The sequence below is a fragment of the Somniosus microcephalus genome, chromosome 18 (genome assembly GCF_052327205.1).
Source record: "Somniosus microcephalus isolate GS21.2 chromosome 18, FLI_Smic_1.0, whole genome shotgun sequence".
Classification (NCBI taxonomy): Eukaryota; Metazoa; Chordata; class Chondrichthyes; order Squaliformes; family Somniosidae; genus Somniosus; species Somniosus microcephalus.
Window position 1 is genome coordinate 58,325,774 of NC_141004.1, and position 72,089 is coordinate 58,397,862.

The 72,089-nt window shown below is 44.8% G+C and overlaps 1 pseudogene; it reads right to left on the reverse strand.

Annotated features, from left to right (window-relative positions):
• Positions 1–10,829: 10,829 nt before the first annotated feature.
• On the reverse strand, positions 10,830–47,026 carry LOC147105301 (UNC5C-like protein; annotated as a pseudogene).
• Positions 47,027–72,089: the final 25,063 nt, after the last annotated feature.

Here is a 72,089-nt window from a genome sequence, read left to right on the forward strand (position 1 = left end):
TATTTTAGAAAATCTTTCTTCCCAGATATTAGGTTGTCTCCTGTTGGTGAGGATGTTGAACACAAAATGGAGGATATACTAATCCAATTGGAGTACAATGAGAAGTGCTATTGGTTCCAAATCCCTGTTCTACTGAGGGCTATCATGGCTTGGAATTTTTGTAATGGAAGGTACCTTTGCCATACCTTGATGCAAAATATTTATCCCAGTATCATGACATTTCTGAGTTGTATGAGAGAGCTATGACTACAAGGTGGCTGTAACTGAACATCTGAGATTAGAAATGGAGAATATTACAGCTATTGATGCATTTACCATTTTTACACTAGCTGTCAATATTTAACATCTAAAACATCACACCATGCTTTTCTGTAGATTATTGTAAACTTTTTGGGGTGGTGGTGGGGTAGGAGAGAGGGGGGATAGAGGAGCTTGTTTGGATTTCTGCAGGGAGGAATTTTCTCCCATTGCCTACAGTTTTTGTACCCAATCGCGCACAGCACAGACCAGGGCATTATTGGGAATTGGTGTTAATTTCTGATTTCTGTGGAGACTTAGCTGGGTCATCCCCTGCCCCCTCCCCCCCCCCCCAACCAAACCCCTTTCTGTATCTGGAAGTAGCAATCCACTATATAAAGCACTTTCCAGATGTGAAAATCTAAATGGCACAAATGTGATGAGTTGGACTTTCCAAAATTACATTTCTATGGCACTCTTGATTTCACAACATTCAAAACTAAACCCCCACTACAAAAAATTAGAAACATAGAAGATAGGAGCAGGAGTAGGCCATTCGGCCCCTCGAGCCTGCTCCGCCATTCAATGCGATCATGGCTGATCATCCAAATTCAGTACCCTGTCCCTGCTTTCTCCCCATATCCCTTGATCCCCTTTGCCTTAAGAAATATATCTAACTCCTTGAATATATTTAAAGAATTGGCCTCAACTGTCTTCCATAGTAGAGAATTCCACAGGTTCACCACTCTCTGGGTGAAAAAAATCCTCCTCATATCTGTCGTAAATGGCTTACCCCCTTATCCTTAGTCTGTGACCCCTGGTTCTGGACTCCCCTGCCATTGGGAACAGCCTTCCTGCATCTAGTCCTGTTAGAATTTTATAAGTTTCAAATGAGATCCCTTCTCATTCTTCTAAACTCTAGCGAATATAAGTACCCAATCTCTCTTCATACGTCATTCCTGCCATCCCAGGTATCAGTCTGGTGAATCTTCGCTGCACTCCCTCCATGGCAAGAACATCCTTCCTCAGATAAGGTGACCAAAACTGCACACAATACTCAAGATGTGGTCTCACCAAGGCCCTGTACAACTGCAGCAACACATCCTTGCTCCTGTACTCAAATCCTCTTGCTATGAATGCCAGCATACCATTTGCCACCTTAACCACCTGCTGCACCTGCATGCCTACCTTCAGCGACTGGTGCACAAGGACACCCAGGTCTCGTTGCACTTCCCCTTTTCCCAATCTATTGCCGTTCAGATAATAATCTGCCTTCCTGCTTTTGCCACCAAAGTGGATAACCTCGCATTTATCCACATTATACTGCATTTGCCCAACCTGTCCAAATCGTACTGGAGTTTCTCTGCATCCTCCTCACAGCACACACGCCCACCCAGCTTTGTGTCGTCTGCAAACTTGGAGATATTACATCTAGTTCCCTCGTCTAGATCATTAATATATATTATGAATAACTGGTCCTAGCGCCGATCCTTACAGTACCCCACTAACCACTGCCTTCCACTCGGAAAAAGACCCGTTTATTCCAACTCTTTGCTTCCTGTCTGCCAACCAGTTTTCTCTCCAAGTCAGTACCTTGCCCCCAATCCCGTGTGCTTTAACTTTACACGCTAGTCTCTTATGCGGGACCTTATCGAAAGCCTTCTGAAAGTCCAAATACACCACATCCTGGTTCTCCCTTATCTATTTTACCAGTTACATCCTCAAAAAATTCCAGTAGATTAGTCAAGCATGATTTACCTTTTGTAAATCCGTGTTGACTTTGTCCAAAATAACAGCAGAAAATGCTGGAAAAACTCAGCAGGCCAGGCAACATCCGTGGAGAGAGAAATAGAGTCAATGTTTCAGATCGAAACCCTTTGTCAAGACTGAAAAGCACAGGAAGTGAAACCGTTTAAAAGGCCAGTTTGGGGGCTGGGAGAGAACAAAAGAGAAGTGAAGAGACATTAAGAGGTATTCAAAACCAGACGAGATGGTGATAGGACTGGTGGAGACAAAAGACGGCTCTAGATTAGGTGTGAAATGCGCTGGCAGAATGGGAGACAGCTGCCATGTGGGAGAGAAAAAAAGGGGGGAGGGCCAAAACAAAGGTGTGGACTTTGTCCGATCCTGTCACTGTCTTCCAAGTGCTCTGCTATTACATCTTTTATAATGGACTCTAGCATTTTCCCCACTACCGATGTCAGGCTTACCGGTCTATAATTCCCCGTTTTCTCTCTACCACCTTTTTTGAACAGTGGGGTTACATTAGCTACCCTCCAATCCATGGGAACTGTTCCAGAGTCTAGAATTTTGGAAGATGACCAGCAATGCATCTACTATTTCTAGGGCCACTTCCTTAAGTACCCTAGTATGTAGATTATCAGGCCCTGGGGATTTATCGGCCTTCAATCCCGTCAATTTCCCTAACACCATTTCCCTACAAATACTGATTTCTTTCAGTTCCTCTCGTTAGACCCTATGTTCCCCGACCTCTTTGGGAGGTTATTTGTGTCCTCCTTTGTGAAGACAGAACCAAAGTATGTATTTAATTGGTCTGCCATGTCTTTGTTCCCCATTATAAATTCCCTTGATTCTGACTGCAAGGGACCTACGCTTGACTTCACCAATCTTTTTCTCTTCACATATCTATCGAAGCTTTTACAGTCAGTTTTTATGTTCCCTGAAAGCTTACTCTCATACTCTATTTCCCCCCTCTTAATTAAAACGGGATTTATTTTATATGCCTTCCTTATCCCTCGCACCTTATCCATCTTTTGTAATGTGTGGTTTCAAAGTGCTCTTATAGAATTAACTAACGACCATAGACTTTAACAGCAACAACTTGTATTTATATAGCGCCTGTAACATAGTAAAACGTCCCAAGACACTGGACATTAAGTGCAAAAGAATCTTGATATGCCAACTGTTATTACATAATAACCCTTTTGAAACACAAACATTTTATGTTTGGATAAATACTTGAAGGGGAGAAAATGTGAAGGGGAGGAAATGAAATGTGCAGAGCTATGGGGAAAGAGCAGGGGAGTGAGACTAATTGGAGAGCTCTTTCAATGAGCCAGCACAGGCATGATGGGCTGAATAGCTGCCTCCTCTGCTGTAAGATTTTATGATTTCCTAGTTCCTGTTATAGTAACATTAGTCTGTAGTAGAGCTCAAGACTGAGGGATTTGTCAGTCAGTAAGAGTTGGCGGTTTGTTGTGTGAACAAAAGTGTGGTTATAGTGAAAAGTACCAACTAATAATAGATTGTGCAGATACTCTGCCCACTTTACAAATAAAAGCACAGAAAAATATTCAGTCTTTCAGGTCTACTTCTATTTATAAGGTGTTAGCACTTGGGGCATTTGGCTGCTATAACCCACAAAAGTGAAACTGCAGTGGTTGGTAAATATAATCTATCCTTCTGATAGCCACCTTTTATGTGTAATACAGACTAACCTTTAGCCCTGTCAGCTTGGTGGCTGAATAGGGTGTTCTTCAATAAATTGATAACTTCTTTCATATTGACCACATCACGTCAGGGTTTGAAACCAATCGGTATATTTTCTTGGATCTGCTGTAACAGTTGGGGAAACTATTCTAGCCTTTTCTCCTCTTTTCACCTTCGATAACCCAGCTTAATGCATGTCTTTAACGAGCTAATCAAAATGGTGGTAATGCTTGGCTGTGTTCTTCAGGATTAGGTGAGTCCTGCTCTGGTCTGACGAGGGAGATGAAACAGTACCTTTCAAGCACTGTCCAGGTTCTTGTAAAGGAGGACTTGCAACAAACAACCGAGTGTTTATTGACTGAAAGCACAATGGAGCTCTTACTGACTTCTTCCCCCTCCTTTTCTGAAAGCAGTGACTTATGTTTTGGTATAATTGCATAGGTGCCACCAGCCCTCCACTATCTCATCCAACTGGCCATTCTTTGTGTATACCAAGAGAGTGAGCTATCTAACTGGAGGGCATCAGAGCTGAGCCTGATCTTGTAGGGCCTTTTTCATCTCTTGCAGCAGGAGTTATTTGATAATTAGTTAGGAGTAGGACTCTTTACCTCCCCTCTCTTTCCCCCCCCCCCCCCCCCTCAAAATAATACCAATTACTGTACATTGCCTCAGAGGTGTCCCTGCCTGACTCCATACCCACCATGAATCAAACCAGGCACATTCACAGTCTGTATCATTCAATAGCACAAAGCATTTACAAAGATGGGTGGCCTACAGATATATTGCAATCCTTGTTACTAGATATTTGACGCCCAAATAACATTATAGCAAGAATGGAGTATCTAAAATCATTCATATTAAACATCCTTAATTTTGCCATTGGCGTGCATGCTTTCTGATACTGCCATCACATTTAACCCTTTTTTTGTGTTACAAGGTCGTGTGTGAGAGGATACAGAGTTGACCAGATTGTGAAACTTTAGGATCGGTTGCTGGGAAAAGTACCCTTACTGAAGAATAATGTACCATACTTTATTGTAATCTTCCTGAGACAGGAAATCACTGGGTGCTACTTTGCTGTTAAGAGGTGAATAGGTAGCAAATTGTTATGTGGGGAAGCAGTGATGGGTGATGGTTGCTACCTAGTTATCCAGAGAAAGTATCAGGCCAACAAGATGCTATTGAGCTCAAAAAGACATAATTGGAGCTAAAAGAGGACTCGGTAGAAGCTACCAAGATCATAGAGAGAGGAAGAGAAACTGAGATAATTGGGAGATATTTTGCTTCCTGTTCTACTTTTAGCAAAAATGTTATTGAGTATAAGGCTGACTTTCACTAACCTTAGCACATATACCTGTTGTGAGGCTGCCCCTTAAAATTTAGTGAAATTAATTTTAATTCAAAAATCTGCCCTATTTTGCTGTATGCCACTTTAAAAACAAACACAGTTCCACATATTTAAATATTACAAGCTATATATCACTCCTGATGTTTTGGTATTGACTATTCTGTAGAGCTCATGAGGTTTAATTGCACTTCATCTTGAGAATCTGAGGCAACAACAACTGAGATGTAAAGTGATTCAGAAAACTTGCTGGAAGAAAAAAAAGATATTGGCCCAGAAATTCGGGTCAGGGGCTTCCCGCGGGTGCAAGCCTCTGACCTGCACTTACCTAGCGCGCCGGCCGTTGAGCTGTGGGCCCGCATGGGATTCCGATCCTGGGCCTCCTCCAACTGCCGGCGCGCAGTGCTTGCATATCCCAGGGGCGCAGTTAGTTCGATGCGTCCCCTGGGATCACGTGGGCCATGGAGAGCCAATGGTAGCAGGGAATGCTTCATTCATAAGTTTGACAGGAAGAGCTGTCAAACCTATAAATACTATAAGCCCCAAAACATCACTAAAACTTAATAAATTTTTTAAAAAACATCACATTTTTAAAATAACTATAAATTACATGAAATAACTTAATCTATAATTTAAATTTTTGAAAAAATTAATTACTTTTTCTACCGGGGCTAAATATAAACTTATCTTTCTTTAAAGTATTTAAAAATAATAAACCTGTGGGGAAAAATGTTTTAATTTTAATTAATTCATCACTTACCTTGTTAAAAGCAGGCCTTGCGCCTGCTTTTTAAAAGTGTAACTGCTGGAGACTTGCCCTCCAGGAGAAACCTGCAAAAAAAACGTAAGTTCGATGCGCACATGCTGCCTCTCTGGCGCACGCGTTCCACCTGTCAACCCCTTTCAGGGGAACGGAAGTGCCGGTTCCCGCGCATGCACAAAACCGGCACTTTCGTTGGGCCTACGCGTGAGTACCCCGTGTGTATTCATGCATTGGGACCCGAATTTCTGGGCCAATACTGTGGTGTTAGGCTTGGCAGGTTGCACAATCCAATAGAGTTTGCTGTAATGCAGCAGGGAAGAATTATGGGTAAGTGAAGCAGTCTCTTGAGAATTATGACGAGCTCTACATAAACATTTACCATCATTCAGTGCGAAACTTTGCAGTCATTCACTTTCACTAAAGTTTGGAATTCTGCCATGAACTTGCCGGACACAGCACATCTTAGTACAGCTTCTAGGTTTTTGTCCAGCAGTTGGGAGCGTTACTTTGCCTTCCTCCGAGTGATTGCTGAGACTGTTGGACTCGCACAACTTGACAGGCTAGATTGAAGGGATAATTACAAGTCCTAGCCCTTCCCGGGCTACCCCAGATCAGGCATATTCCCCAGACGTTCACCTTCAACTTAAGTTAGAGATAGCCGAATTCCATAAGACGCTTAAATGGGTCTAAAGGTTCAGGTTAGCTCTCCCTAAAGGAAAGGAATGACTGAAGATGTTACCGTCCTCCAGATGGCAGTCTAGTTAAACTTATTAAAAGTAACCTTCCAGATATTATGAGGGTCCAGAATACCCCCCAAGAATTCTGCAACTCCTTACGAAAGCGTGTACAGAAATTGGGTTTGCGAGTTTATACAGAAATACTCTGAGATAATTCTAAAAATATGTAGTTTTATTTAAGAGCTGACATTCAGTTAACAGCTGTTGAATCAGTCGCAACATTAACAATTCAAAATACAAATAGCTTACATTTCTTATTTCTCAGAGATCCTTATTCTCAAATCTTTACTTCGTTACATTTCTACATTTCTTACTTATCTCTAAATCCAGAACATCCACCAAAATCAATTGCTTTGATTACCTGAGACTCAAAGTTAAAAACTTACAGAGCATGCCTGTGAAGCTGAGAAATGTTGGCCCGTTCAGCGAGTTCTGACTTTCTGTTTGAAAAGCTCTTATTTTTATACCCTTTTTGCAGTGGTTTATTCTTTGAAGTTCTTTGCTGATGTAAGCTAATTGTCTTTATTGATACCTCTGTTGAATGCTTTCTATCTTACTGTCAATTCAACTATTGCATGCATAATTATGTCTCTACCTTTTAGGTGTTTCAAAACTATCATAAAAACAATATGACAGCAATGGTTTCTGTTTGATGCCATTCTTACAAAATTCTTTCATTCAATTCTTAATATTGGCTTTACTGGTTTTTAGCAGACGTTGAGTCTCCTAACTGCTCCAAGTTCAATACAAACACAATGTAATTGCTTGGTGTATCTATTGAAGTCATATCTTCAAAGTGTGCTGCAGGTATCATATTTACTATGTATAAATTAAAGACACTTTGACTGAGTGTTTGCTTTTTTTCTAGCTATCTTAGTTGGTTGCATATTTAATCGTATTTCCTGTCTTCCAAGTTTAACAAAAACTATTTGACCAGCAGGTGTTTCTTTTACGTGATGTCATCTTTTCAAAGGCACATGCCTCTTTTAATGTTTGTGTTTCTGTTCAACGTGCTAGCTTATAACACCTTAAACTGGGTCTTCCATTGTGTTATTCCCAAACTCCAGACCCTGTGGAATCGCCAAACTGCCATTTCAATAGGGTAATTGTTTTAGTATATTTAACTAATTCCCATTTCAAAGCTTGTTTGGTTTTTACAACTTTTTTTTATCAAACCATCCCATCCCAGAAGCCTGTTTTCTGTTTGCAGACTGTGTCTCCAAGGCTTTCCAGACTTTTAAACCTAGTATATCATGTATTAATAAATATCAGAATTCTGTTCATATTATGGTGTATCTTTCTGGAATATGGCTTATTCCCTCAAGATCTGCCCCTGCTCTCCATCCAGAATGCAGTTGTATGCTGCTTGCCCTTTGCCATGACGTGCCTTGTTGGAGCTGCTCATTATTGGCTGTGACTGCTTTCTTCTGCTGGCCTGGAGTGGTTATTCGATGGGTTGAGCTGGCCACGACCACGGCTCCCCACCCTCCATCCAAGGTGCTGAAGTTTGACATTTTCACCTATGATATATACAATTTTAGTGAGTAACCAAGGAAGTAAAGCACACACTGATCAAAAAAACAGTTGCACGCTCTGCTTTTTGTCTTATCATTTTACCAACAAATGCACAAAATGGTTAAAGTACACATGTGTACTCCGTGTGAATGAGTATTGAGATCCAATGCTCGATGAAGGTGTCTTATCACTCATTTTTTATTTACTGATTTTTTTTTAATGCAGTTATCCACATCTGGATTCCCAATTAGCCACATGCTTTCCAGTGAGCAAATTCAAGTAACTAGGTGTTCTGTTTGACCGCAGGGCAAAACCACACTCAGTTTGTAAGGAGTGAAGGCTTGATTTTGGTGCTGAGCATGAGAGAAATATCTGATAAAAACATAAGAAGCAGGAGTAGGCCAACTGGCCCCTCGAGCCTGCTCCGCCATTCAATAAGATCATGGCTGATCCAATCTTGGCCTCAATGCCACTTTCCCGCTCTCTCCCCATACCCCTTGACTCCCTAAGCACAGGTAACTGTCAAAATCTTTCACGAACAAGTTGTCAAGAAAGCACACAATTCTCATTGTTTTGGTGTTAGCTCAATCCTTGGCTTTAGTTCACCAATGCATTATCACTTCACAGTTGGATGAGCAGAAATTTCGTCCAATTAAATATTGCGAAGTCATTGCCTTCGGTCCCCACCACAAACTCCGTTCATGAGCCACCGACTCCATCCCTCTCCCTGGCCACTGAGGCTGAACCAGACCATTCGCAACCTTGACATCCTATTTGACCCTGAGCTGAGCTTCCGACCCCATATCCTCTCCATAACCAAGACCATCTACTTCTACCTCCGTAACATTGCCCAACTCACCGCAAGTCCTGTTCACCCATTACCCCTGTGCTTGCTGACCTACATTGGCTCCCGCCCGGTCTGACAACACCTCGATTTTAAAATCCTTATTCTTGTTTTGAAATCCCTCCATGGGCTCGCCCCTCCCCATCTCTGTAACCTCCTCCAGCTCCACAACCCTCCGAGATTGCTGCGTTCCTCCAATGGAACTGGCCTCTTGCACATTCCCAATTTTAATCGCTCCACCATTGACGGCTGTGATTTCAGCTGCCCAGGTTCTAAGCTCTGGAATTCCCTCCTTTAAAACTCTCTACTCTTCTCTCCTCCTTTAAGATGCTCCTTAAAGCCTACCTCTTTGACCAAGGTTTAGCCACCTGTATTACTATCTCCTTATGTGGCTTGGTGTCAAATTTTGTTTGAGAACGCTCCTGTGAAGCGCCGTGGGACCTTTTACTATGTTAAGTTCGCTATATATAAGTTGTTGTATAACATCAATAAAAGAGTTCAGCTACATTTAATGCTTCAGTGGCAGTGTTGGCTCAGGAACTGACATGGTAATGGCGCTTTGTCTCTTGAGAAGGGGAGGTAAAGGTAGTAAGGCCCATGTTTCCCTGCAGAATTTTACTCCCACTTCAAGGAACGCTGAGGATAGCGGCTGTGAAACTTGCAGCCTAAACTGTCCGTCATCCTTTTAGAAGAAAACACAGCATGCTGCTCCTAGTCTATATTTCAGAAGATTTTAAAACTGTGGTCTGGGAGATTTCAGGGCGCATACTGAATACAGGATGTTCAAATGCTCTACATTCTAACACAGGATGTTTGCTGTCTACCTATATAGGATTACATAGGACATACAGCCCAACCAGTCCATGCCGGCGTTTATGCTCCACACGATTTTCTCCTTTAGTAGGGATTTCATTATTTTTCCTACCACCAATGTTAAGCATCACTGGTCTATAATTCCTTGGACATGTTCTATTCCCCTTCTTAAATATTGATGTTGCGTTAGCTATCCGCCAGTCCTCTGGCACTACACCTTTTTCTAACAAATTATTAAATATGCATAGTAATGCCTCTGCTATCTCTTCCCTAGATTCTTTTAAAATGCCTGGATTCAATCCATCCGGACCAGGGGTTTTAGCCTCTTTGAGTTTGATTAGTTTATTTAATATATCCCCTTTTTTTATTTTAAATGCACTTATCTCATTACTAATCTCATCATCCAATGTCATGTCCACCTGTTCTATCTCCCTGGTAAATACTGAAGCAAAATAATTATTTAATATTTCTGCCATCACTCTATCATTACCTGTGGTATTATCCTGTCTATCCCTTAATGGCCCTATTCCCATCCCAACCTTCCTTTTTTATTGATGTGCCTATAAAATATTTTGTTTTATGTTCCTCGATAATTTAATTTCATAGTTCCTCTTTGCCTCCCTAATTTTTTTTGACTTCTCTCCTAATCTTCTCGTATTCTCCCTTATCATGCACACCCCTGCTGTCTATGTACTTAATGTATGCCTCTTTCCTTACCCTCAATTGTTCCCTTATGGCTTTATTCATCCATGGAGTCTCATTATTGTTTAGTTTATTCTTTCCTTTTAGCGGAATATATTTTTCCTGCACTCTGTTGAACACCGTTTTAAATGCTTCCCATTGCTGTTCTACCTCGTTGTTTGCCAATACAGTCTATCTAAGCGATTCCTTTAGAATGAAGACAACTATGACCATTAATACCATTCAAGAAGCCCCTTAACATTGACTAGCTGGATTATAACTTTGATATAATGCACAACCACTTGAGCTGCCTCCTACTCTGGTCAACTGGTCACATTTTAACATTTTCTTCACTGATTATTTCTGTGCAAGTTAAGCCAAATCCTGGCTGAAGATTTCCACTGAAGGTAAAGAAAATGACTGAACTGTTGCATTTGATGAATTTCAATCTGTTTTCTCTTCCACTTCTAGTGCCTGGTTATCACAACCATTTACAGCCAGTGTTATTTTAACACTGTAATGTCCATCCCCTATGTGTTTCTCTGAATTATCAATTAGAATGTTGTCTGCTTTTGATGTATGTAGTTTGTTTTCCGTGACGCAGTCTTTACATCCTTTGTTGCGATATGGAAACACTGGCTGTTCATGTGAGCTTGTACTCGATCCACTTAGATAATTCTCAATGGCGCTCGCACAGTCCAATCTCTCCATAGCCACCATTATGTTGTATAAATCCTTTAGCGTGCCATTCTGTTCTTCAAATTTTTCTAGTGTCACTGCTGCAGGACTCCCTTGGCATGAAAAGTAGCTGTCCAAACAAAAGGGGTATTTTTTAAATTTAGTGTTAGATATTTAAATCAGAAAGCTTAATAAGCCACTACACCAGGTATGTCATATCTGCAGTAGGCAACATCATCCACTGGACTGCCAGTCTATGAAGCATTAGTGGAGTATTGTGCTGGATGTGGTCACTTACAAAAAACAGTGAAAAGGATTGAGAAACATAAAAGAATGAAAGACTAGCATTTATATAGCACCTTTCACATCCTCAGGACATCCCAAGGCACTTTACAGCCAATGAAGGGCTTTTGAAGTGTAGTCACTGTTGTAATTTAGGAAACGCGGCAACCAATTTACGCACAGCAAGGTCAATCTCTGTCAAGGTCAAGGTCACTAAGTTCAATCTGTGGTCTGAGCTGTGTTAGATGATGTCAGTCAGGGCATCCTGTTAATTACTACAATTAGCACTGTTGTAATGTTGGAAATGCAGCATCCAATTTTGCGCGTAGCAAGGTCCCACAAACAGCAATGAGATAATAACCAGATAATCTATTTTAGTGGGAGCCAATATAGGTCCGTGAACACAGGAATGATGGGTGAACGGGACTTGGTGCGAGTTAGGATAAGAGCAGCAGAGTTTTGGATGAGCTCAAGTTTACGAAGGGTGCAAGGAGGGAGGCCGACCAGGAGAGCATTGGAATAGTCGAGTCTAGATGTAACAAAGGCATTGATGAGGGTTTCAGCAGCAGATGAGCTGAGGCAAGGGCATAAGAATTAGGGGCAAGAGTAGGCCATACGGCCCCTCGAGCCTGCTCCGCCATTCAATAAGATCATGGCTGACCTTTGACCTAAACTCTACTTTGCTACCCGATCCCCATATCCCTTGATTCCCCATGAGTCCAAAAGTCTATCTATCTCGAGAGATGGGCAATGTTACAGAGGTGGAAGTAGATGGTCTTGGTTATGGAAAGGATATGTGGCTGGAAGCTCAGCTCGGGTCAAATAGGACGCCAAGTTTGCGAATGGTCTTGTTTTGCCGCAGTGACCAGGGAGAGGGGTGGAACCATGGCGCTATCTATAGAAGAGCAGGAGAGTTCTGGTGTCTTTGCCAACACTCATCCCACAACCAACACCACCAAAACACATTAACTAGTCATTAATCTCATTGTGAGAGCTCGCTGTGCGCAAATAGGCTGCCATGATGCTCCTACATTCCAACAGTGACAACACTTCAGAAATACTTCATTGGTTGTAAAGCGTTTTGGGTAGTCCTGAGGATGTGAAAGGTGCATTTATATAGCTTTTTCTCCCCACAAACTACAAACAAAGAAGCAGACAAGGGAGGGAGCTATAAGAAGACTTGCATTTATGTAGGGCCTTTCACACCCACCAAACACCTCAAAGCGTTTTACAGCCAATGAAGTACTTTTGAAGTGGAGTCACTGCTGTAATGTGGGAAATGCAGCAGCCAATTTGCGCACAGCAAGGTCCCACAAACAGCAATGTGATAAAGACCAGATAATCTGTTTTTGTTATGTTGGTTGAGGGATAAATATTGGACAGGACGCCAGGGATAACTCCCCTGCTCTTCGAAATAGTGCCATGTGATCTTTTACAGGGCCTCGGTTTAACGTCTCATCTGAAAGACAGCACCTCCCTCAGCACTGCACTGGAGTGTCAGCCTAGCTTTGTGTGTTCAGGTCCCTGGAGTGGGACTTGAACCCACAAACTTCTGACTCGGAGGCAAATGTGCTACCCACTGAGCCACGGCTGACACTATAGGTGTAGAAATTATACATATGTGCTTGTCAGACCTTGATTTTTCCCTTCATAAAATTGTGCGCTGTTGAGCACACAAGTGGAATTTCCAACCAACGGAATTTTTAAAATCACCCTAAAACTTTATTAGTTTGTGATTACATGGATGGGGGGTGGGGGTTAGGAAGTCTGTTCATGATGTTCCAGCCATCATGAGTGTGGGGCAGGCTTGATGGGCCAGCTGATCTTTTCCTTCCTGTCATTTTTATATGTGATTATGTGACGGCCCAATATAAATAGATTAAGATTTGATATCCATCTGAAACCTGGCCTTTGCTAAATTACAAATTATTTCTATAAAATCTCTCACTAGATTGGGAAAATAAAATCCTTGCACTTCAGGCAGCAGTGAAAGCAGCTCCAGAAATCTCAGGCCCCAAGAGTTTAAGGTTTGTGATGAGTTTTCATGAGCAGCAAAGCAAATCCCAAAACTCAAGACCATAATCCCACCTCCTGCCTGGTTTAAGACTTGGTAAAAGGTGGTAACCCTACATAGAGCATGAACATGCATAAATCTACAGAAGTTTCTGTAGTACAGCCAGGAGCCACACACTTACCCACTTCTGTTTCGATGCAGGATCCCTCACGAGTTGTTTGAGCAGCTTCAGATGCTTCTTGAACCTTGTACGGTTACCGGCAATGACTGGCGCAAACTAGCTTCACAACTAGGCCTTTGTGGAACAATGATTCGGGGTAGGACTTCCATCTTCCAGTCTGTCCCAGCCCTGACCCCATAGTGAACTTAAGGACTGCCACCATGCTGCATTCCTCCAATTCGGATCTTTTTGGAGCCTTTATCTTGCAGGTTGATACAACCTCTTTAACTGGATCATCCTGAAAAAATGGTATCTCACCGAGAGCCTCATTATTGAAATACATGGAACGGCGTGAAGTTGCTGTACTTACCTGATAGATACACACTAAACCCAACAGAAAAATTTAGAGCTTGTGCAAGTAAATATTTAACAACATGCTAAGTCTTAATTCTTGTCAAACAACCTCTCTGATATTGAAAATTAACTTTAGCTTTTAATTATTGTTGGAGATTTAAAAAAATAAAAAATATTAAATAACAATGTTATTTTACTTTTACTTTCTGTCCCTTTTTATCTCTCTCCTAATCCAATCTTTCTTTCCCTCTCTTTCTTTATTTTGCTTTCTGTACCTGATTTGACATTGAATTCACTTCCTGGTTCAGACTTTGCACTGCTCATTAACGGCTCTTCAATCTAATTAGTTAAGGAGATAAACAGTTGCTTGACATGTTCGCACAGGTCCCAGATGCCTTGTAGAGAGTGCAGCACTTTTTCAACATGCGTTCCCATGATATCATAGGCATGGACTGTTGGTGCACTCACCTATTGCAGTGATATTTCTCTGGCATCTTAATAGTAGCACACCTTGTGTTTGTCTCATGGGAACGAAGAATCTCTGTGTATTGATCTTCCAGACCCTATGCAGAAGGAGATGCAAGATTTTGATCAATTAGGAACATAGGAACAGGAGTAGGTCATTCAGCCCTTCATCCTGTTCCGCCATTCAATTAGATCATGGCTGATCTGTATTTTAACTCCATCTACCCACCTTGGCTCCGTAACCCTTAATACCCTTGCCTAACAAAAATGAGCTAGAATGTCTTCGACTCAACCTTTTCACCACAGGTTAAGGACACTATTCTCCCCATAAAAATACTGCTCAAACTATCAACCAACAAAATTATACTTATTTATTTAGAAGGTCTTTTTCTCTCTTTTTTCTTGGTGGCACTGCACTGTGAATCACCCATGATTGAACACGTGGGTGAGTGACATACTTCCAGACCTCTGCCACTGCCGCCCAGACACTAGAGGGTAAGTTTTCCGATTGTGAACTACCAGTTGTGCACTCCCGTTGAGAACCCTCACTCACTGGGAGTGCGTAGTGGGAAACTGCATGCCTGCAGCTCACTTTTGGATACAGTATCTCAGGTTGTGTGCGATTTCCAAATACTCACTCGCAGTGAGCGAAGCTCCCAATTGAGTGCACAAAATCAAATCAAATGACTCAAATGTGTGTACGGTATGAGACCTCTTTCCCTATGAGAACAACCATCATTTGCTGGGCATCTCTCAACAGCAGCACTACTGAGATAAAGAACTGGCCTAGAAATTCAGTTGTTTGCACCAGCCGCTAGCACCTTAGGAGGAGGAGAAGTGGGGCGCTAAGCGGCTAGCGCCCGGGCGCGGCGCGATCTGCGCCTCTCGCGAAATTCAGTTAAGATTTAGCGGCGCAAAACCTGACGTCATTTCATGGTGCAACGCCCTTTGTGCGCCCCGAACCGGAAATTCAGTGGCTCCGGCCTATTGTGTGCCTGGCGCCCCCCGCGACTGATAGAGGGGAACGGTTCCCAGTTGCCGCAGGGGGGCGCTAATTAAAGGGGACTCCTCCTGCAGTATAAATGGTGGCCATTTTGCTCCATTACCATCTCCTTTTGCCTTGCACCATCATCCCTTTTGTCTTTTAATCTCTCCTGCCTTCCATCCTATCACAGACCTTCCCTTTTGTCCTTTCCTCCCCTCCCCCCTTTCCTGGGCCCACACTTGCTCCAAAATCTGTTACTTCTCCAACTTTTTCCAGTTCTGACGAAGGGTCACAGACCTGAAACGTTAACTCTGTTTCTCTCTCCACGATGCTGCCTGACCTGCTGGGTATTTCCAGCATTTTCTGTTGTTTGAGATAATGGGAACTGTTCATGTTGTGTCAGTACCTTTCTACCTAGACACAATTTAGGACTCAGAACTCAGAGATTCAAACATGAAGTGCTTTATTGGAAGGAAAGGAAGTTCTGGAAAGTTCCGAACAAAGAGAGCTAAACTTAACAGAGAACACCCAACCATTTATCTCCTGTGACAGCGCCACCACAGGTGGAAGGAGAACACACAATAGAACACACAATACATAACATTTCCTCCCCTCTTAAATGGAAGGTCCACATTATTCCTCAACAGGTAAGTTACTTTCAATGCACTCAACGAACCTAGGGTAGAGGTAAACTGCCTCAAACCCTGACTTTACCCTGGGGTTTATTCTGCCCCAGTCTTGTGGGTAAGTCACTAAGCCTACAGATCCAAGCGTCTTGGAGGCCGCCGCTCTCTGACAGGATACCGGCGGTCATCGCTGGCTTCCACAGCAGTAGGCATTGACACAGGCCTGGATGGAGAAGGTGCCTGTGTCAGTCAAAAGTCGGGAGTTTGCACAGGTGGAACAGTCTCTTTGACTTCCTGTGTTGGAGAAGAGCACTGTGGCAAAGGATGCTGGTTTGCGGTATCATCCGGAAACAGTTCAGGCCAACCAGCCGTTGGAGCCTCTGTGGCTGTCTCTGCTCCTAGCAACAGTTGATCTGTGTGTCTTCTCCAGACTACGTCCTCAGCAGTCTCAACCGTGTAAGACACAGGGCCCGTCTGCGCGATCACCGTAGCAGGAACCCATTTCGATCCAGTGTTGTAGTTTCGAGCTAGGACGTGCTCTCCAGGGTGAAACCGTCTCTCCTTGGCTCTTTTCAACTTGAGCTTGTTGTTGACAATGGACAACCTGTTCTGCCCTTGGAGGTTTGAGTAAGTCAAAACTTGTCCGCAACTGCCTCTTCATCATGAGCGAAGCGGGGGAAGTTTTGGTTGTGGCATGCGGCTCGTTCCTGTAGGACAACGGGAAGCTGTTCAGACGTTGGTGGATTGAGCCCTGACCTTGCGATGCCTTCAAGGCGTGCTTCAAAGTTTGCACGAACCTTTCTGCCTGGCTGTTAGTAGAGGGATGATAGGGCGCAGACCTGATGTGTTGGACACCATTCACATGCAGGAAGGTTGCAAACTCCTGTGATACAAATTGTGGACCATTGTCACTTACGAGTTGTTCCGGTGAGCCATAACGGCTGAACATCTCACCAAGTTTCTCAATTGTTTTCTCTGCCGTGGTAGACCTCATCACAGCGACCTCCGGCCATTTGCTACGAGCATCCACAACCACCATAAACATCTTCTCTTCGAAAGGACCGGCGAAGTCCACATGTACTCGCTGCCACACTTCTGCAGGCCAATCCCAGGGGTGTAGGGTTGCCAGCTGTGGAACATTCCGGACCCTTTGACATGAGGAACATGTTTTGGCTTTCTCCTCAATATTCCCATCGAGACCTGGCCACCAGAAGTAGCTTCTTGCCATTTCCTTCATCCGAACCATCCCACTGTGGCCTGTATGAAGTTGTTGCAGTATAGGTTCCCTCAGAGGTGGCGGAATGATGACACGGCGTCCCCAAAGAAGACAACCTGCCTGGACGGAGAGCTCATTTCTTTTTGAAACTAGGAGAATCTCCTGTAGCTCTCCCTCGAATGACATCGTCCATTACCTCAGACAGGACTGGATCATTGCGGGTGTACCTTCGCACCTGAACTGCAGTGACCGGTGCTCCCTCCACTTGTCTAAAGTAGAAGATGTCTATCTGACGAGGCTCTGGGGGAGTAACAGGCAAGGGTAGCCTCGAGAGACCGTCTGCGTTGCCGTGCAAGTCTGATTTGCGATATTTGATGTCGTATGTGTGTCCTGACAACAGTAAAGCCCACCTTTGCATCCTGCTTGCAGCGAGAGACAGAATTCCGGTGTGGGGCCCGACGATTGAAGTCAATGGACGGTGGTCCATCAGGAGTGTGAACCTTCTCCCAAACAGGTACTGATGAAATTTTCGAATTCCAAAAATGATTCCCAAGGCCTCGCGCTCGATCTGCGCATAGTTACTCTCGGCCTTGTTCAAGGTGCGTGATGCGAAGGCGATAGGTTTCTCTTCACCCGAAGGCATGATGTGGGATATGACTGCTCCCACACCATATGGTGATGCATCACATGCTAGCTGCACGGGCAGCTTTGGGTCGAAGTGTGTCAGGACCTCTGATTTCAGCAATGCTTTCTTTGCTTGGGCGAAAGCTTCGTTGCACAGTTCAGTCCATTTCCATGTTTTGCCTTGACATAGCAACTGATGTAACGGCTTCAGCAATGTTGCTAAGTCTGGAATAAACTTCCCATAGTAGTTAAGTAGCCCCAGAAATGAACATAACTGGCTCACATTCTGGGGTGCTGGGGCCTCCACGATCGCCTTGACCTTTGACGGCGCCTTATGCAGGCCAGTAGCGTCAATCACATGCCCCAGGTACTCAACTGAAGACTGAAAGAATTCACATTTGTCTTTACGAACTCTGAGTCCGTACTCTTTCAGTCATTGTAGTGTCGCATCCAAGTTCAGAAGATCCTCCTCATTTGTCCCAGTGACAAGGATGTCGTCCAGGTAGCACTGGACTCCTGGCAGTCCACTCAAAATCTGATCCATTGCCCTTTGGAATAGAGCAGGGGCCGACGTAATTCCAAACGGAAGGCGGCAGTACCTGTATAGCCCCTTGTGTGTCACAATTGTCAGCAGCTCCTTTGATTTGTCATCGACATGCATTTGTAGATAAGCCTGGCATAAGTCTATTTTGCTGAACTTTTGCCCTCCGGCCAGGCCCGTAAAAAGATCATCAATGAGGGGAAGAGGGTACTCTTCCACAGACAGCACCGGGTTAATAGTCACTTTAAAATCCCCGCAGATTCGAACAGATCCATCCTTTTTCAGGACAGGAACAATGGGTGTGGCCCATTTGCTCACGCTCACAGGCTCCAGGACTCCATTCTCGACTAAGGCCTCCAAGTTAGCCTCAACTTTTGGCCTAATTGCATAGGGTACAGGTCGGGCTTTGTGAAACTTCGGCTTGCTGTCAGGTTTAATGTCCAGTCTCACGCTGATCTTTTTCATGCTCCCAAGTTCCCCATTGAAGAGTTCTGCATGTTTGTTTAACACTGCAGTCAGACCTGACTCCCCTTTTGACATCATGCGGACTGCAGGCCAGTCCAGCGTGATTTTCTCTAGCCACGCACGTCCCAGTAGCGATGGGTAATTTCCCTTTACCACATATAGTGGCAGTTTTGCAGTCTGTCCGTTCAATTTAACTGTCACCTCAATGACTCCTCTCATGGGCACAGGTTCGCCGGTATACGTCTTTAGCACAATGTTTGTTGGCTGAAGGGTAAGATGCTTTAGCATTTTGTTGTAGGCAGTGTCTGAAACAAGGGACACAGCCGCGCCTGTGTCCACCTCCATCTGCACTGATTGTCCCTCCACCAGTGGTGACACCCAGTAGCCATTTGAATCACCTGCAACAGTCAGTATGTGCACCTCTTCCTCCTCCGAGGTGTCGCTCCCCTCTGTTTTGCTTGTTCCATCATACTGCACTGAATGAACACTCTTTTTCCTCTCTTGTCCAAATACAGACATTTTGCTTCCATGCTTCCCAGCTCTGTCTGTTCTTTTTTTACCTCTACATGTGCGTTCAATGTGACCCTTTTTGCCACAATTTCGGCATTCCAGCTCCGTACACCAGCAGTCATTAGCGTGATGGCCCGTTTTCCCACAACGGTAACATGTGCTGTTCCGCGCACCTTTAGGCTCAGACGACACCTTGTGAACTCTCCCTGTTGAACTCAACTGGTGAGCCTCCTTTTCCGCCATCTCCATGGAGACACTAACTTCAATGGCCTTTTCAAGAGTAAGGTTGTCCTCAGTAAGAAGGCGCTTCTGTGTGGCTGCATTTTGCAGACCACACACAAGTCTGTCTCTAATGGTGTCATTCAGCACCTCCTTGAACTGGCAGTGTTCCGACAACCTTTTTAAAGCAGCAATAAACATCGTCACTGATTCACCCTCCTCTTGATTCCGTTTGTGAAATCAAAATCTCTCAGCAATAACCAAAGGTTTTGGTGAAAAATGTGCTCCAAGAATTTCCACTAGTTGCTTATATGTTTTAGTTCCTGGCTTATCTGGCTGCACGAGGCTGCGAAGTAAATTGAATGTCTTCGGCCCGATTACACTCAAAAAGGTAGGCACGACCTTTTCATTTGCCACCGCATTCGCCAATACAAAATAGTCAAAACGTTCCGTATATGCGCTCCATTGCTCCACATTTTCATCAAAATCACCGATGTTTCCTAATATAGTAGCCATCTCACGTTTCAAATTAAATTTTCTGTTTACTCACTGCACCCGTAACGTACGCAGATTCATCCGCTCCTCGTTGCCACTTGTTGTGTCGGTACCTTTCTACCTAGACACAATTTAGGACTCAGAACTCAGAGATTCAAACATGAAGTGCTTTATTGGAAGGAAAGGAAGTTCTGGAAAGTTCCAAACAAAGAGAGCTAAACTTAACAGAGAACACCCAACCATTTATCTCCTGTGACAGCGCCACCACAGGTAGGAGGAGAACACACAAAAGAACACACAATACATAACAGTTCAGAAACATAATTGCAAGAGTTCCAAAGTTACCAGATGTATATCTGGATTCTGCACATTCAAAAACTGAAAACATTTACATCCAAATCAGACACACAGACTCATGTCTGAACCCGTGACCCCTTGTCCTACTCTTGTGATTTAGATTAAAGCAGTTTTCTGCATTTACCTTTTCTGTTCCGTTACCTTATAAGCTTCTACAAGATCACTTCTCAGACCTCCTTTCGTGGCTGAAAGCTTGAATCTCTCTAGCTTTTCTTATAGATTGTCACTAAGAATCAACCTCGTGGCTTTTATCTGCACTGCCTGTAGCCCTGGAATGTATCTCTTATGTCTGAGTGACCAGAACTGGGGACAGTGTGGTCTGACCAGACACTGTACAGTGTGATCACAACTCCCTCTGACTTGTGTTCTACTCTTTTTGCTATGTGGTTTAACGTTCTATTGGCTTTATTGATTGGTGTGCAGCGTTGGTTGGGTATGTTGAGTATTGCGTCTACTAAGACATAGGTCTCTTTCAACACCATTTGTGTATCTCTGTCAGACATTTTTCCATCCAAAGTGCAGTACTTTACACCAGTCTGCATTAAATTTAATTTGCCCCCAGAATAAGATCAGGCAAGAGTGATGTGACAGAATGAAGAACTCGCAAAAGAATGAAACGTTGACGCATTGTGCTGTTATGTGGCTGTTACTGCAATCCAGAATACAGAAGTAGTTTGAAGAAATGCAATTGAACTAGCATCTTAAGGATATTCTGTTAGTTCTCCTCCCTTTGTAGTTCCCAACAGCTCATGCACTATTCACCAGTTAAGAATACTGCTTCTGAGTTTCTGCTAATTCCACTCTGCAATTGATTACTAGGATGAGAGCATCCTGTGGTGACTTGTCTATTTCCCCTTCTAGAAGCTGAGGAGATGCCTTGCCATCTTCTGACCTCTCTCCTTAGGCCACATCAGGCTGTGTCTCATTTCTTGGCATTTTTAACAATTGCAAAATAGCAGTAACGTCTACCAAATTTCATAATTGGACCTAACTCTGAGGGAGGAATGGCAATATCACCTTCAGTTTATTTTTGGAGCATTATTTCCTATTTTTAAACTTAAGCTAAAAATAAATGCTAGGGCAGGGATGATTCATGATGTTATCACATCCCTGCTTGTGTTAATGCACAAACCTTTTACAAACCTGATAAAGCATCCAGTAAGACAGGCTGTCAGCAAAGCTCCTTTCAGAATAATCACCAAGAGATGGCATTGTGGGTCGCTGTGGCTATTTATTCATACATGGCCATAGTTATAGGACAGGATCCCTCCCCCCACAATACCTGACATAGTGAGGCCCTGATGTCATTTGGAGCAGGCGCTGAGCAACCCATCTCAATAAAAGGGGGGAAAGTCACATGCCAACCAGTGGTTGATTAAACAGCTGCACTCGGGTGAAGATATTTGTCCCCAGGAAGAGATGCAGAAGGAAGTGGGGTTGAAAGATGGTAAGGAGATGTGATTGTTAAAGGATACAAGGAAGTTGGCAAAGATAGTCTTGTCAGTGATCAAGACCATGGGAGTGGAGTGGCCACAAGAGAAGATGAAGTCGAGGGGATGGCCATGAGTATGGGTAAGGGTTTATATGGAGGGAGAGGTTTAGGGAGAATAGACAATGGAATTTTCAAGGAAAGGCAAGAGGGGTGGAATGCAGTGAGGTGCTTGAAGTAGGAGAAGATGCCAGAGCAGTAGGGGGAAAGGCTATGTTGTGACTTGATGATGAGAGCTACACCACCACCAGGCTGTTTGGGTAGAGTAGGTGCTGGAAAGTATAACCAGGTAGGGAAGGTTTGGTAAGGGGGAAACTGTTGAGCTGTTTCAGTCAAACCCAGGCTGTCAATACAATCTTTCCACAATGAGGTCGTGGATGGCAAGGGCCTTGTTCGCAAGTGATATTCTGGAGGGCAATGTGGAAAGGGGACAGTGATTTGTTGGCAGAGTCCAGGGGACAGTAGGGGGGTGAAGGGTGAGCAGAACGGAAAGGAGATTGGTAAGGTTAGCCCTTATCTGGTGTATTGGGTGGGAAAGTTGTCAAGAGCGGAGGATGAGGCAGTTGGGTTTAGTACTCTTACAGCAATGAGTGCCTTGATGGGCAATGTTGATAGAGGCACAAAGAGTAGCTGTGGGCTTGTTCAAAGGGCATTGAAGCCTGCTACATGATAGGAAAGAAGGAAGGCTGAAGAGTTGAGATTGGTTGGGTTAGGGATCAGGGTGCTGGTGCGGTTAAATACCTGAAAGGGAAGAGATGAAAGATGGCATAGCCATGTGAGGGGAAAGGAGAGAGTTGAAGACCTGCTAGACTGTTTTTGGTGGTATTTGTTTTGGGAGAAATGTTGTCCAAGACACCTTGAGAACTCCATGTTCAACTTCAGATAGTGCTATAGGATTTTGAACAGGCAGAGGAGTGGGACCAGGTCACTTGGCAACTCTCATGGCTACCAAATAGTGTGTTGCATACGGGAACAGAGAAAAACCAAATTAACACAAAAAATCTCTGAACTAATAGTAAAGCCATTGTTTCACCATCAGTAAATGAAAGAAATGAATCAGGTTGCTGCATGTTCACCACTCCTGTATGCCCAAACAAAATGCAAGACCAAGTTTGTAAAGGCTTTTGCTATGGTACTGTTGGTAATGAATATGGGATTGAATTTCTGCGGGAGATCTCCCGATCATCTGGTGTTTATGCCGTTTGTCCAGGTTTCCCACATGCCTTCCACTGAGGTTATGACGGGCAATTGGGAGAATCCCTGCAGAAATTCAAACCCAACGTGTAACGACTGCAGGTTGAAGGTCCCAGGTTTGATTCTTGGGCTGTGCTGATTTAGCTGATCTCAGCGATGGTGGCCATTGCCATGCTACAATTGGCCTCAGTGCCCTGGGTTAGGAAAGATGTGACAAAAATGAAACATTCTATTGTATGATGGATTATTTATTGGAGTCTTTCTTGCTGGTCATAGCACACAACGTGGTTACGGCAAGCTGTTTCTCAAGCTGCTTAGAATACATATCTCAGATTGGCTGATAGACACACCACAGGATAAAGCCTTGATGTGCTGCCACTTTCCTCATTCAAGGTGGTCGATTGCTGTGCATGTTTGTTTGGCAGCTGTATTCGTGTGGGCAAATGCAATTTTGAATTCGATGAATACTTGACCATCTAAATGTTGTTATGAGAAATACTGTTTTAATGTCCTTTGTTTCAGGATATCTTCAAAGAAATCTGGGGCTATAGCTTGGCAGTATTGCAACCAGGCAGCAGCCAATCTGAATCATCTTGGCTAGCGAATTGCCACGTAAGAAGTAAACAACCATGTTTCAAGAGTCTGTTTAAGTTTGAAAGTTAACACAGGAATAGCATCTTTGCTGTCTTTGACATTTCAAAGGGATCAGTAAAAGATTGTAGTTACTGTAAATATACTAGTGGTCCTGAAATTCCGATGCCCACCATCCGCCGCCAGAAATGCAAGACTTAAGTTCGTCCTTATGCACAGGCGCTGACCTTGTTGAAAATCCCAGATGCATCTGTTTAGCATAATCCTGGATAGTACATTGACATGAGTCCTGCCAACAACTGACCTTAGAAGGCCGGGAAGCCTCATGGGGTTTGATGGTGGTGGGGGGGGGGGGGGGGGCGTGGTGGGTGGGGGTAGGTAGGATAATGCTGGTAGAGGAAGGTGGAGTGTGTCACCTTTTTAAAGGCAGCTTGAAGATAAACTGTCAGTCACCAGGAAATGGAGAAAGCAGCAGCAAAGGAAAGGAAGAATAGCCAATTATAGTAAGAGTGATTTGAAGCATTTCTTAAATGAGATAAGGTAAAGGAATGATGCACTTTTGGAGGTTAAAGGACAAAAGTCCACAAACTCTGTTGCAAGAGCTATTTGGAAGTGTTAGCATTAAGTGTAACCATACCCCAGCGGAGAGTTGGTGCCTCCAATATAGGAGGAGAAAATTGGCGAGTCCAAACAAACTAGACTTCCTTACCTTCTCAGTCGCAAGATACTTATGGATGACAAAGGCTATTCGGCCCATCTTAATTCATCCATCCAGAAACAACAGGGCAGGAAGGTGCCAATCACATGGCGAGCCCTTACCTTCAGATAAATACTTGAGCACCAGAAATGTGTCTGCGCTGTTTCCTCTGAAATCAAAGAGTTACACTGGTCCACAGAGGTTTCCTTGAAATGGCGCTTCATTGTATATTGCCCACTGCAGTGCACAGGGTGTGTTATTGAGAAAGTAGACCCAGATCTGGAAGTGGCTCTATTGAGTGGTCAATGGAGAACTGAAGATGGCTAACTGAAGCCACTTCTGGGCACATTCCTTTCCATTCTGCTCCAGAATACACATAAACAAACTAAAGACAGGTGAAAGACCAAAGTTATGTGAGAGTAATTTATTTTATTTGTGCCAAGTCACCAATCCTGAAAAGCCGCGAACTCAGTTACATTCACCAAGTTTGGTACATAAGAATCTAAAAAACACAAAAAAAGACTCTAAACCCACTCCTTTCACAGCCAATGTACGGTTTACACTATCAAGGGCTCTACCTCACCCATTTAATCTCCTGAGGGAAGGCTCTGCATAAATATATTCTGATCTCCTCCCAAGGTGTTAAAGTGAACTTCAGAATGTCCATCTATCTCACGTCTCCAGTTTTGTTTATCCTGGGTGCTTTCCACAAATGACATTTCCTCAGGCTTAGGAGTACAGTTCCATCAGTATTTAATTATCTCTGCCTAATCTTGTTCATGTAACCTTCAATCACATTCCTCCCTGGATATTTAGCCAGCTGATTTTTTAAGGAGTTACCTAACTACTTTTCTGGGAGTCTGTTCTATATATTCAGTACCCTGAGAGATAACAATTACTTCTGATCCCTAGTCTCCCTTGAGGCCTATTAATGTTCTACCTGTGTCCTGTACTGCTGCTATCAGAAAGGTACACATCCTGTTCACATGTACAATATCTTTAGTGCTCACCTGGATCATGTCTCTCTCGCTATTATTTTCTCTAGTAAAAGATAAGTTCAACTTTGAGCCTCTCCGAAACTTGGAGCCCGAAGTTCTGGAATTATCTTTCTTGCACTACACTCGGCCTTTTCCAGTGCTTTGTTATCCATCTGAAGGTTAAACTTCATGGTAGGATCTTTCCATGGAGCTGCTCCCACTCTGCTGCCGTAACTTTGCCATATAATTACCTATAAAGGACATTTGGTTTTATCAAGGTACGTTACTTTAAACTTGTATAGGTCATTTGGAATAATATGGGCTGGGAATTTCTTTGAAGCTGCTCCTGCTCCACTGCTGTAACTTCACAGGATTGCTGCCACACATCCTGTGGTCCGTGCTTCAACTGTAAGGAGTGGCAACAGTTTGCAGCACAGTATGACTTTCAGCACATCACATCCAGTCCTTTGTATGCTCAGTCGAATGGTAAGGCAGAGAAAGGTGTTCAAGTTCTCAAACAGCTACTGAAGAAAGCAACAGAAAGCAAGTCTGATCCTTATCTCGCCGTGCTGAGCTACCGAGCCTCACCTTTAGACTCTGGTTCTTCACCTGCTGAACTCCTAATGGGTCGCAAGTTGCGCACCACGCTACCCTGTTGTGCAAAAGAAAAGCAGAGTAAGGAACTGAGACAGAGACTTCAACTGTTAAAGCTGAAACAGAAATCATACTATGACAAGTCATCCAAAACTCTGAAACCATTGACAAGGGATGATGTCAGGATTGAGGATCCAGATGCATGGAACAGGAAAGCTACAGTTCTTGAGGAAGTAGGACCAAGGTCATACACTGTTAGAACTGAGGAAGGACAGATTCTCAGGAGGAACCGCCGTTCCCTCCTGAAAACACAAGAAACTATCCAAGAGCAAATCGATGACAATGCCGCAACTGAATCTTGTCACTCACCACCAGAACAATCTAACACAAACACACATACAGGCTCTAATGAAAACACATCAGACTTGCCTGTGCTGAGAAGATCCACACGTGAAGTAAAAAAGCCTGATAGACTTAATCTTTGAGTATAAAGTAAAGCTTTGAAAATGTGTTGACTGTTGTGAAAATGTTTATGTTTATAGAGCACTAACAAAAGTGTTACTGATATCATCTTTATCGTGTTTCTTGAAAGTTGATTGATATTGATTTTGTTTAACCTCAAAGAAAAGGGGATGTAATGATCAGTAACATGTCATTCTAGAATGGTACACTAGGTGGAGCTGTATGTATATAAGAGTGGGGCTACCCACAATGCACTAGGCTACCCACAAGGCACTAGTCAAGATGGATGCTGTACAAGTCCACATGGCTGAATAAAGTGACTAGCTCAAGCTAGCTGTTCATAATAAGAATGTCTATTTATTTATGAACATAACAAGGAGGTGAGGTACTCGCTGCAGAATACCTAGCCTCTGACCTGCTCTTGTTGCCACAGTATTTATGTAGCTGGTCCAGTTAAGTTTCTGGTCAATGGTGACCCCCAGGATGTTGCTGGTGGGGGATTCGGCGATGGTAATGCCATTGAATGTCAAGGGGCGGTGATTAGATGCTCGCTTGTTGGAGATGGTCATTGCCTGGCACCTGTGTGGTGCAAATGTTACCTGCCACTTATCAGCCCAAGCCTGAATGTCGTCCAGCTCTTGCTGCATGTGGGCATGGACTGCTTCATTATCTGAGGAGTTGCGAATGGCACTGAACACTGTAGGGTCATCAGCGAATATCCCCATTTCTGACCTTATGATGGAGAGAAGGTCATTGATGAAGCAGCTGAAGATGGTTGGGTCTAGGACACTGCCTTGAGGAACTCCTGCAGCGATGTCCTGGGGCTATGATGATTGACCTCCAACCATCACAAGCATCTTCCTTTGTGCTGGGTATGACTCCAGCAAGTGGAGAGTTTTCCCCTTGATTCCCATTGACTTCAGTTTTACTAGGGCTCCTTGATGCCACACTCGGTCAAATGCTGCCTAGATGTCAAGGGCAGTCACTCTCACCTCACCTCTGGAATTCAGCTCTTTTGTCCGTGTTTGGACCAAGACTGTAATGAGGTCTGGAGCCGAGTGGTCTTGGCGGAACCCAAACTGGGCATCAGTGAGCAGGTTATTGGTGAGTAAGTGCCGCCTGATAGCACTGTCGATGACACCTTCCATCACATTGCTGATGATTGAGTGTAGACTGATGGGGCGGTAATTGGCCGGATTGGATTTGTCCTGCATTTTGTGGACCGGACGTACCTGGGCAGTTTTCCACATTGTCAGATAGATGCCTGTGTTATATATTGTACTGGAACAGCTTAGCTAGAGGCGCGACTAGTTCTGGAACACAAGTCTTCAGCACGACAGCCGGGATGTTGTCGGGGCCCATAGCCTTTGCTGTATTTAGTGTGCTCAGCCGTTTCTTGATATCACGTGGAGTGAATCGATTTGGGTGAAGAATGGCTTCTGTGATGGTGGTGACCTCAGGAGTAGGCCGATATGGATCATCCACTCGGCACTTCTGGCGGAAGATGCTAGCAAACGTTTCAGCCTTGTCTTTTGCACTCACGTGCTGGGCTCCACCATCATTAAGGATGGGAATATTCATGGAGCCTCCTCCTCCTGTTAGTTATTTAATGGTCCACCACCATTCACGACTGGATGTGGCAGGACTGCAGAGCTTTGATCTGATCCGTTGATTGTGGGATCACTTAGCCTTGTTTATTGCATGCTGCTTCTGCTTTTCAGCATGCATGTAGTCCTGTGTTGCAGCTTCCCCAGTTTGGCACCGCATTTTTAGGTACACCTGGTGCTGCTCCTGGCATGCTCTTCTACACTCCTTATTGAGCCAGTTGGTCCCCTGGCTTGGTGCTAATGGTAGAGTGAGGGATATGCTGGGCCATGAGGTTACAGATTGTGGTGGAATACAATTCTGCTGCTGCCCCACAACGCCTCATGGATGCCCAGTTTTGAGCTGCTAGATCTGATCTGAATCTATCTCTTTTAGCACGGTGATAGTTCCACACAACACGATGGAGGGTGTCCTCAGTGTGAAGCCGGATTTCATCTCCACAAGGACTATGCTGTGGTCACTGCTACCAATGTTGTCATGGACAGATGCATCTGCAACAGGTAGATTGGTGAGGACGAGGCCAAGTAGGTTTTTCCGTCATATTGGTTCTCTCACCACCTGTCTCAGGCCCAGACTGGCAGTTATGTCCTTCAGGACTCAGCCAGCTCGGTCAGTAGTGGTGCTACCGAGGCACTCTTGGTGATGGACATTGAAGTCCCCCACCCAGAGTACATTCTGTGCCCTTGCTTCTTCCAAGTGGTCAACATCTGAGGGAGGGCGGTAGGTGGTAATCAGCAGGTTTCCTTGCCCTGAAGCCATGCGACTTCATGGGGTCCGGATTCAATGTTGAAGACTCCCAGGGCCACTCCTTCCCGACTGTATACCACTGTGTAATGTATGTACCTTTAAGGGGGGAACTATTTTCCTATTTACTACAGCTCATGTATACTGTAGTACTGGCAGTGACCACACCTGTATATAACGCTGAGTAGTAATCTGTTGTTTCAGTTGCAGTTTGAACCACGTTGAGTAAACACCTGTTGTACCATTCTCTGCAGTCCTTTTCTTATTATTACACGGACGTAACAGTGGCGATGAGCAAGTTCGAACCTACCTGCAACTCTGCATCACCTCCCAGGGATTCGCTCCTGGAGAACAGTGGAAGAAGGTCGAGTCCAGAAGCACGGGCGTCGACCACGGGCAACTGCCCAGTCATCCAGCGGAGATTTGAGCATTGCAGGGGAGGCTGTTGAGAGCCAGGCTTAGCTTTCCAGTCATGGTGGTCCAGCGAAACGGGCTGACAACAGGTACTGCGCAGAACCTTCCCGGACAGCGACGGGCTAGAGCCCGACCGAGCAGCACAGAAAAAGGCCGAGCAGCGTCGATGGGGGAGAGAGAGAGGGCAGAGTGCACAGGGCGCAGCCGGTGTTCACGACCGAGCGGCGTCAATGGGGGAGAGAGGCGAGAGAGAGCAGAGCGCAGCCGGTGGTCAAGGGCCGAGCAGCGTCAACGGGGGAGCAGAGGCGCGAAGGAAAACGCGAGGTGCTGCCATTGCCACGAGGACCACAGACAGCGGCGTTGGCAGCAGTGCAGGAGCAGCGCATGAAACCCACAGGGCGTCGCCATTTGCCACGAGGACCGCCGAGAGCGGCGTTGGCAGCAGCGCGGGAGACGCCATTTTAAGCCGCAGCGGGGAAGAAAGGAAAGCGCGGGAGACGCCATTTTAAGCCAGTCTAACCACACCCAAAAATGCTGAAGAGTGGCAGTATCACAGCATTCGACAATGAAGTCGAAGATTGGACGACATATGTCGAACGCATAGAAGTATACTGCAAGGCGAATGAAGTGCCAGATGACTATATACATTAGCTGAAATTAATCAATTATAAATTCAGTCTTTGAGGAGGCTTCCTGATTCTGTCCGGATAACGCCTCTTTGGGGTATCAGGTTCTTCTGGCAAAGTTGATTCGGGATCAACGTCGTTGTTTGGTTCGTCTGCTTCCAATATCACCGATTCTGAGGTAGATGCAATTGGTACTTTGGTTTCATCACCAGGTGTATAGGATCGCGCTGTAGATTTGACGTTTTCCAGTGACTCTAGAATCTGGTCAGCATGGCATCTTACAATGCTCTCTCCAACGTCCACGGTATACATTAGAGGTCCTTGCCGTGTGCAGATCCTTCCTGGCTGCCATTTCTCTGTGTGGTAGTCCCGGGCCAAAACTGGTTGACCTATCTTGAAACTCCTGGTTGGCCTTTCATTCATATTCTGAAACTGCCTGTTCTCCACATCTCTTCTGATGTTTGGCTTAACCAAATCCAAGCGGCATCTTAGTCTTCGATTGAAGAACATCATGGCTGGAGTTTGGTTGGTAACCGCATGTGTCGCATTCCGGTAGGCAAACAAGAAGTTATCCACCTTGTGTTGTAGGGGTATGTTTTCATTACACATTGCCTTGATAGCCTTCTTGAATGTTTGAACGAACCTCTCAGCCAATCCATTGGTGGCTGGATGATATGGGGCGGATGTGTAATGCTTAACACCATTGTTCTTTCAGAACCTCCGGAACTCTTCAGACACAAACTGTGGTCCATTGTCGGAGCAAATCTGTTCAGGCAGCCCATTTCTGGCGAATATGGTTCGTAAGACTGTGATAGTTTTTTCTGTGGTGGTTGAGGACATTTTTATTACCTCTGGCCACTTTGTGCATCCACCGCAATTAAAAACATCGAGTCCATAAATGGACCAGCAAAATCAACGTGTACCCTTTGCCATGGAGATGAGGGCCACTCCCATGGATGTAGAGGGGCTTGTGGTGGGGCGTTTTGAACCTTCTGGCATCCTGTACAGCTCTTGGTCATCTCTTCGATTTCTCTATCGATTCCTGGCCACCACACAAACGCTCTGGCTAAGTTCTTCATTTTTACCCCTCCCAGATGACCCTCATGAAGCTCATTGAGCACTCTATCCTTCAATTTGGGTGGAATTACTACTCTGGATCCACATATCAAGGTTCCTCGGCACACTGACAGCTGTTCTCTTCTCGGCGAGAATGCTGGCAACAGTGGTTCGCCATGTGCTGGCCATCCCTTCATCGTTAAATCATAGACCCTGGAGAGTGTCGGGTCATTTCGTGTTTCCTTTTCTATGTTTGCATTCGTCACAGGTAGACATTCGACTGTGGTCGAGTGGAATATCTCCACAGGATCCACTGCAGGTGCTTCTTCCACTGTCGGCAACGGTAGGTGCGACAATCCATCAGCATTCCCATGCTGTTTAGTTCCTTTGTACTCGATGTCATATTGGTGTGCCCCTAGGAAAAAGGACCACCTCTGTAGCCGTTGTGCTGTCATTATCGGGACGCCCTTCTTAGGGTTGAAAATGGAGACGAGAGGTTGATGATCAGTTAGTAGAGTAAATTTCTGTCCGTGCAGGTAGTGATTGAACTTCTTCACCCCCCACACCAGGCTGAGGGCCTCTCTGTCAATCTGGGTGTAGTTACGCTCGGCTGAAGTTAACGAGCGTGACGCAAAAGCTATCGGCCTCTCTGAACCATCAAGGAATTTATGTGACAGTACCGCCCCAATGCCGTAGGGAGACGCATCACACGCCAGTCTTATCGGTAGTGATGGGTTGTAGTGAGCCAATACTTCTCTTGAAGTGATCAGGCCTTTACACTTCTGAAAGGCCCGCTTACATTCATCGCTCCATTTCCATGCTACTCCAGTTTGTAGCAGGGAGTTCAGTGGGTGCAGAATTGTGGACAAATTCGGCAAAAACCTATGGTAGTAATTCACCAATCCGAGGAATGACCTCAGTTGCGACACATTTTCAGGTGCTGGAGCCTTAACTACCGCTTCAATTTTGTCAGGGGACTTATGTAACCCCTCTTCATCAATCACGTGGCCACAATACGATATTTGTTTCTTAAAAAACTCGCACTTGGGGCGATTGGCTCGTAGCCCATGTTCTCTTAGTCTAGTGAGCACCTGCTCTAGGTTGGCAAGGTGTTCACTGTCATTTTCACCTGTCACTAGGATGTCGTCCAAGTAACACTGAGTTCCCGGAATCCCTTGCAGGACTTGTTCCATCGCTCTTTGCCATATAGCTGGAGCTGATGCTACTCCGAATACCAGTCGATTATACTGGTAAAGACCTTTGTGAGTGTTTATCGTGAGATATTTCCTAGAGGATTCTTCAACCTCCATCTGCAAATATGCTTGCGCTAGGTCAATTTTTGTAAAACGTTTCTCTCCAGATAGTGAGGCGAAAATATCTTCTATCCTCGGAAGAGGATACTGTACTGTGTGAAGGACTGGGTTCACAGTCACCTTGAAGTCCCCACAGATGCGAACCTTCCTTGGCTCCTCAGACTTATTGTTTAATGTTTTCTTCATGACAGGAACGATGGCTGTCGCCCACTCGCTCCAGTCTACCTTAGATAACACGCCTGCATTCTCCAGATTCTCCAGCTCTGCCTCGACGGCTGGGCGAACTGCATACGGTACCGGTCTTGCTTTGAAAAACTTGGGAATTGCATTCTCTTCTATTTTTATCGAGGCGGTTACGCCTTTAAGAGTTCCCAGTCCTTGTTGAAATACCTCTTTAGCGTTAGCTAAGATTTTTGACAATCGTCCAGGTGTGACGTCGTCATCCTTTTTACCAGCCACAGTCAGTGCCTGAATGGAGTGCCAGTCTAAACTTATCTTTCTGATCCATTCACGTCCCAATAACGGTGGTCCACCATCTTGCAGTATGTACAGATATAATTTCTGTATTTCCTTGCCGTTGTATTCGACAGGCACCCTTATTTTCCCTCTGTGGTATACTTTCTGCCCTGTATATGTCTTCAAGACAATGGATGTGTCTTTCAAGTGTATGTGTGAGAATAGCCGCTCGTAGTCTCGTCGATTCATGACGGTCAGGGCTGATCCTGTATCCAATTCCATTTTCACTTGGGACCCTGCTATCGTGAGGGTGACCCAAATGGTGATTTCTCTTGTGGAATTTAAATCATTCTGCTATCAGCAGCGGTGTAGGATTTAGGTGTTCCTGTAGGATATCAACAATTTCATTAAAACTCTTCTCCATCGGTTTGACTAGAGTGATCAGGTTCCGCAATAGGCTGTACGTTCTTGCGCCCATTAAGTTTAGTAGTACCGATGCCTTTTTCTCATCGGCTACTTCATTTGCCTTGCAATATACTTCAACTCTTTCCACATACGTGGTCCAGTCTTGTATTTCATTATCGAAGGCAGTGATATTGCCAGTCTTCGGCATCTTGGAGATCTAAGATGGTGCCTCCCGCGCTTTGCTTTCTTCCCCGCTGGATTAAGATGGCGTCTCCCGCGCTTTCTGTCTTTTCCGCTGCTGCCAACGCTGTTGCTGGCGTTTTTATGCTTTGATGGTGACGCCCTATGGTCTTCGCGCACGTCCCCCTGCACTGCTGCCAATGCCGCTCTCCGCAGTCCCCGTGGCAAACTGCAGCTCCTCGCGGCGTTCTGCGCTTCTAATTTCTTTTTCTTTTATTTTAATTACTGTTCCCGTCGTCAGAGCAGACCCTATGGGACACTTTCCTCCCTCTTCTCGGGTCTGTACGCTGCCCGGCTTCGTAGCACCGGCCGCGCCCTGTGTGCTCCACCCTCTCTCTCTCTCTCTCTCTTCCCGACAATGTTGCTCGGCCCCGTTGAAAAGCCACCCAATCGAGCTCTAGCCCGCCGCAGCCCAGGAAGGATCAGTGTACTACCTGCCACCAGCCCGATTAGCTGGAACACCATAGACTGGAGAACCAAGCCCAGCTCTCGACAGCCTCTCTTGCAAATCTTCGAATTCGATGAATCAGAGGGCGGTTGCCCACGGTCGACGCCCGTTTCTTCTGTTTTTTTTGTTTTTTTGATTTCTTCCTTCTGGCTTCGACCTCTAATAATTTCGCTTCAGGGATGGATCCCCGTGAGGTGGTGCAGAACTGCAGGTAAGTTCGGATCTGTTCGTCGCCAATGTAATGTCCGTGTGTAATTGAGACACGGACTGCAGAAGTTGGTTATAACAGGTGTTTACTGAATGGAGACAAAACTGGAACTACTATACAAAGTTACTACACAGGCTTATATACAGGGGTGGTCACTACTGGTACTGCAGTATACAGGGGCTGCAGAATATAGTTCCTTCTTCAAAGTACATACACTACAGGTGCAAAAACGTATGGCTTACTACGAAACCAATAACCCCAGAGAAGCCAGTAGAAAAGGATTTTGAAAACATAGTGTCAATCCTACAGGACCACTTAAACCCCACACTGCTGCTGATAGCAGAAAGATTTAAGTTTCACAAAAGGAACCAGCATAAAGATGAAAGTAATGCTGAGTATTTAATGGAACTGCGCAAGCTATCGAAACACTGCCAGTTTGGAACGGGACTAGCAGATACTTTAAGGGACAAGTTTGTGTGTGGGCTTCAAAGTGAAGGAACCCAGAAACGGCTTCTATCAAAAAAGGATCTTACGCTGGACAAGGCTTTCAGCATTGCAGTATCACACGAAGCAGCAGCACGGGGCGCTGCAGAGATACAACAGAGACCGCAAGAATATGGCACAAATGAAATGTCATATGGAACAGTGAAGTGGTATCGCTGCGGCAGAACAACACACGACCATAATGATTGCTGGTTCAAGGACAAAGTGTGCAGACAGTGTGGAAAAGTAGGACGCATAGCAAGAGTCTGCAGGTCGGGAAAGAAAACCAGCAGCAAGAAATCTCCACAGGAGAAGTACAAGAAGGTACATAAGGTGACGGAGAGTAGTTCAGATGAACAGAAGAGTGATACAGACTCCGGAAGCAAGGAGCTGGGTTGTCTGAAACTACATAATGTGATCAAAATGGAGGATCACCAAACTATCTGGGTCACGCTCAAGATAGACAGAGTCCAAGTGAAAATGGAATTGGACACAGGATCAGCCCTAACAGTCATAAACCGAAGGGACTACAAGCGGCTATTCTCACATATACCCTTGAGAGATACAAAGATTGTCTTGAAGACGTACACAGGGCAAAAAGTCTACCCCAAAGGAAAAATAAGGGTGAACGTTATATATAACGGCAAGGATACACCAAAAATGGACCTATATGTATTGCCAGATGGAAGACCACCACTACTAGGACGTGAATGGATCCGGAAGATACAGCTAGATTGGCATTCCATACAAGCACTGACTGTAGATGCCAAAAAGGATGATGACGTCACACCTGGACGACTGTCAAAAATGCTAACTGATGCACAAGACGTGTTCCAGCAGGGACTTGGAACACTAAAAGGCATAACAGCGACGATCAAAATAGAGGAAAATGCAAGCCCAAAGTTTTTTAAGGCCAGACCGGTACCTTATGCGATCCGCCCAGCCGTCGAAGCAGAGCTGGAAGGTTTGGAACGTTCAGGAGTACTGTCCAAAGTGGACTGGAGCGAGTGGACTACACCCATCATTCCTGTAATGAAGAGGTCGTTGAGTAAGACGCCTGGGGAACCAAAGAAGGTTCACATCTGTGGGGACTTTAAGGTGACAGTGAACCCAGTCCTTCACACTGTACAATATCCGCTTCCACGGATTGAAGATATTTTCGCCTCGCTATCTGGAGGGAAACGCTTCACTAAGGTTGATCTGGCCCAGGCATACCTGCAAATGGAGGTAGAAGAAGCCTTGAAACAGTACCTCACGATCAACATCCATAAAGGTCTCTACCGATGCTACCCCGAACACCAGCCGGTTGTATCAGCTTCGGCTATTTGGCAAAGGGCAATGGAACAAGTCCTGCAAGGGATTCCAGGGACCCAGTGTTATTTGGAGGACATCCTGGTCACGGGCGAAAATGACAGTGATCACCTCGCCAAACTGGAGCAGGTGCTCACTAGATTGAAGGAATATGGGCTCCGAGCTAATCGCCACAAATGCGAGTTTTTCCAGAAGCAGATCTCATATTGTGGCCACGTTATTGATAAAAAGGGGTTACATAAGTCCCCTGAAAAGATTGAGGCAGTAGTCAAGGCTCCAGCACCGGAAAATGTGTCACAACTGAGGTCGTTCCTCGGGCTGGTGAACTACTACCATAAGTTCTTGCCGAATTTGTCTACCGTACTACACCCACTGAACACCCTACTGCAAACGGGGGTACCATGGAAGTGAAGTGACGAATGTAAACGAGCTTTCCAGAAGAGCAAAGCATTGATCACATCAAAAGAGGTGGCTCATTTCAACCCAGCACTACCAATTCGGTTGGCGTGTGATGCATCACCCTATGGCATTGAAGCGGTGCTGTCGCACAAATTCCCGGACGGCTCGGAGAGGCCAGTAGCCTTTGCGTCACGGTCACTAACCTCAGCCGAGCGTAACTATGCCCAGATTGACAGGGAGGCCCTCAGCCTAGTGTGGGGAGTGAAAAAGTTCAATCACTATCTGCACGGGCAGAAGTTCACCTTGCTGACTGACCACCAACCACTTGTCTCCATCTTTAATCCAAAGAAGGGCGTTCCGGTGATGACTGCGCAACGGCTACAAAGATGGTCCCTTTTTCTAGGGGCACACCAATATGAAATCGAGTATAAGGGCACGAAACAGCATGGAAACGCTGATGGGCTATCACGCCTGCCACTGCCTACTGTGGAGGAAGCACCAGCAGTGGATCCTGTCGAAATATTTCATTCGACTATAATTGAATGCTTGCCAGTAACTAACGCTGGTATAAGAGGAGACCCGAAATGACCCGACACTGTCTCGGGTATATGATTTGACGGTGAAGGGATGGCCAGCACATGGCGACTCACTGTTGCCAGCATTCTCATCCAGAAGAGAACAGTTGTCAGTATGCCAGGGGACCTTGATGTGTGGATCCCGAGTAGTAATTCCACCCAAGTTAAGGGAGAGAGTGCTCAATGAGCTTCACGAAGGCCATCTGGGAGAGGTGAAAATGAAAAGCCTTGCGTGTGGTGGCCGGGGATCGATCAGCAAATCGAGGACCTGACAAAGAGCTGCTCAGGATGCCAGAAGGTCCAAAATGCACCACCACATGCCCATGGGAGTGGCCCTCATCTCCATGGCAACGGGATTTTGCTGGTCCATTCATGGACTCAATGTTTTTAATAGCCGTGGATGCGCACTCAAAATGGCCTGAGGTGATCAAAATGTCCTCCACCACCACGGAGAAAACTATTGCAGTCCTATGGACCATTTTTGCCAGGAACGGCTTGCCAGAGCAGATTTGCTCTGATAACGGACCACAGTTTGTGTCCGAAGAGTTTCGAAGATTTATGAAAAGGAATGGGGTAAGGCATTACACATCCACCCCGTATCATCCAGCCACAAATGGATTGGCTGAGAGGTTCGTACAAACCTTTAAAAAAGCAGTAAAGGCCATGTGCGATGACGACATTCCACTGCAGCATAAGGTGGACAATTTCCTGTTAGCCTACAGAAATGCGACACATGCAGTCACCAACCAGGCCCCGGCCATGATGTTCTTTAACCGAAGGTTGAGATCTCGTCTGGATTTGCTCAGACCAAATGTACGAAGAGATGTTGAGAGTAAGCAATTCCAGCACACCCATGAGAAGCCGACAAGGAGCTTCAATGTATGGCAACCAGTCTTGGCCCGCGACTACCGAACAGAGAAATGGCAACCAGGAACGATATGCACACGGCAGGGGCCACTAATGTACACAGTGGACGTTGGGGAGAGCATCGTGAGACGCCATGCTGACCAGGTCCTAGAGTCACAGGAACGAGTCAACCCCATGTCTCGCCCATACGTACCTGGTGATGAACCCGACGTACAGGTCGCATCTACCCCAGAAACAGTAGCATCGGAAGCTGATGAACCAACCGACGACAGGGGGCCAGAATCGCCTCCGCACCAAGAGCAAGACACTCGGGAAAGGCGCTATCCAGAAAGGATCAGGAAGCCTCCCCAAAGACTGAATTTATAAATAGACTATTTTCAGCTAATGTTGCATGTTAAAAGTGTTAATTGTAATTAGTTTGATATTTAATTGTTAAATGAGTGTTATGGTACTGTTAATCTTAAAGGGGAGGAATTGTAATGTATGTACCTTTAAGGGGGGGAACTACTTTCTACAGCTCATGTATACTGTAGTACCGGCAGTGACCACACTTGTATATAATGCTGAGCAGTAATCTGTTGTTTCAGTTGCAGTTTGAACCACGTTGAGTAAACACCTGTTGTACCGTTCTCTGCAGTCCTTTTCTTATTATTACACGGACGTAACACACTGTGCCGCCACCCTTGGTGGGTCTGTCCTGCTGGTGGGATAGGACATACCCAGAGATGGTGATAGAGGAGTTTGGGACATTGGCTGAAAGGTAGGACTCTGTCAGGCTATTGCTTGACTAGTCTGTGGGACAGCTCTCCCAATTTTGGCACAATTCCCCAGATGTTGGTGAGGAGGACTTTGCAGGGTCGACTGGGCTGGGTGTGCCATTGTCGTGTCCGTAGCTAGTGGCAAGATCGATGCCAGGTTGTCCATCTGGTTTTATTTTTCGTAGCGATTTTTTACAACTGAGTGGCTTGCTCGGCCATTTCAGAGGGCAGTTAAGAGTCAACCACATTGCTGTGGGTCTGGAGTCACATATAGAATGGCAGATTTCCTTCCCTAAAGGGCATTAGTGAACCAGATGGGTTTTTACAACAATCCGATCTTCACAATTTCTGATACTAGCTTTTTATTCCGGATTTATTTCATTCACTGAATTTAAATTCCCAGCTGCCATGGTGGGATTTGGCCTCATGTCTCCGGATCATTAGTCCAGGGATTTACTAGTCCAGTAACATAACCACTAGCATAACCACTATCAGTCCCGACGAGAGAAACAGAGTTAATGTTTCATGTTAATGAACACTCAACAGAACTGGCCTGGCGAAAGGTCATTAATCTGAAACTTTAACTCTCTTTCTCTCTCCTTGATGCTGCCTGACCTGCTGAGTCTTTCCAGCATTTTCTGTTTTTATTTCAGTTTTGCAGCATTTTGGTTTTTTGCTCTTAATATGTATCCTTTATATTTGATTAGCTTTATTGATGACAACTTTACATTGACTGGATACTGTCAGTAAGTGATCAATACTCGCACCCAAATGCTTTTCTGCTTCCACATTTGCTAATGTACACCTTGGCATTGATCAATATTTGGTCTTTCAATATGATTACCTATTAAAATCCATCTGCCATTTCTTGGCCTGCCTGCTTAGTTGACTCATAGCTCTTTAAAAAATGATTAATATCCCTATAGTCGTCATTTCACCTTAAAGCTCAGCATCACCAGCAAAATGTGGATGTTACCGAAAACACTCTCCTCCATGTCATTTATGAATAGTGTAAAAAAAAAATTGGAGGGTCTGAGAAAACTGAACAATATAATTTCTGTTCAATTTTTAACTTTTTTTTAAATAGAGAAGGCAATCCCACCTGAAATGTGAAACATGGACTTGGCATTCATCTCGTGTGACCTGGGTTTTGATTTGTTTCTTGTCCCTTGTATTGATGACAGACCACCTCTTTGTACTGAGTAGGTCAGCATCGCTGGTGTACACTTTCGTTTGAGCTGTGTTCCTGGTGCAATGCTTGAAAACCAGGATGCACGGTTTCTGAAAAATGGTGCCGTGAGGCCCGCAGTACACAATCGGGCTGATGACGGCTTGGGTACTGGAGAGCTGGGGACCATCTGACAGATCCCAAACCAATACTAAGGACACTTGCTCTTTCCTTCCTAATACTACTGCACCTAAAAGAGAGAGAACACACGGCCATGATTAACAACAACTTGCATTTATATAGCATCTTTAACATAGTAGTAAAACGTCCCAAGTCACAGGAGCGTTATCAGATAAAGATTGACACCAAGCCACACAGAGATATTAGGACAGGTGACCAAAAGCTTGGTCAAAGAGGTAGGCTTTAAGTTGCATCTTAAACGAGGAGAGGTAGAGATGCAGAGGTTTAGTAAGGGAATTCTAGAACTTAGGGCTTAGGCAGCTGAAAGTATGGCCGCCAATGGTGGAGCATTGAAAATCAGGGCTGTACAAGAAGTCAGAATAGGAGGAGCGCAAAGATCTCGGAGGGTTGTAGGGCTGGAAAATTAAACAGAAAGGGTGCTCTTTAATCCTTTGTGCTCTACAGAAACTCAGTCGTGCCAGGAAGGAGTTTCGAGCTAACATTGTTAACACATGAGAGGGAAAGGGTCAATAATTAGCTAACGCCATTGAATATCCTCTGACTCACTATGACTAACACCTCACGAGATCCACTGGTATATATAAAATTCTAGCCCGTCTGTCACATTCCAAACATCACACACTACATAACACACTCCAGGTGTCACACTTTATTTCAGATGAAAAACATTCTTATTAAAAAAACAAAGATTGCCAACCATTGCCCTGGAGCCTAAATTTTAGAAGCACATTCCGATATGACAATGTCCCTGACCAATCCACAATTAAACTCTAATTGACCTGAGGCTGTATTTGCTTCACAACAAGTAAGACTGTGTGACTATTAAGGGACAGAGCTCCATCCTTAGAAAATAATACATATGGCACAACAATCCTGTGTTTTTCAAACCGCGTATCGTCCGACTTCCCATGATTAATGCACAGATCTACTACTGTTCATGAAAAAAATTGACAGAGATAAACAGGAAAAACCCTGAAAGATGTTGAAATGAATCATATTTTTAAAAACAGGAAATTAACCTGTTAGTTACTGGAATCTATCAGCAAGGACAAAGTGACTGAGCACTTGGCCAAGTACAAGCTGATCAAAGAGAGAGAGTCAACATGGATTTGTGAAGGGTCGTCATGTCTGACTAATCTAATTGAATTTTTTGAGGAGGTCACTAACATGGTCTATGGATGTTGTGTAAATATACTTCCAGAAAGCATTTGATAATGTTCTGCACAAGAGTTTTTTTTTAGCAAAAATGAAAGTGCACAGAACTGGAGGTAACCTTATGACGTGGGTTGGTTATTGCTGGGGAGGTAGGAGAGAGAGAGTAGGATTAAAGGGAATGTTCTCCAATTAGCGTAATCTAAGTGGAACATGTTCCTCAGGGATCTGTACTGGGGCCTTCGCTTTTCACCATATTATTGACTTGCATGAAGGAATAGAGAGTTGTATATCCAAGTTTGCAGATGACACTAAGTTAGGAGGCACAGCAAGCTGCGTAGACAGAAGCAGGAAGTTACAAAGGAACATGAATAGATTAAGTAAGTAGGCAGATGGAGTTCAATGCGGAAAAATGTGAGGCCATCCATTTTGGATCCAAAAAAGAGAAATCGGAATATTTTCTTAATGGTGAGAGACTAGGAGCTGTGGAGGAGCAAAGGGATTTAGTTGTCCAGGTACACAAATCACTAAAAGCTCGTGCACGGGTACAAAAAGCAAAAAAAGGCTAATGTCCTTTATCTTAAGCGGGTCAGAATACAAAGGGGAGGAAGTTATGCGTCAGTTATACAGAGCCTTGGTCAGAGTCCATCTGGGCTACTACATTCTGTTTTTGGCACCGAACCTTAGGAAAGATATATTGGTCTTGCACGGGGTACAACGCAGATTCAACAGAATGTTACTGGAGATTAAGGGAGAAAAATTTGGCACGGTGCTGCTAATGCCTCCCACGAAATTCAGCGGGAGGTTAGCGGCGGCGGTAGCCAGTAGCACCCCGCGGCACTGCGCCTCCGGCAAAGACGTCATCGCCGTGCGCAGCGCCCGCTCGTGCCCCAGCCGCAAACTTGGCTCGCACCCCCTGACCTTCCACCGGACGCTATGTCCGACAGGGTCAGGGTGGCGTTTCAGCGGCCGCAGCGGCGCTAATTAAAGGGCAGGTGCTGGGCGGTCATTTTTTTTGGGCCACCTACCCCCTGTCGCCTGCTCCTGCGGGGTGCTGGCCGCGATCAGTTAGCCTGGCACTCCTCGAGTGCCGGGCTCTCTTGCTCCCCAGTGGTCCAGCAGAGCCCCATTGCGCGCTGCGCTAGGCCCCTCCCCTTTAATCACGTAGCACCGCGATATTCAAAGGGAGCACCCCAGGAGGGAGGGGGAGCGCTTCCAGTAGCGCCCTGCCTCCTGCTTGGGGTGCTAACATTCAATTTCGGGCGAGGGGGTGCCAATTTTTTCGGGGGCGCTACAAGTAGTGCCCCAGCAAAGTTGGTGCCCCAAAGGGTGCATGACTCAATTTTCCCCCCTAAGGGTTTAAAATATGAATCCTTTTTTTTATATTCGTTCATGGGATGTGGGTATCGCTGGCAAGGCCAACATTTATTACCCATCCCTAATTGCCCTTGAGAAGGTGGTGAGCCGCCTTCTTGAACCGCTGCAGTCCGTGTGGTGAAGGTACTCCCACAGTGCTGTTAAGGAGGGAGTTCCAGGATTTTGACCCAGCGATGATGAAGGATCGGCGATATACATCTAAATGTGATGTGGAGGGGAACTTGGAGGTGGTAGTGTTCCCATGCGCCTGCTGCCATTGTCATTCTAGGTGGAAGAGGTCATGGGTTTGGGAGGTGCTGCCGAAGAAGCCTTGGCGAGTTGCTGCGGTGCATCTTGTAGATGGTACACACTGCAGCCACGGTACGCCGGTGGTGGAGGGAGTGAATGTTTAAGGTGGTGGATGGGGTGCCAATCAAGCGGGCTGCTTTGTCCTGGATGGAGTTGAGCTTCTGGTGTTGTTGGAGCTGCACTCATCCAGGCAAGTGGAGAGTATTCCATCACACTCCTTACTTGTGCCTTGTAGATGGTGGAAAGGCTTTGGGGAGTCAGAAAGTGAGACACTCGCCGCAGAATACCTAGCCTCTGACCTGCTCTTGTTGCCACTGTATTTATGTGGCTGGTCCAGTTAAGTTTCTGGTCAATGCTGACCCCCAGGATGTTGATGGTGGGGGATTCGGTGATGATCATACCATTGAATGTCAAGAGGAGGTGGTTAGACTCTCTCTTGTTGGAGATAGTCATTGCCTGGCACTTCTGTGGCGCGAAAGTTACCTGCCACTTATCAGCCCAAGCCTGAACATCGTCCAGGTCTTGTTGCATGCGGGCATGGACGGCTTCATTATCTGAGGAGTTGTGAATGGCGCTGAACACTGCAGTCATCAGCGAACATCCCCATTTCTGACCTTATGTTGGAGGGAAGTTCATTGATGAAGCAGCTGAGGATGGTTGGGCCTAGGACACTGCCCTGAGGAACTCCTGCAGCGATGTCCTGGGGCTGTGAAGATTGACCTTCAACCACCACAACCATCTTCCTTTGTGCTAGGCATGACTCCAGCTAGTGGAGCGTTTCCTCCCCGATTCCCATTGACTTCAGTTTTACTAGGGCTCCTTGATGTCACACTAGGTCAAATGCTGCCTTGATGTCAAGGGTAGTCACTCTCACCTCACCTCTGGAATTCAGCTCCTTTGTCCATATTTGGACCAAGGCTGAAATGAGGTTGGGAGCTGAGTGGTCTTGGCAGAACCCAAACTGGCATCCGTGAGCAGGTTATTAGTGAGTAAGTGCCGCTTGATAGCACTGTCGATGACACCTTCCATCACTTTGCTGATGATTGAGAGTAGACTGATGGGGCGGTAATTGGCCGGGTTGGATTTGTCCTGCTTTTTGTGGACAGGACATACCTGGGCAGTTTTCCACATTGTCGGATAGATGCCAGTGTTGTAGCTGTACTCGAACAGCTTGGCTAGAGGCGCGGCTAGTTCTGGAGCACAAGTCTTCAGCACGACAGCCGGGATGTTGTTGAGGCCCATAGACTTTGCTGTATCCAGTGTGCTCAGCCGGTTCTTGATATCATGTGGAGCGAATCGAATTGGCTGAAGACTGCCTTCTGTGATGGTGGGGACATCAGGAGGAGGCTGATATGGATCATCCATTCGGCACTTCTGGCTGAAGATGGTTGCAAACGCTTCAGCCTTGACTTTTGCACTCACGTGGTGGGCTCCACCATCATTGAGGATGGGGATATTTATGGAGCCTTCTCCTCCCGTTAGTTGCTTAATGGTCCACCACCATCCACGACGGGATGTGGCTGGACTGCAGAGCTTTGATCTGATCCGTTGATTGTGGGATCGCTTAGCCCTATCTATAGCATGCTGCTTCTGCTTTTTAGCATGCATGTAGTCCTGTGTTGCAGCTTCCCCAGGTTGGCACCTCATTTTTAGGTACGCCTGGTGCTACTCCTGGCTTGCTCTTCTACACTCCTTATTGAACCAGGGTTGGTCCCCTGGCTTGATGGTAATGGTAGAGTGAGGGATATGCTGGGCCATGAGGTTACAGATTGTGGTGGAATACAATCCTGCTGCTGCTGATGGCCCACAGCACCTCATGGATGCCGAGTTTTGAGCTGCTAGATCTGTTCTGAATCTATCCCATTTAGCACGGTGGTAGTGCCACACAACATGTTGGAGGGAGTCCTCAGTGTGAAGATGGGACTTCGTTTCCACAATGACTGTGCAGTGGTCACTGCTACCAATGCTGTCATGGACAGATGCATCTGCGACAGGTAGATTGGTGAGGATCAGGTCAAGTAAGTTTTCCCTCGTGTTGGTTCTCTCACCGCCTGTCGCAGGTCCAGACTGGCAGCTATGTCCTTCAGGACTCAGCCAGCTCAGTCAGTAGTGGTGCTACCGAGCCACTCTTAGTGATGGACATTGAAGTCCCCCATCCAGAGTACATTCTGTGCCCTTGCTACTCTCAGTGCTTCTTCCAAGTGCTGTTCAACATGGAGGAGTACGGATTCATCAGCTGAGGGAGGGAGGTAGGTGGTAATCAGCAGGTTTCCTTGCCCATGCTTGACCTGAAGCCATGAGACTTCATGGGGTCCGGAGTCAATGTTGAGGACTCCCAAGGCCACTCCTTCCCGACTGTATACCACAGTGCTGCCACCACTAGTGGGTCTGTCCTGCCCGTGGGACAGGACATACCCAAGGATGGTGATGGATGAGTTTGGGACATGGGCTGAAAGGTATGATTCCGTGAGTAAGACTACGTCAGACTGTTGCTTGACTAGTCTGTGGGACAGCTCTCCCAATTTTGGCACAAGTCCCCAGATGTTGGTGAGGAGGACTTTGCAGGGTTGGCTGGGCTGAGTGTGCTGTTGCCGTGTCCGTAGCCGGTGCCAAGGTCGATGCCGGGTGGTCCATCCGGTTTCATTCTTTTTATTGTTTTTTGTAATGGTTTGTTACAACTGAGTGACTTGCTAGGCCATTTCAGAGGGCAGTTAAGAGTCAACCACATTGCTGTGGGTCTTGAGTCACATATAGGCCAGACCAGGTAAGGACGGCAGATTTCCTTCCCTAAAGGACATTATTCCACAAGTCCACGACCTTTAAAAGTGGAAAGATTCCTTCTGCTTGATTTCCATTCTTACACTGAATTTCCTCATTTTTAACTTGCATCGCCTTTCGCCACAGTGAACAATTTGCCTGGATCAACTTTTGGCAATTACCTTCATAATCTTGAAACCTTCATGTGGATCACTTCAAAGACTCCTATTTTTCCAAACAAAACAAGCCCCATTTCCCTTAACTTTTCTCGTAATTTATTTCCTGAAAGCCAGAATCATCTTTGTTGTTTGGTTTTGTAGCTCTTGAGCAGCAACAACAGCCTCCCTAATATTCTTTTCGATTAACCGACACCTGAATAATCGGAAATGTCAGTTAACAGGCAAAATCAGGAGTAGGTTCAGGTAACTTTTATTACTTGCCTTCCTCCATGTGTTGATGTGCAAGGGTGTGGCTGCAGCTGTTGTTAAGCTACAGAGACGCTTGCAACTTGTGGCCATTGTTTTGAAGCTGGGTTTGTTGCTTTATATCAGCTCCGTATCTTTTACTATAGCACTCGGTTATCCGGAATTTTTGATGAACCGGCACCATGTCGGTCCCGTCCGTGCAGGATAAAAAAAAAGTTTCCTGTAGGTGACTAGATGCCTGTACTACAGCTGCTTTGCAGTAGTTCTGAAAAAGTTCCTTGGCTCCTCTAATGGCCTATTGGGCAAAGGCTACACTCAGTGTAGCATGAAGCCATACAGATCAGAAGGTCCCAGGTTTGATTCCTGGCCTCGTTCCTAAATCAGCTGGGACACTGGAATTGGCACCAGGAGAAAAATCAGCCAGGCGGTCCTGATCACTACAATGACTTGTGTTGGACAGTGCGCTTGTGTAGATGCTGGAGGACAGTGGGGTCAAGCTTGCTTGTGACAACCTCCAGGGCAGCATAGTCTGCTGGTGTGGTCCCTTTTTCAGTGTGTGGGTCACAGAATCAGCCTTATAGTGTTATAGACCTACCTCCATCCTGCACTCCCGTCTACCTAGGCTCCACACTGGGAGCAGAGACTCGCAAATTACGCAGTTGTCTAGACCTGTACATGAAGAATGGCCTGATGTACCAGAGGGCTTCCAGCGCCATGGAACCAGACGAGTAAAAACCAGTGGGGTGGACATTGCACCCCAAAATTGGCCCTGGCGCAACGAGGATCAATTTCTACCCCAGTGCCTTCAAGATCAGAGAAGTGGGGTGAAAATTGGAAAAGAGAAAGGTTATTGATGGTAACAAGCAAGCTATAATTTATTTATTGTAGTGATATGCACAATCACCTGTTTTCAAGGCTAGTAATGTAAAGATAATCCCTAATGTGTATTGTGGTGTGTCCCTACCTGGAGGAATTTCCATTGAGATCCCAGTGCCACTGAGTACCAGACAGCCTCTTCGGTGATCGATCTCCTTGGTCACATAGACGAGCAGCTTGTGCAAGAGTTTCTTGACCACCATCCCTTTGGTGGTACATCTATGCAGCTCGCCGTAGAACTGTTCCACCTCCTCACATGTAACCTGAGCACACGGCTCCTGCCAGGGAGCATCTGCACTTCTGATCACCACAGAGCCCGGCTCCAGATTCTGGCCTGCTGCACTCGTGTGACTGCCAATGCAGTTTATTACACAGCCCGGTACTCTTGAACACTTCACGCATTTCAACAACAGCAAAACAATAGCAATTGGGAGGAGTGGCGCCAAAAGCTTTAGCACCAACTCCTGCTCAGGAGGTCCAACATCGGAGAACATTTCGCCAAACCAAAAAAAAAGCAATAAGATGATGAAGTTCTTAAGAAGAATCTCTAACCGAAACTTTAACCCGTCTTTTCTGTGTTCAGATGCTGGGGAACCTGCCGTGCATTCCCGGCATTGTCTCTGTCTATTTTGTGGATATATCGGTCATGAGGGGTATCACTGCAGACTAGTGACTGCAGCAGTACCATGGGATTCTGGTCAAGGTTTCTCAATCTCTGCTCGTTAACACTATTAAAATGTAAAAGGTTCTTGTGTAAGTATAACTTTGATAAGATCCACGGTGGAATTGCTTTATAAATACATACATTAAAATGTGATGTCAGCACCTTGCAGCCGGCAGGAGAGCCTCAGTCTGTCACACACATTTATTTGATGAAGGCGTTGATAGTTTCTTCAGATTGAAGCACTAATTATTTGTTGTGCCATCAAATGTCTGGCTTTTTTCAAGTAGCGTTTGTAATGATATCAGCAAACAATGGACTAGTGGAAAAATCGGTCCAGACAGTGAAAAGACTGATGTACAAGGCAAAAGACAGTGGAACTGACTTCTACCAGAGCATGCTTGTATACCGCACAACACCGCTCGAGTGTGGTATGTCACCAGCCCAACTCCTGATGGGACGTCGGCTAAGGTCAAACCTACCCATCCCGGAGAACCTCCTGAAAACAAAAGAGGGGGAGAAAGTGAGGAAGTTCAAAAAACAACAGAAAGAAAAGCAAAAGTACTACTATGACAGAGGAACACAAAACCTACCTGAACTCCACACTGGTGACCAAGTAAGGTTCAAAGACAAAACAAACATATGGACTCAGAAGGGAACCGTCCTGAGTGAAGTTCAACCAAGATCATACACCATTCAGACAGATGAGGGTGCTGTTCTGAGAAGAAATCGTCGAGATCTTCTCATGGGACCAGCCACAGCAAGTCAAAAGACTGATACTGTTGAACAACCTGATCACACAGCAAGTCAAAAGACTGATACTGTTGAACAACCTGATCACACAGCAAGTCAAAAGACTGATACTGTTGAACAACCTGATCACACAGCAAGTCAAAAGACTGATACTGTTGAACAACCTGATCACACAGCAAGTCAAAAGACTGATACTGTTGAACAACCTGATCACACAGCAAGTCAAAAGACTGATACTGTTGAACAACCTGATCACACAGCAAGTCAAAAGACTGATACTGTTGAACAACCTGATCACACAGCAAGTCAAAAGACTGATACTGTTGAACAACCTGATCACACAGCAAGTCAAAAGACTGATACTGTTGAACAACCTGATCACACAGCTGAGAACCAATCAGAAAATCCTCAAGACACGTGAAGCCTCCTGAGAGACTCATTGAGCAAATTTAAGGACTATTGTTATAGAAGGAAGTAATGTTATCTTATTCTTTCTTCAAGTTTTAGTGTATTTACATATTTCATGTGAACACACAAAGCAAGGTTAAAAAACCTTGATAATGATAATGTTAATGTAAGTTCATTAAGTGTTACAGTTAAAATGCAGATTAATACAAAGAAAACATGTTGTTAGTTAAAAGTAAAATACTTCTGTTTTAAGAAAGGGAGATGTAATGATATCAGCAAATAGTGATGGTATTTGCCTGTTTGATTATGATGCCTTACCAGCATGTTTGTTTGAGTGATTACTTATGCCTGACCAGCAGAGGGCATGTGAGAGACAAGCAGTTTTAGTTTGGTTTCAGTTTCGCTTTAGATGGATTTCTAGCATGATGTCTCCTGTAAAGCTGTATAAAGAGTTGAACAGACTTTAGATTAAAAGTCATTCTCTTTCATAAATGTCTCGTCATTGAACCCACAAAGAAATCAATACAGCGTTCACACAGTGATCGTGTCTGCCATACTCTGATTGGAAGAAAAACAAAGCCATAAACTCATTTGTCATTGACTTCGCCGTGCCTACTGGATAAGCAGGTGACATGTCAGTAAGACCAGGGGCTTGGCTTTTATTGATCAGAACAGTGCAACCAAAATTGGAATTTACACAACACTCATTTGACTTCCGGCTACAAATCCAAGGGGTTTCCTGCAATTCTATCTTGCTTATCTCCATTGGCACTGAGCTTGGTTTATGGCGCATTAGATTGAGCACTGTGTGAAGCAAGGTCTTCGTAAGGAACGGCCAGTCAGCCAAAGAAAGCCATTCCGCCCAGAGTCCGTGTATGTTTATTCTACCATGAGCTCATACTCCCTCCCTCACATTGATCCATACTTTAAAGAACACTAAAGCCCATCTCCTAAAATAAATTAGTGCTATTACTATTACAACCCTGTCAGCTGTGACTCAGTGGGTAGCTCACTCGCCTCTGAATCAGAAGGTCGTGGGTTCAAGTCCCACTCCAGGGACATAAAACTAGGCTGACACTCCAGTGCAGTGCTGAGGGAGTGCTGCATTGTCGGATGAGAAGTTAAACCAAGGCCTGTCTGCTTTCTCAGGTCGACGTAAAAGATCCCATGGTACTACTTCGAAGAGGAGCATGGGAGTTATCCCCGGTGTCCTGGCCAATATTTATCCCTCAACCAACATAACAAAAACAGATTATCTGGTCATTATCACATTGCTGTTTGTGGGACCTTGCTGTGCGCATATTGGCTGCCGCATCTCCCACATTACAACAGTGACGCCACTTCAAAAGTACTTCATTTGCTGTAAAGCGCTTTGAGACATCCGGTGGTCGTGAAAGGCGCTATATAAATGCAAGTCTTTCTTTCTCAATCTCACTCCTTAATGGATATCAATCTAGATCGTTTTTAAAGGTGCCAATTGACCTCAAATCAACTATTTACTCTGGGATAAAAACAGAAAATGCTGGAAATACTCAGCAGGTCAAGCATCATCTGTGGAGAGAGAAACAGAGTTAACTTCAGGTTGATGACCTTTCATCAGAATTGAAACGTTAACTCTGTTTCTCTTGCCACAGATGTTGCCTGACCTGCTGAGTATTTCCAGTATTTTCTGTTTTTATTTCAGATTTCCAGCATCCGTGCGGTATTTTGCTTCTGTATTTACTCTGGGAGTTTGTTTCACAAATCCACTGACTTGTGGGGAAAAACAGTTTTAGTCTGATCTCTAACCTTGCCCGGAGCTTGTCGAGGTTGTCCTTCTGTCGACGGATCCTCTACTCAATTCACAATTCACAATTCAATTCAAATCGCTTTATTGGCATGATAAGGTACATCTTATGTTGCCAAAGCATCAAAATACATTTATGGTTGAACACATAAACGCGGTTCTATTCATACAGTGTATAAACAGGTATATCCCTGAGTTTATAAATATACATTCGCCTTGTTTATATATACTCTTGTCTTAGTTTACTGGTTGTCCCTCTGTTCATGGCAAGCTGTAACATAGTGTGCCACCAGTGTTACACAGCTTCTCTCCTCCCCCAGTAGGAATGGGAGTTTTTGGTTGTCATTCAGATTTCTGAATTCAGGGCATATTTGTGAGAATTTTTGGTAGAAATTCTCCCTGATGCCCTGATATTTTCCACAGGCTGTGAGGAAGTGCATCTCTGTCTCAACTACTCCCTGACTGCAATGAGAGCATATCCTGTCTTCTCTTGGCAGCCTGGTCTGCCTGTGTCTGCCTTTTTCGATCGCTAGGCTATGTTCGCTAAGTCTGTACCTTGTCAAGGTTCTTCTCAGTTTGTTATCCTTTACCATGGTCAGGTAATCAGCTATGTTGTATTTATTGCCGAATGAAGTAGCTTGTTCACTTCAACCACATCGAGACCGTTCATTATATTAATGGCCTGTATCCTGTCTCCACGCAGAATGATTTTCTCCAGTGACATTTTACCCGTATTTTTCCCCATAGGCCTGGAATAACTAACGAATGATTATCGTCCTTGAAGCTTACTTGGGGTGAAACGGTTGGGTTCTCTTTTGATTCGAGGCGACTCCACGGTGGCATGCCTGCCGACGGAAGTTCGGAACCAAAGCAACCTTCTGTGGTGGACTTGAGCAGATTATCCCAGGGCACGGTTAATGACTGACTGACCAGCCTGGTGGACCCATCACTGGGAGCTGTAGTCTTTCTCCTCAGCCCTGGATACCCCTGCGAACCAATACCCTGCAAATCAATGCTCGAACAGGAGGAGTGACCCTGACCGGACAGCCAGCAGAAAGCTCACCAGTGCTGTGTGTTGCTGGAATGAGGGATGTTGCAATACTGGGTCTTCACTTAGATATTCTCTCCAGTACAGTAATACTGGTCGCTCCTGTAAGCGTATTACATTTGCCATGACAGGAATTTGTCCACAGACCTCCTTTGTGAAAACTGATGTCATGAATCCATTCAATGTATCTGCTATTACCTGACCATCTTAATAGTTTTAACCAAGTTATCCTTTAATGGGCCCACTAGTCCTTTGGCCTTCCTTCTACTGTTAACTGTGTGCCCTCAGGTACATAAGTATCAACGTTGGCCAGCTTTCTATTTCTTTGTAGATTAGGTGGCATAAGAAGAGGATGAAGCCAGGGGCGATTTTCGCTGTGTTTGGTCGTGTCCTTCTCTTGATGTTCATTCAGAGGCAACCTCAAAGTAACCTTGTGGGGTCCGTGAATGTCGGCCGCTGGCAAACCCGATTTGTGCTGGATCTTCCCACCGGCCAGTCTTAACGATTCCTACAAGCCTGCTCTGGGGTTGCTGCAGGCTGGGCGAGACCCACACAGCAGGAGCCTGCAGCACCAACACAGCACAAACCAATACAAATACAGATTTTAACAGGGGCAGGTGGCCCGTGAATTTGACTCTGGTGGTGGAGATCATTGAGAAATTGGTACCTAGAGGCCATTCACACACGGACCGTTGACATGTTTCACCCACATTTTTCCAAGTCTGTGCTAAACATTAGCCACCAGGGAAACTCTCTGCTAATCATTTTCTTTAAAATGTACCTTGCTGAAGGTATATTGTCGAGGCATGATGGAGCATCAGTGAACTGTGCTATGGAGTGTCAGGTTCATTCTTGCAATCCTCCTCATGGCCAGCTCTCGATCTCTGCCAAGTCAGCAGTGGAGGCAACCGGGTAGAGGCCAGGGGCTTGTTCACAGGAAGGGGGTGAACATCAGAGAACAAGTTACTGCCTATAACCAGCTCTTAGTAGCTGCTTATAGTGTGACATTGGCGGAGGTTTACGAGCTAGCTAAAAGAGGACAAGCAGCAGAATAGACTGAAAAAAAAGCTCAAAATTGTTAAGTTTGACGAGATGCGATTTTGAAATTTCAGGAGATATTTTCCGAAACTTCAGCAACTGCACAGTGACTCGACTATTTGTGCTCCTGTCGTTTTTCACATTTTACCTGGACACTAATCAGCTGCAAGAAGGCGATTGTCACCGTAACGTTGCGAGTCTGAAATTAGCAGAAACAATGTACAGGTTTGTCACAATGCAACGATTGTGCCATAACCGTAGCACCTTTGGAAATTATTTTAACACTTGCTCAATCGTTCTAAGTACTCACTGAAAGCCTGTTAACTCTTGCGATCAATACAAACTCTCTCACTCAGCCCGTTACAGTCTAGTCTTGTTCTTATAACACTGCTTTACTGCAATAGTTTCAGCATCGTCAATCGAGGCAATGCCCCAACCTCCTTCCAATGCTCTCCTGAAGGCGCTGACTCAGGCTGGGGTATATTTTCGTGGGCACTGACAATCCGCCAATATCTCGCTCGAGTGAGAATTCTTTGTTTGTGAGCCGAGACAAGGGTGTGGGCGGGTTGTTCAATTACAAGGTCACCACAGCCGAACATTGTCTCGTTCTCAACTGAAGGAGTAAGTTTATCCTATCATCAAGGACAGAGATCAAAAGTGGGAATGCTGACCATTTCCCACTCTGTAATCTAGGGATGCTGAGGCAACCCCTTACCGCCACCCTGACAGGCAATGCCCCTTTAGAGATAAATGCCACGTAAGAGCAGAGTGCTTTAAATTCGATGCAACCCTATTCTGAACGTATAATAATTTTAGAACAATTTACTGTACGAACTTCCAGTCTGCCACCTCAGGCCAGCATTGTAAATGTTGACCTTTTCCTCAAGGTAACACTTTCCAATGCAATACCAGAGTCTATACCGGGCTCTACAGAGGGTGAACCTCAATGGATCCTGGATTTTTCTTATGTTCATTTCCTACGTTACATCAATGACTACACTTCAAAAATACTTCATTGGCTGTAAAGTGCTTTGATACGTCCTGAGGTCGTGAAAGGTGCTAGATAAATATAAGTCTTTTCTTTCTTATGTGAACTTTACAATCTAACCCTGTCAAGTCCTATAGTCCTACATTGCATTATTAGAAATCAGCGCGTTTTCTAAATGCAGTAGCTTTGATGCTATAAGATCATTCACGGTTCACATCCCAGCAGAATACCAAAAGTGCAGTTCGACGCTTTATACAGGTTCATTCTCCCCAGCAATATGCAGCAGGGTGACTCACCAGGCACACCTTATTCTGCATCTTCACTCCTTTTGCTCCTGATAAAGATGCTGAACAGTCGGCCGACCTTTCTTCATATTCAGAGAAACCCTCTCAGTGCTTCAGCCGAGCACAACCGCTGTCACTCTGCCGGCCACAACTCTGCCTTATCAGCAGAGATTAGTTGTTTGAACAGGTGCGGCCGTATCTCAAGGACCTCATCTTCCGATTAGGCAGTCTGCAGCCTTCCGGTCTCAATATCGAGTTCAACAATTTCAGATCATAACCTCGGCCCCTATTTCATTTTCACTTATATTTTTCCACTCCTTTCCTTTCCGCCCCCCCCCCCTTTCCTTTTGTTTCTCTCTCACACCTGGCAGCTATCTTTTGCCCTGCCAGTACACTTTACACCTCATCACAGCCTATTACCATCTCGTCTAGCTTCTAATCTCTTTTACTTCTTTTGGTTCTTTTATTCTTTTGTCCGATCGCAGCCCTGCCTTCGATCTAGTTCCTTTTCTCTCCAGTTTTGAAGAAGGGTCAAACCCGAAACGTCAACTCAAATTTCTCTCCACGGATGTTGCCTGACTTGCTGAGTTTTTCCAGCATTTTCTGTTGTTATTTCTCAAGGAACCTTCATGATCTAAAAGCCGTCCAGCTTGTCAAATGATGAAATTTAACATGCTTTATTAATGAAGTATCAGAGCTTACATATCTATCCCACATATACTGAGACAAAGGGCAGATCATTAATGGAATAAAGAACCACCCCATTAATGATCAGGAGCAACAGCACGGGCCCATGGGGCTAAAGCGACTGCTGGTGTGGAGGGTAAACACCAACATGGACAACAAGGTTCTATATAAATCGATGTAAGAGTTTAAACTGTTCTAGTTGTTCAATAACATTTGGAGTTGAAAAACAACTCAGTCGTAAGAAGAACGAGGGCAGGACTATTCCGAGTTAGTTTGATTCGCTGGCAGACCCAGCAATTGTTAGATCTGTTAACAATTGACAGGCTTTTTTTTTGCATAGTCAGTGGGTGATGCGGAGAAGAATCTTTCTGTGTTGAACGATGAACACCCAGTGCAAACATTTGCTCTATTTCCATTTCAGAAGTAATTAACCTTCCAATCCAAAGTCTGACATTGATTACATTCTTCTTATCTGTTCGTCAAACTAGGATAGAGCTGAGAATTGCAATCGACACCTCTTAAGAAAGGTCACTAATTAAAATTACATGACCATTATTTTTTGCAGTAAATTCCTACTTTGCTATTATTTACATTGCTTAATTTGAATTATTGAATAATTCAATAGCTTTCATGCAAGAAGCAACTTTGTGTAAGAGGCGCTAACCTTTTCAAACATTAGTTAAATTCCCATTTTTTGCTCCAAGGGGGAAGTGGAGCGCTAAATCAAGCCTCCACTTGCCTGTTGGAGCGCAAGAGGCGGGGAATGTCCCGATCAGGGGCGAAGTGCTCAGCAGCGCCACAAGTGGCCAAGCGTGACGCTGCCGCGTTGCAGGGGCTCTTCCCTGCATTAAAGGGAAGGTCCCCCCGCTGTGAGCTCTGCAGGATTATCTTTAGATATGTGGGCCACCAAGGAGCGGTAGTGCCGCGCGATCAGCTGAATTTAGCGAGAGGCGCGGTTATCGCCTCTTGCGCCCCGTTAGCGCCTCCCATTGGAGGCGCAAACGAGGGGGATTTCGCCCCCAACCCACAAGAGATGGACAGTATAGATCCCATTTCAATGCCAGGTTCCCCCTAAATGTTTCTAAAATATCTTTCTCAACTTGAATCTCCCTAGTACAGTCTCTACACCGTCACAGCCCTGGTTTTCAATCCCCCACGTTTGGCAGGTTTTTTAAAATACTTGTTCCATGAAATAGGCACTCATGGGGAAATGGAAAGCTCAACAAGTATATGTGGTGAATAGTTGAGTTGCATAGAACAGCAATATCCAAAATAAAAGAAAGAACTTGCATTTATATAGCGCCTTTCACGACCTCTGGGCATCCCAAAGTACTTTATAGCCAATGAAGTACTTTTGAAGTGTAGTTGTAATGTAGGAAATGCGGCAGCCAATTTGCACACAGCAAGGTCAACCTCTGTCAAGGTCAATCCAAGTTCAATCTGCGGTCTGAGCTGTGTTAGTTGATGTCAGTCAGGACAGCCTATTAATAACCACAATTACCAGAACCAGGACCAATATCCTCGCAGGGGGGTTTGCTAGTGGTGTTGGGAAGGATTTAAACTAATTTGTCAAGGGGCTGGGAACCTTAGTGAGGGCCCAGAATGGAGAGAAACAAAGCTGGATGTGCAAGTTAGAAAAGTAGTCAGCAAAACTAGTAGGGAGCAGAAACAAAGGCCAACAGTAAAGAGGGTCAAAGTGCAGAAAAATATTAAACAGGCAAAGTTGAAGGCACTTTATCTAAATGCACATAGCATTCGCAACAAGGTGGATGAATTAATGGCACAAATAGAAGTAAATGGGTATGATGTAATTGCCATTACAGAGACATGGTTGCAGGGTAACCAAAGCTGGGAACTGAATGTTCCAGGGTACTCAACATTTAGGAAGGACAGACAAAAAGGAAAAGGAGGTGGCGTAGCGCTGTTAATAAGGGATGAGATCGGTACGGTAGAGATAAAAGATCTTGGCTTAGCAGATCGTGATGTAGAACTGGAATCAGTTTGGGTGGAGTTAAGAAACAGCAAAGGGCGGAAAACATTGGTGGGAATTATGTATAGGCCACCAAACAGTAATGGTAATGTAAGGCACAGTATCAATCAAGAAATTAGAAGTGCATGTAACAAGGGCAATACGGTAATCATGGGGGTCTTTAATCTACATATTGACTGGGCAAATCAAATTACCACTAATGGTGTGGAGGACGAATTCTTGGAATGCATGTGAGATGGTTTCCTGGATCAGTATGTGGAGGAACCAACCAGGGAACAGGCTATCTGGATCTGGTACTGTGTAATGAGAAAGGGCTAATCAATAATCTTGTGGTAAAGGGGCCTTTAGGGACAAGTGACCATAATATGATTGCATTTTACATTAAGTTTGAGTGTGATGTAGTCCAATCTGAAACTAAGGTCTTCAATCTAAACAGAGGAAACTACAAGGGTATGAGGGACAAGTTGGCCATGGTAGATTGGTAGACTACACTAGAAGGTATGAAGGTGGACATACAATGGCTAACATTCAAGGAAATAATGCATAATTTGCAACAAACATATATTCCTCTAGGGCATAAAAGCCCAAAAGGAAAAGTGATCCAACCATGGCTAACAAAAGAAATTAAAGCTAGTATTAAGTCAAAGGAGGAAGCCAGAAAAAGCGGTCAGCTTGAGGATTGGGATCTTTTTAGAAATCAGCAAAGGGGGACCACGAAATTGATAAAGAAAGGGAAAATGGAATATGAGCACAAACTAGCAAAAAATATAAAAACAGATTGTAAAAGCTTCTATAGGTATGTGAAAAGGAAAAGACCGGCGAAGGTAAATGTAGGTCCTTTACAGTCAGAGATGGGAGAATTTATAATGGGGAATGAGGAAATGGCAGAGAAATTAAATAAATACTTTGTTTCTGTCTTCACAGAGGAAGACACAAAAAACCTCCCAGAAATACAAGAAAACCAAGGGTGTGGCGAGAATGAGGAACTTAAAAAAATTATTATTAGTAAAAAAATAGTACTAGCAAAATTAATGGGACTAAAAGTCAATAAATCCCAAGGACCGGATGACCTACATCCTAGGATTTTGAAAGAGGTGGCCATTGGGATAGTGGAGGCATTGGTTGTCATCTTCCAAAATTCTATAGATTCTGGAACGGTTCCTGCAGGTTGGAGGATAGCAAACGTAACCCCGCTATTTAAGGAAGGAGAGAGAGAGAAAATGGGGAACTACAGACCTGTTAGCCTCACATTAGTAGTTGGGAAAATGCTGGATTCTATTATAAAGGATGCAATAACTGAGCACTTAGAAACTAATAGTAAGATTGGGCAGAGTCAACATGGATTTATGAAAGGGAAACCCTGTTTGACAAACCTATTGGAGTTCTTTGAGGATGTAACTAATGGAGTAGACAAAGGGGAACCTGTAGATGTGGTGTATTTAGATTTTCAGAAGGCCTTCGATAAGGTCCCACACAAAAGGTTGGTGAACAAAATTAGGGCACATGGAATTGGGGGTAATATACTAGCACGGATTGAGAATTGGTTAACAGACAGAAAACAAAGAATAGGGATAAACGGGTCTTTTTCAGGATGGCAGGCTGTGACTATTGAAGTACTGCAAGTATCTGTGCTTGGGCCCCAGTTATTCACAATCTACATCAATGATTTGGATGAGAGGACTAAATGTAACATTTCCAAATTTGCTGATGATACAAAGCTAGGTGGCAGTGTCAGTTGTGAAGAGGATGTGAAGAGGCTTCAAGGGGATCTCGACAGGCTCAGTGAGTGGGCAAGAACATGGCTGATGGAATATAATGTTGATAAATGTGAAGTTATCCACTTTGGTAGAAAAAACAGAAAGGCAGAATATTTCCTAAATGGTGAAAGATTGGGGAATGCAGATGCTCAAATGGACCTCGGTGTCCTTGTACATGAGTCACTGAAAGTGAATGTGCAGGTGCAGCAAGCCATTAGGAAGGCAAATGGTATGCTGGCCTTCATTCCAAGAGGATTTGAGTACAGGAGTAAAGAAGTCTTACTCCAATTATATAGGGCCTTGGTGAGACCACACCTGGAATACTGTGTACAATTTTGGTCTCCTTACCTAAGGAAGGATATACTTGCGTAGAGGGAGTGCAATGAAGGTTCACGAGATTGATTCCTGGGATGGCATGACTGTCGTATGGGAAGAGATTGAGTAAACTAGGCCTGTATTCTCTTGAATTCAGAAGAATGAGAGGGGATCTCATTGAAGCATACAAAATTATAACAGGGCTTGATAGGGTGGATGCTGGGAGAATGTTTCCCTTGGCTGGGGAGTCTAGAACCAGGGGCCACAGTCCCAGGATAAAGGATGGGTCATTCAGGACTGAGATGAGAAGAAATTTCTTCACACAGAGGGCGGTGACTCTTTTGAATTCTCTACTCCAGAGGGCTGTGGAGGCTCAGTCATTGGATATATTTAAAACAGAAGTCGATAGATTTCTAACTAGTAAGGACATCAAGGGATATGGCGATAGGGCCGGTGAATGGAGTTGAGGCAGAAGATCAGCCATGATCTCATTGAATGGCGGAGCAGGCTCGAAGGGCCGAATGGCCTACTCCTGCTCCTATTTCTTATGTTCTTATGTTCTAATTAGCCTCAGTGCCTCAGGATTAAGGAGGAGAACATCATCTGAGGTTGGCACTCTTGATTGCTATTCAGTGACCCCTGCTAGAAGCACATGTGTGTGGACATCGAGTGAGTGAAGGAGCAGAGTCAGTTGTGGGGCCCCCGGCAGTTGCGTAATGTGCCAATACTCCTGATCCAGGCTGACATATAAACAATGGTCACCGGATACCGAGGGCAACTACTACTTATGGAATTGTACCTCAGCAAGAAATTAACGTGCTCAAGAGTGGAAAGGAAAAACAAGTTATACCGAAAATGAATGGGGGCCCATAACAAGCCTAGCATACAACATGTGCACTGGACCAGAGTGCTATAGGTACACTGTGCGGTGTACTCTGTAGGCCTCAGCATCCCATAATATGGAGTGCTGGCAACCAAAGTGTTGCAGTACAGTGGGTGCTGAGCATTATTGGTCCATTCTGTTCAAGTTGGCAACCTTTGGCTCCAATATGCAGAGGAGTTTATGGTGCCGTGGTATAGTTTTATTGCACTGAAGGGTACAAAGTCACAAAGCACAGCTAAAGAACAATGTTTGCTCCTGTGGAATCTAGATGCAATAATTTTAAATGCTTCAATATGGTGAAATCCTTGTTGTTAAACACATATATACAGAAATGATAAATAAAAACAAGATGTTAAGCATTTTCTGATTTAAAATGCAGCAATAGTCCAGCTGTAGTATTGTCAACTTACTTCAGTACTGTTGCTACACTTCTAACCAAGGGTGCTTTTGGAAATGCTTCCGTAGATTACAGTTTATTTCATGGACAATAGTCAATGCTAATTCAGATCTCAAAGTAATATCTATCTGCAGAACAAATAGAGATAACTGACTGGGGGAGGGGAGGAAATTATTGGATAAATATTCCCTGGCCCAGGTGCCTGACATGCACTGTGACATAGATTGTTTTCCATATAGTACTGGACCTGTGGAATACTTTGCCAGCAAAATCAGTTGAGGTTGACAATTCCCTCAGAAAGGGAACTGGGTAAATGTCTGCTTGGGAATGGGGCTAGAAATTACATATGTAAAGCTACAGATTAAGGTTATCAAATCATTTTGCAGAACACGATTCTTATGTTCATTAATAAATAGACATTCTTATTATGAACACAGCTAGCTTTTGCTAGACACTTTTATTGAGCACATGTGGACTAGGTACAGTATCTGTAGAGGCTTCCATCTTGACTGCTGCCTTGTGGGTAGCCTAGTGCCTCATGGGTAATGTAGTCTTAATATACATACAGCTGGGTAGTGTAGTCTTATACATACAGCTCTACACAGCTCTATGGCTCTACCTAGTGTCGACTATAGAATGACATGTTATTGATCATTACATCCTCCTTTCTTTGAGGTTTAACAAAATCAATATCAATCAACTTTCAAGAAAACAATAAAGATAATATCAGTAACACTTTTGTTAGTGCTCTATAAACATAAACATTTTCAAAACAGTCAACACATTTTCAAAGCTTTACATTGTACTCAAAGATTAAGTCTATCAGGCTTTTTTACTTCACGTGTGGATCTTCTCAACACGGGTAAGTCTGATGTGTCTTCATGAGATTGTTCTGGCGGTGAATGACAACATGCAGTTGCGGCATTGTCATCAATCTGGTCTTGAATAGATCGAGGTCTCCTTGCGATCTTTGCTTGGAGAGGGTTTCAGTGTTTCCTTCGCTCTTCATGCCATAACTCTCAATGTAGTCAATGCACTCTCGAAAAACTGCTGGCAGCTGGATCCCATCATACAGCATAGTCCTCTCAGTAGCCTCGGCTAATGGAACACCAAAGATTGGCCTGAGGAAAGAAGGAGTATCCACCGGAACTGCTTCCTGCTCTGGTGCAGGCTTCTTCTTTTTCTTTTTCTCTTTCCACTGCTTAACAACATCTGCTGCGGTTATATCTTTGGACTTTTTCTCCTTGTGTTTTTCCTCTTTGTGCTTTTCTTCCTTTGGCTTCTCTTTGACCTTAAAGTCTTTTTCTTTCTTCTTGGAGAAACTAGGCTTTTTGAAGACATGGATACCCTTTGGCCTTGTCATCCTTGATGGGCTCTCTGCTTCATCACCTGAGTCATCTGGTCTGCTTATGGCACAGTTTATACGGTAGACTCTCTTGACCAGTTCTAAGTCTTCACAAGCTTTGTCACCTAGTATCGAATCAAGTCTTTCAGCCACAACAGAAAACATGAGATGATGCACTTTGTCTTTGACTGTCACTTTAAGTCTGCATACACCTAAGCTATCTATTTTCTGTCCATTATAGCTCTTCAGTAGTACTGACTTTTTCTGTATTTTGGGCTTTTCTTTCATATTTTTTATGTCACTCATACTGATTAAGTTTGCTTTTGCCCCAGTGTCTAGTTTCAAGGTAACTAATGCTCCATTTACCTGCAGTGGGATCATCCATTTGTCCTCTTTTACTGCATTAACTTTATGTTCAGCATTGTCCATTTCTGAGGGCAGCACATTTTCTGTATCCTTTTTGATATCATCACATGACACCATTCGTACAAAAATTGTCTCACTTAAATCAGTGTCCTCAATTACATTAACTCGTTGCCCTTTCTTAGTTGTTACTTTCGAAATGCATTGTTTGGCAAAGTGATTCTTTCCATTACACTTTGTGCACATTTTTCCAAACGCTGGGCATTGTCTTAACTGGTGTTTGTAACCACAGCATTTACAATTAAAAATTTCATCCTCCGATTGCTTTTCATTTCTGTTCTGCCCACGTTTCTTCCCCTTGTAGGACACAGCACCGACAGCAGCATTATCACTCATTACAATCGCATCATTATTGATTTCACTGAAAGTCTTCGCGTGCTTTCGAGCTAGCTCGCTGGCTTGGCATATTTTCACTGCATTTTCCAAGTTTAGTTCAGTTTCTCTCAACAGACGTTCCCTGACTTTTTTTTATCATGAATACCAAACACAATCTGGTCACGAATCATGGATGATTTCAGCTCAGAGAAATTACATGTCTGTGCTTTCAGTTTCAGATCAGTTATAAAGCTATCAAAAGTCTCATTTTGTTGCTGTGTCCGAGAACGGAAGATGTATCTTTCATACGTCTCATTCTTTGTGGGAGAGCAATGTGCATCAAATTTTTTTAGCACATCTTCTAATTTTTCTCTGTTCTCCTCTGGATTAAATACAAATGTATTAAATACCTCTATCGCCTGTGGGCCTGCAACCGTAAGCAGCAATGCTATCTTCCTTGTGTCTGGCTTCGTACCGAATCTGATGGCTGCAATGTAGAGTTCGAATTGTTGTTTAAGAGTCTGCCAATTGTAGTCGATGTTTCCTGTGAGTTTCAAACGCTCTGGTGGCTTCAAATTCTCCATGTCGCTTTTCACAATTTTCAGCAGATCTTCACCATCTTATGTTCATTAATAAATAGACATTCTTATTATGAACACAGCTAGCTTTTGCTAGACACTTTTATTGAGCACATGTGGACTAGGTACAGTATCTGTAGAGGCTTCCATCTTGACTGCTGCCTTGTGGGTAGCCTAGTGCCTCATGGGTAATGTAGTCTTAATATACATACAGCTGGGTAGTGTAGTCTTATACATACAGCTATATACAGCTCTACACAGCTCTACGGCTCCACCTAGTGTCCACTATAGAACGACATGTTATTGATCATTACAACGATGACCCAGAATTTGCCTGCCCGGTTAGTTAGACTTTTTCCTGCCACCCTTCAACTCAAATTTGTTTTGCCCACAACATTGCTGGAAGTGTGAGCTGATACGTGAGGGCAACGGGGCATCTGGGGCCTTGGTGAAGAATGGGACCAACAGAGTATCTCCTTAATCAATTAGATTAAAGGATTGAGAAATAAACAGAGGAATGACTGAGAAGGAGGGTAAATTAAAGGAGGTGAATTCAATGTCAAATCAGGCACAGAAAGAGAAATAAAGATTGGATTAAGGGAGAAAGAAAAAAACAGACAGAAAGGAAATGTAAGAGAAAAAAAATAAAATTTGGCTTTTTAAAAATATCCAACAACAATTCACAACCTGAAGGAACGAGACTCCACACTTTTAATTGTTCACTTTCTGGGCCAGAGAGGTTGATTGGCAGTCATTAACAATGATCACATTGTTAAAAGGATATTATGCTATTAATTACTAGACTTAACTTTCTGTGGCGATGTTAATGGGTACTTAATGTGCAAATGCAGCAACTTCTTGAAACAGATGGGGAGATTAAGATCGAGGTGCCGTTTTCACGAAGCTAATGGTGGAGTGGTGCAAATCAGCCAGCAACTTCAATGGAAGAAACTGAGAAGTTTCTGTGGGCGTGGCTTAGTTTTGACAGCTTTTGTGGGCGTGTCTTCCCTTACGCATAAGCTGTACGCTGCGCTCCTGGCCTTCTTGATGTCATACACTGTGCAGAAGAGCACGTCTCCATTCTGGCCCCCATACGAGGTAAGTATGTATTCTTTTCGTAGGTCAGCAGTATACACTGGAGCTACGCCTGCTGACTGCAATTTTTGGGCCATTGTCTCTAAAAGTTTCCCCATCACCTACATTATGCTGACTGGCCTGTAGCTGCCGGATTTATCCGTCTCCCGTTTATTAAGCAGGGTTGTAACATTTGCAATCCTCCAGCCCATATCCAAGGAGGATTGAAAGATCGTGGCCAGAGTCTCCACAATTTCCACCCATACTGCCCTCAGTAACCTAGGATGCATCCCATCCGGACCGGGTGACTTTTCTACTTTGAGGACTGACAGCCTTTTAAGTACCTCCTCTTTATCTATTTTTATGCTGCTGTGCGTTCCCAGCTTTTTCTGTTTTTATAACAGATTTCAAGTATTTTGCTTCTGATGAATATTCTTTTCTGACGTTATAATCCAAAACTCTGGAGGGAGGAGAGTCAACTTCATTTAAAAACAGGAATCTGAAATGCAAAGACAAGGAAAGCCTTAAAAAATAGGGTATTTTTTTCATTAGAACATCAGAGGTTAGGGGGGATATGATGGCCTAGAAATTGAGTGGGCTTAGCGCCCAATTAGTGGCGCTAGAGGGCCTTGCGCCGGACTTATAGCCGTTTTGCAAATTGACTTGGGCCTTACCATCGGCGTTAGCCGGTAGCGCTGCGCCGGCACCGATGACGTCATCGGTGTGCGCAGCGTCCCGGTTGCCGTGGTAACCCGGCCCCAAGCCCAAATTCAGTTGCGCCCGCCTCGCCCGTGGCAGGCGCAACTAACGAATGTGAAAAGTGTTCTTACACGCCTTTGCGCCGGCGCATAAAGGTGGAGCGGCGGCCGGCCGCGTTCCTGGCGGCCGCCTGCCCGCACCTCCCTTCCCGGACTCCTGCATCACCCCCCCCGCGGCCCTGATGAGTGTGTGCTGCGAGCCCGGCACTTCCCCAAGGTGCCGGGCTCAGATGTCGGGGGAATCCGCCGGACAGTTGTCGGCTGCAGGCAGCTCCTCCTTAACAGAAGGAGGAGGCCTGCAGTTCCCCAGCCTGCCGCACCGCATCGGGTGCCGCAGCGGGGGATTAGCGCCGGGAAACCCAATTCAACGCCCGTTTTCAGGCGCTAAAACCCTCCTTTAGCGCCCGCCGCCCTCTGGGGCCGGCGCAACCGAATTTTCGTCGGGCGCTGCCGCATTAACGCTGGCGCAAAATTTCTGGCGCTACAGCCCTGGCGAGCCCACAACCCAATTTCTAGGCCGATAGGTGTTAAAATAATGAAAGGATGGGACAGGGTAAGATGGAAGCAGACTATTTCCCGTATTTGATGGGTCAAGAATGAATGGCCATAGATACAAGATTAACTGTAACAGATTTAGAGCAGCGGACAGGAGAAACTTCTTTACACAGAGAGTTGTGAGCGATGTTCCCGCTCCGGTCTGGAGGTCCCGTGCAGGCCACTCACTGGCTTTTATATGGAAGAAACTGCGTAGATGCGAAAATTAGAATGAGCCGTGCAGCCAGTTAAAGGGACCGCGCATGGAAAAAATAAATTAGAGGGAACATTGGTTGTGAGGCTGTGGAGTTCACTTCAGAGTTAGTGGTTGCGGCAGAAGCAATGTCATCTTTCAAGATTAGATTGGATAGCTGAATGAAGGAAAAGGGGTTGAAGGGGTGCGGGAACAGGGTGGGTCAATGCAATTAGAACTACTTGTTTGTGTGGCGGGTAAACGCCATCACAGGCTGGTTAGGAATGGCCTGTTTCCGTGTTGTAACTTCTACTTATTTCTAAAATTATGTGGCCTCAGAAAACCTGTTTGGTCAGTCCAAATAATAAATGAGCATTTAGGAATGTCAGGAATTAGCACTGACTGTTCACTATCTTATTTATTCCATACCTTTTTTTGTTACCATTGATAATTTATTTTTAGCTTTCTTGTTAAAACTGATCTTGAGAAATGACAGAGAACGAGCAGCACAATGTAATCCATCAACATGACTCTCGAGGTGAATTTAAAGGTCTTGCTCCTGACTGGAAATACAATTTACCATTAATTTTTTTTAAATAATTAAATACAGTGGTAAGTTACAGGTTCAAATCAAGCAATATCATATGAGAAGAATTATCCAATCAAAATGTGTCTGAGAGACAGCAAGTGAGAGAGCAGCCTACCTGAGCATGTACGGCTACTAGGCATTTTCACCTGGAGAGTGTGAACCCTCTATTAAAACTGTCCTATTTAATCAACTTAAATTTTTAACTCAAAGTTCGTGTGTCATTTTATGAAACTTGCAAGCTATAGCTGAGGCCAGGAACTGAGTGAAAATCAGGTAATATAGTTCTGTAATACATTAAGGAAACAGATTGACAGTGCTGTCATTTTTATAGTTTCTTTGATAAAGTTTCACAATTTTAATACAACAAAACACTCACTATTTACAACAACAACAACTTGTACATATGTAGTGCCTTTAACATAGTAAAACATCCCATGGCACGTCACAGGTGTGTTATCAAACGAAATTTGACACTGAACCACTTAAGAAGACCAAAACCTTGGTCAAAGTGGTAGATTTTAAGGAGCGTCTTAAAGGAGGAGAGAGAGGTGGAGAGGCGGAGAGGTTTAGGCAGGGAATTCCAGAGCTTGGGGCTGAGGCAGCTGAAGGCCACCAATGGAGGCCAGAGTTGGAGGAGCACAGATCTCTTGGAGGGTTGTAGAGCTGGAGGAGGTTACAGAGAAAGGGAGGGGTGAGGCCATGGAGGGATTTGAAAACAAGGATGAGAATTTTAAAATCAGTAATAAAATGTAATACGATTACAAGCATCAACAGGTAACAATTAAATGATGAATAGATTACTAAAATCTGTTTAAAACGGTTTGACAGAGATGTGCAAGAGGGAAGAAATTCTGTTTAAATGCTTGTGGGATGTTGTACAATATTGTGGTAGCCTGGTTAATGGGCTGGCACTGCCACCGAGTGTCTGAAAGTGGAAGAGACTGTTATTGCCACTGGAAGTTTGGGGAACAAGTTCTGGGAGCATAGAAACATAGAAGATAGGAGCAGGAGTAGGCCATTCGGCCCCTCGAGCCTGCTCCACCATTCAATGAGATCATGGCTGATCATTCAAATTCAGTACCCTGTCCCTGCTTTCTCCCCATACCCCTTGATCCCATTAGCCTTAAGAAATATATCCAACTTCTTCTTGAATATATTTAATGAATTGGCCTCCACTGCCTTCTGTGGTAGAGAATTCCACAGGTTCACCACTCTCTAGGTGAAGAAATTCCTCCTCATCTCTGTCCTAAATGGCTTACCCCTTATCCTTAGACTATGACCCCTGGTTCTGGACACCCCGGCCATCGAGAACATCCTTCCTACATCCAGTCTGTCCAGTGCTGTTAGAATTTTATAAGTTTCAATGAGATCCCCTCTCATTCTTCTAAACTCCAGTGAGTATAAGCCCAATCGACCCAATCTCTCCTCATACGTCATTCCTGCCATCCCAGGTATCAGTCTGGTGAATCTTTGCTGCACTCCCTCCATGGCAAGAACATCCTTCCTCAGATAAGGCGACCAAAACTGCACACAATACTCAAGGTGTGGTCTCACCAAGGCCCTGTACAACTGCAGCAAGACATCCTTGTTCCTGTACTCAAACCCTCTCGCTACGAAGGCCAACATACCATTTGCCTTCTTAACCGCCTGCTGCACCTGCATGCTTACCTTCAGCGACTGGTGCACAAGGACACCCAGGTCTCGTTGCACTTCCCCTTCTCCCAATCTATTGCCGTTCAGATAATAATCTGCCTTCCTGTTTTTGCCACCAAAGTGGATAACCTGGCATTTATCCACGTTATACTGCATCTGCCATGCTTCTGCCCAATCACCCAACCTGTCCAAATCATACTGGAGTTTCTCAGCATCCTCCTCACAGCACACACGCCCACCCAGCTTTGTGTCATCTGCAAACTTGGAGATATTACATCTAGTTCCCTCGTCTAGATCATTTATATATATTGTGAATAGCTGGGGTCCAAGGACCGATCCCTGCAGTACCCCACTAGTCACTGCCTGCCACTCGGAAAAAGACCCGTTTATTCCAACTCTTTGCTTCCTGTCTGCCAACCAGTTCTCTATCCAAGTCAGTACCTTGCCCCCAATCCCATGTGCCTTAACTTTACACGCTAATCTCTTATGCGGGACCTTATCGAAAGCCTTCTGAAAGTCCAAATACACCACATCCACTGGTTCTCCCTTATCTATTCTACCAGTTACATCCTCAAAACATTTTCAAGTGCTAATTAGTTAAGGCTGTAATATCGCACTGACTTAAAATAAAATAAAGATTCCCCAAAGGTTTAGTGGGTAGATGCACTACATAGTGTGACACAGAGCCATACAACCCAGAAAGTCCCGTGTTCAATTCCTGGTTTGTGTTGAGTTTGTTGATTTTGGCTGGGGGACCAGTTAGGGTTCCATCAACTGATGTAAGAACTCTTGGGCTGGTAAGAGGTAAAATGAGCAAGAATTCCTTGATTCTGGTTACTATCCAGTGATGCACAGTGAGTGGAACAGCATCGGGCTCAGCTGCGATGCCCACAGTCGAATAGCCTGCCAACAGATTTTTGTTGAGGCTCACATATGAAGAATTTCCACTTGGGCGAGATATCAAAGGACTACCAGCACTTATGGAACCATATTACAACAACAACAACATAGCGCCTTTAACATAGTAAAATGTCTCAAGGCACTTCACAGGAGTATTATAAGACAAAACAAAATTGACACTGAGCCATATAAGGAGAAATTAGAAATAACAACAGAAAATGCTGGAAAAACTCAGCAGGCCAGGGAGCATCCATGGAGAGAGAAACAGAGTTAACGTTTCAGGTCGAAGACCTTGCGTCAGAACTGGAAAAAAGCAGGAAATGGAACAGATTTTAAAGCAAGTTTAGGGGCTGGGAAATGGGGGAGGGGATGAAAGAACAAAAGGGAAGGTCTGTGGTAGGATGGAAGGCAGGAGAAGTAAAGAGGCATTAAGAGATATTCAAGGCAAGAGGAGATGGTAATGGGACAGGTTAAGAGACAAAGGATGGCTCTAGATGAAGTGTAAATTGCGCTGGCAGAATAAAAGACAGCTGCCCTGTGGGGGAGAAGAAAAAAAGGCACAAACAAAAAGTGTGGATAAAAAATATATATGTGATAGGGGCCGAGGTTATGATCTGAAATTGTTGAACTCTATGTTGAGTCCGGAAGGCTGTAAAGTGCCTAATCGAAAGATGAGGTGCTGTTCCTCGAGCTTACGCTGAGCTTCCATGGAACAATGCAAGAGGCCGAGGAGAAATTAGAGCAGGTGACCAAAAGCTTGGTCAAAGAAGTAGGTTTTAAGGAGCATCTTAAAGGAGGAAAGAGACAGAGAGGTTTAGGGAGGGAATTCCAGAGCTTAGGGCCTAGGCAACTGAAGGCACAGCCACCAATGGTTGACCGATTATAATCAGTGATGCTCAAGAGGGCAGAATTAGAGGAGCGCAGATATCTCAGGTTGGGGGGAGGGGGAGTTTTGGGGCTGGAGGAGATTACAGAGATAGGGGGGGCAAGGCCATGGAGGGATTTGAAAACAAGGATGAGAATTTTGAAATTGAGGCGTTGCTTGACCGGGAGCCAATGTAGGTCAGTGAGCACAGGGGTGATGGGTGAACGGGACTTGGTGCGAGTTAGGACACAGGCAGCCGGGATTTGGATGACCTCATGTTTACATAGGGTAGAATGTGGGAGGCCAGCCAGCCAGACTATTGGAATAGTCAAGTCTAGAGGTAACAAAGGCATGGATGAGGGTTTCAGCAGCGGAAGAGTTGAGGCAAGGGTGGAGACGGGCGATGTTATGGAGGTGGAAATAGGCAGTCTTAGTTATGCTGCAGATATGTGGTCAGTAGCTCTTTTCAGGGTCAAATATGACACCAAGGTTGTGAACAGTGTGGTTCAGCCTCAGACAGATGTTAGGGAGAGGGGTGGAGTCAATGGCTAGGGAATGGAGTTTCTGGCGGGGACCGCAAACAATGGCTTTGGTCTTCCCAATATTTAATTGGAGAAAATTTCTGCTCATCCAGAACTGGATTTAGAGACCGTGGAGGGGTCGAGAGAAGTGGTGGTGAGGTAGAGCTGCGTGTCGTCAGTGTACATGTGGAAACTGATGCTGTGTTTTCGGATGATGTCGCCAAGGGGCAACATGTAGATGAGAAATAGGAGGGGGCCAAGGATAGATCCCTGGGGGACACCAGAGGTAATGATGCGGGAGTGGGAAGAGAAGTCATTGCAGGTGATTCTCTGGCTATGATTAGATCAATAAGAATGGAACCAGGCGAGCGCAGTCACACCCAGCTGGACGACGGTGGAGAGGCGTTGGAAGAGGATGGAGTAGTCAACCATGTCAATGGCTCCAGACAAGTCAAGAAGGACAAGGAGGGATAGTTTACCTTTGTCACAGTCACAAAGGGTGTCATTTGTGACTTTGATGAGAGCCGTTCCGGTACTGTGGCAGGGGTGGAAACCTGATTGGAGGGATTCAGACATGGAGTTGCGGGAAAGCTGGGCATGGATTTGGGAGGTAACAACACATTCAAGGACCTTGGAAAGGAAAGGGAGGTTGGAAATGAGGTGGTAGTTTGCAAGGATGGAGGGGTCAAATGTTGTTTTTTTGAGGAGAGGGGTGATGACGGCAGATTTGATGGAGAGGAGGACAGTACCAGAGGAGAGAGAACCGTTAACAATATCAGCTAACATGGGAGCCAGAAAAGGAAGTTGGGTGGTCAGCAGTTTGGTGGGAATAGGGTCAAGGGAGCAGGAAGTGGGTCTCATGGACAAGATGAGCGTGGCGAGGTCATGAGGGGAGATCGGAGAGAAACCGGAGAAAGATGTGAGTTCAGGGCTAGGGCAGGGGAGAACCTTAGAGGAAGTTTGCCCTGGTGGGCTAGGGGAAGGAAGGGATGTGGCAGAGGCAGCTGATCGGATGGTCTCAATCTTGGAGGCAAAGAAGTCCATGAGCTCCTCACACTTGTTGTCAGAGGTGAGGGAGGAGGAGACAGGGGAGAGGGGTTTAAGAAGACGGTTAGCAGTGGAGAATAGAAGCTGGGGTTTATCTTTGCATTCCAGAATGATTCTGGAATAGTGAGCAATTTTGGCAGACGAGAGCAGGACCCGATAATGCTTTATGTGGTCCAGCCGGATCGGCTGGTGAATGGCTAAGGCCAAGTATCAGCGCAATCAGGAGAAAAAGGGGGAAATATGTGAAAAAATAACACCCTAAACAAAGTGTAGTAAAGTAAAATCCAGTTAATTTAAACACTAATAGAACAAACATTTCTTATGCTGAGATAGTCCCATGCTTTGCAATGGAAAATGTAACATCACGTTCTGTCAGGCAGGGCAGAGTGTTCAGACCCCAAGAGACTATGTCATGGAGAAATAGAACACAGGCTCAATCCCATGACCCGCCACGTGATGAGTTACTATTCTTATATTCTTAAAGTGAAGTTGCATACCCCTTCCGTCCAAGAAAATAGAAACCTGAAAGTATCACATACTTGTGATTGGTCAATGGAGGAATTTAGGAAACACCTCGAAGAAATTTCATGAGAAATTGTAAATATATTTTAATGAAGTCATCATTTAAAACATATAAAAACATGTATTATTCTAAAGCAGAAAAGTTAATGTGGGTACTTTTGTTCCTTTATTATAATTTTCTACAATTGTTTAATACTGAAATTTCAAATGCTTCAGTTTAATAATGTATCATTATTTTTAATCTGGCACAATATAACATTATGCATTTGTGTATCATGTAATCATGTTATAATATTTTTTAAAATGTGATTAAACAGTAACATACCTGGTAATAACCTTGCAAAATACAGTGTCTAATATATAAATATGCAATATTATATTATTTCTAACCTTGTGATGTTAGATAATGTAATACTGGTTCTAACCTGGCGGGAGAGATTTGATATTCATATAATTATGTTTCTTTTTTCTGACCTTGAAAGACATAGCCTATTTGTGTCCATATTTTAAACTGCAGTCTCATGCTATTTTTATACTGTAGTAGTAGATGTTTTCTCACAACAGTATATGTAGGGTGTCCTGTTCCTACTGCCTCCTTGCAGAATAATGCTGTTGGGGAAGCTAAGAGTTCTATTCCTGGACCTTTGCTAACTGCAGACCCAGTGCCTGTCTCAACCACAACTTGCATTTATATAGCACCTTTAAAGTTCTAAAACATCCCCAGGTGCTTCCCAGGAGCGTTATCAAACAAAATTTGACACGGAGTCACATAAGGAGATATTAGGTGAAGTGACCACAAGACTGGTCAAAGAGGTAGGTTTTATGGAGCATCCTAAAGGAGGAGAGAGAGGTAGAGAGGTGGAGAATTTTAGGGAGAAAATTCCAGCGCTTAGGGCCCAGGAGGCTGATGGCACGGCCGCCAATGGTGCAGCTATGAAAATCGGGGATGCGCAAGAGGCCAGAATTGGAGGAGTGCAGAGATCGCGGAGGATTGTAGGACTGGAGGAGGTTACAGAGGTAGGGAGGGATTTGAAAACAAGGATGAGAATTTTAAAATTGAGGCATTGCCAGACTGGGAGCCAATATAGGTCAGCGAGCACAGGGGTGATAAATGAACGGGACTTGATGCGAGTTAGGATATGACTGGAAAGAAGTCCAGATGTGAGTGGTGGTATAGCATGCTACCAGAGTTTAACAAACTTCGCTTTATTGGTGAGCCTTCACACCAACTGCTTTTACATTTCA